At 39.4% G+C, this 59,314-nt stretch overlaps 1 protein-coding gene and 1 long non-coding RNA gene across 5 annotated transcripts; one reads left to right on the top strand and one right to left on the bottom strand.

The window, feature by feature from the left end:
• Positions 1–22,340: 22,340 nt before the first annotated feature.
• Positions 22,341–24,295, bottom strand: LOC114466770 (uncharacterized). 2 transcript variants are annotated; one of them, XR_003674466.1, is made up of 3 exons: positions 23,997–24,295; positions 23,156–23,284; positions 22,341–22,813 (listed from the first exon to the last, which is right to left on the bottom strand). It is a non-coding gene; the product is annotated as an uncharacterized LOC114466770 (long non-coding RNA). The 2 variants fall into 2 exon arrangements; XR_003674467.1 differs by having other exon boundaries at positions 23,156–23,281.
• A 2,337-nt stretch (positions 24,296–26,632) lies between these two features.
• Positions 26,633–47,289, top strand: LOC114466768 (vesicle-associated membrane protein-associated protein B/C-like). Of its 3 annotated transcripts, none has more exons than XM_028452488.1 (6): positions 26,633–26,897; positions 37,290–37,442; positions 44,680–44,783; positions 44,941–45,021; positions 45,352–45,525; positions 45,726–47,289. In XM_028452488.1, exons 1-6 carry the CDS (start codon positions 26,840–26,842, stop codon positions 45,882–45,884), a joined length of 729 nt encoding a protein of 242 aa, XP_028308289.1. In that variant the 5' UTR covers positions 26,633–26,839; the 3' UTR covers positions 45,885–47,289. The 3 variants fall into 3 exon arrangements, with proteins under 3 accessions (XP_028308289.1, XP_028308290.1, XP_028308288.1); XM_028452489.1 differs by having other exon boundaries at positions 26,633–26,924; positions 45,394–45,525; XM_028452487.1 differs by having other exon boundaries at positions 26,633–26,924.
• Positions 47,290–59,314: the final 12,025 nt, after the last annotated feature.

Below are 59,314 nucleotides of genomic sequence, written 5' to 3'. Positions count from 1 at the left end.
GAATAAATCACGAGAAAATAACTTGTGCATCTTCAACGTACCGGAGCGGAGTGAAGAGAACGATGTGAACACTGTGTAAAGACACTCTGCATGAAGAGAAAGAGCTGCACGTCAACAGAGCGCATAGAATTGGCTTATTAAAGGAAGACAACCGTGCCTACGATTGTACACATTGCCAACTCTGACATCAAGCGAGTGATGTATATTACTGGCGGCGTGGTCAAAGAAAGAGATCCGCTTTGAGGAGGCACTCATCTAACTTCATGTGGCAGGTGCAACCACAAGGTGGCACACTTTCCTCATTGGTAGTGCTATATGAGGGAAGTGGTCACCAGTCAGGAAGTGCCAGTTTCCCATGGATTGCCAGTGTGTTGTGTGCACACACTGGATGGGTGGAAGCCTGAAGTATCACGGTCAATGCTGTTTTCTGTATGCATTTTAGATGTTTGCTGTTTGTTTTAAATACTTGTGTCTCCAATAGGCTTTAAACCTGTTGCCCTCATTGAGGGAGGAGAGGCTGTTACCAGGTGACTGTCTAGTGTGGGTCTGAGGATCTTTTTAAAGTGGGAACTGGGCGTGTGGAGGTACATTGTTTTAATTGGGTTTTAGCATTTGAATGTTAAATGTTATATTGTAGTGTAGACTCATTGTTGTTGTTTTTTTTCTTTGCAGTTAGACCCACTGCCTGCTGTCCTTTTGTTTTTGATAGTTTTCTTTGTGTTTAGTCTGCCCAGTTGGTCTGCATACATTGCCCTGGCAGACTACTTAATTTTTTATGTTTTGTTTGTTTGTTTCGGTCACTTCCCTACTATTGTATGTACTCTTATTAACCCACAGTTAGGCCAACCTGATCATCCTCCATCGGGGTGTTTGTGTGTAGTGGTTGAGTGTGGTTATTAAGATTGCTGTGTCAGTGCAGAGTGTCTTGCGGTTCCTTTCCGCCCTAAATGATGTTCATTCAGGGTCTTGAGCCCTTACTGTCGGTTAGGGTTGAGGAAACAGTACTGGGAAAACCGTTGTTTACCTGTCATGAAATAAACATTGCAATTGACCTATTTCATGACTGTGCTTCACCTTCGGCCGTGTAACATTCACATCAAAGGTGCTGAAACAACAGAGGGCTGCATACAGAGAAGTGCAAGAACAACTACCAAAGCAACAGGTCAAGTCACATATCCTGGCACCAGCAAAGCTGCGCGTTATCAACAAGGATGGCACATCAACAAACACAGCAGCGCAGCACGAAAGGAGCTGGAGCGGAGAGGTGTTTACAAGTCGGATGGCGAATGGAGAAGAGCTGCAGGGCAGATGCACCGCGGGAGAGAGAGGTGCACGATAACATGCAGATATGATAAATCTATGGAGCTGTAAATGACTGAACTACTCTCCCTCTGAACTCTTCTGTCTTTCTATGGGATGTAGATTACGTGTGGACATAATTTTTTTTTTTTATTATTGGTAAAAGCACATCTCCTCCTCAAAGTTATGCTTTTAAATGCGCATATATTTATGTATAATGCGCCCCTCTTGGTCTCTCGACTGACTATATGATGCTAGTGTGTAAACGAAAATGTAGACAGGTTTATTTGAGTGCGGGAGATTGTGTAAAGATAAAAATTACTGCATGTCTATTAGACATTTAACATCAATTATATAATTTACTTGTACCCTGAGTTGAACTGTCAAAAGCCCAACATAATAATTTAATAAATGGGGATATAGAGGATTAGTAGTTTAACTGCCACTAAGAAATTGAGGAATTTTAGTTTATTACATCTTTGAGGCGACTTATTGAACGCCTTGACAACCATATAAACATACAGTAAATGGTTGCAGAAACTAGATCTTTGGAGCTGATACTTCTTACTTCAGTTTATTGTGTTTTTGTATGCTTTTTCTTTTCACTCCTTGTTCCCTTTTCACATAATTTCAGATATTGTATGCTCTACCAGGTCTCAAAAGATAAGATTAAGTTTAAAATGTTTGTGTATTTGTTGCCTGCTTTGAGTTCACTAAACATAATATCATTAAATGTTAATGGGTTAAATAATGTGGTCAAGAGATAAAGGGGACATACTTTTCTTACAAGAAACTAATTTAAGGAAACACAAACATGAAAATTAAAAGAAAATAACAAAAAGTCAGGTTTTCTATAGTTTGTATAGCTCAGCTCGAAGAGGAGTAGCGGCACTTATTAAACCCCATGTTGGTTTTGAAAAACAGAACTGTGTTGATAGTGGGGAAAATAGAAAATATTGACCTAAATAGATGTTTATTATCCTCCAGAAGCAGGTCGAGAGCTCATAGATCAGCTTATAGATTTAATAACAGCAAGGAGTATGGGAGTCTTAATATTCGGGGGGGTTTAAATATGATATTGAAGCCGAAATTAGACTCTAATGCTAAGACACACAGAGCAAAAAAAATGCTAAATTTATGAGAAGAGCATGTTCTGAGATAGGTCTGGAGGACATATGGAGAGCATTCAACCTTAATAAGAGAGAATATACATGCTACTCTGGTAGACATGCAGTGTATAATAGATTAGACTACTTTTGATGTTTAAAAATGACATGGCACTGGTTAAGAGTTGCAGTATTGGTGCAATAAATATGTCAGGCCATGCTACAGTCTCTCTTAAAATATTACTAAAAATCAGCAAAGGTAAAACTCTGTGGAGATTAAATAATTCCCTTCTACAGGATACAAAGTTTATAGAAAAGATACCAAAGGTCCTCGGAGAATATGTTGAAATAACTAATACAGAGGATATAAATCCAATAATATTATGGGAAGGATCCAAAGCAGTTATGAGGGGTCATATAATTTCATATGCATCTGCCAAAAAGAAGGCAGAAGAGGCACAGTTGAAAAAGCTAATAATAGATGTTAAAATAATGGAGGATAAACATAGGGAATCTGGCAGTAAAGAAGATGAGCATAAACTTAAGGAAAGACGAGGTGAATTAGACAGAGTGAGAACAACAGAGATAGAAAGATTAATGAGGTTTACGCAACAAGAAAATTATGAAGGTGGACACAATTCCTATAAAACCTATAAACATAAAAGACAAATCAATAAGGGTTATATTATGAAACTAATTGTAGGTGAATTGCAAACAATTATGGATAAAGAGCAAATTGCAGAAGAGTTTGCCAGATACTCTGAAACATTATATAGTCATGAAGTTAAAGCAGATGAGAATCAAATGAAAACATATTTGGACAAAATTTATTAAAAGTATCAGAAGAAAATAATTCTACATTGATAAAGGCAATAACAGCAAATAAAATAAAAGAACACATTCAGGGACTGAAAACAGGAAAATTTCCAAGCGATGATGGATTTACAAATTAATTTTATAAAGAATTTGAAGTACAAATTATTACCTTTCTGCTTAATGCGTATCACTATGCACTGGATACTGGTACATGAGCTCAGACATGGCAGTCAGCAGTTATCACACTTATTCATAAAGAAGGAAAGGACCCTACACAGTGCTCCTCATACAGGGATATATCACTTCTTAACACAGTAATTATCAAAGTAATATCAACAATATTGGCCAAAAAAACATTACTCGATATATAGTTAATACACATCAGTGTGGTTTCATTCCAGGTACGTAGGTTATTGGCAGATAAGATAAGGCGAAGTATAGATCTTATTGACTATGCTCAAAAACATGATGCTGAGCTGCTGCTATTAACTTTAGATGCGGAGAAAGATTTTGATTTAGTGAGTTGGCCTTTTATGTTTAAAATACTTGACTACTTCAAAATGGATAAGAAATTTATCTCATGGTTGCAGGCAATCTATAGTAATCCATATGCAAAGGTTAAAATAAATGGTACACTGTTAAGAAGATTTAATATACAAAGACGAACAAGACAGGGAGACCCTCTTTCCCCTCCATTATTTGCTTTATATACTGAAGTGTTAGCAGAGGCAATAAGACAGAATGAAAATATCAAAGGATTACAGGTAGGAAAGGAAATGCACAATCTGGCACTTTATGCAGATGACTTAATTGTCTATCTTACTTCACCAGAAGAATCTGTCAAAGAATTAATGGAAACAATTGATGAATATAGTGCAGTCTCAGGGTATAATTTGAATAAAAATAAGTGTGAATCATTAGTAATAGTAAAACAAATTAGTCAAGATCTTAAAGATAAATATAAGCTTAGGTGGGATGCACAGAAAATAAAATATTTGGGTATTAACATTAGTAAAAACTTAGACGAGCTCTATAATAGTAATTATGGTGTGTTAGAAAACAAAATACAACAGAACTTAAATAGATGGAAGCTAATACCAGATGGAATACTGAGCAGAGTGGAAACACTAAAAATTATGGTCTCAAGATTATTCTTCCTGTTTCAGGCATGACCAATACTAATAGCAAAATCAAATTTTGATAAATGGAATAAAATTATGTCAAACTTTATATGGAATAATAGAAGGCAGAGAATAAAATTTAAAACTTTACTACAGCAGAAAGAAGGAGGAGGATTAGATATTCCTAATTTGCAAAACTACTTTTATGTGTACTTTAAACACTATTAAAAATTGGAAGCAGGCTTGTGAAATACTAAAGAAAAGAAAAAAAGTGAATGTGTACTCTTCAGGGAAATGGCACACGATCCTGACTTCATACCAAACAAGTCTGACAAAATATTAGATTTGTGGGCCAGCAAAAGGCTAAAAACATACAATTAATTTCAAACAATACAATAGTTTCATTTGAAACAATGGCTTCAACTTGTGAACTAGATCAATTTTTTTTTTTTTTTTAATGACAAATTAAATATTAGAGTTTTTGGTCCAAAATACAAATAAAGCTAAAGGAAATCTCTTCACTATGTATGAAATATTACAAGAACAATGTTTAATTGAAAATAAGGTAAGAGAAAAATAGGAAAAAGATTTAAACATAAGCTTTGAGGAAGAGGAATGGAAAACCTAAAAACAACTTTTTCCAAATATTGGAGAGAATTTGCATGGAAGGTAAGCATGAGGTACCTCATCACACCCTATCAATGTGAAAAATACTCTGCTCATGACACTAAATGTTGGAGAGGGTGTGGAGAGGAACAGGCAAATTATATAGATATGCTTCTTACACCTTTTAAGAATACATGTACGATTAATAACGATTAATATTCCACTTTTTAATGTTTTGTGTGTTTGCAGCCATGAAGCAGGTGACAAGGACATGGAAACAACAAATCTCACCCAAAATAAATCTTTGGTTGAGAATGTTAGATACTTTAGATGATGAAAAACTAACATTAATAATTAGAGAAAACTTACAAAACATATTTATCTATTTATATTTGTTCTGTTTCTGTGTGTTTTGTGTTATATATATATATATATATATATATACAAAAAAATGCAGTTTACTTTTGATGACAGTTGTCTGTGAAGTTGACTTTTTCCTTGTTAATTGATGCAATAAAGTATTAAAAAAAAAAAAAAAAAATGAATATTTTGGGAAATTATTTTGACACACAGGTATTACGTGTATTATGGACTTAACTTCATTCTATTCTGCTACTTGACAAAGGCGATAGCATTTTTCTTAGCTCTCTCTCATCCCACTCGTATCTGTCCAGGCTGCTGCTTTTGTTTTGTCTGATCTTGTGAATTTAATAGGAGCCTCTCTTTGCATCTCATCCAAAACTGGAATTATGGAATTGATCAGTTGTTCTCTCAATGCAATCTATCAAATTTTATCAACAAAAAGACAGGCAGTGGTGAGCCCGCGTGTCTAAGCAGGACGTTTGTGGCTGGATATGCACTGGACCCTTGGAACAACAACAAGAGTTGTGTGTCTGTTGGTACTTTCAGTGGAAGACATCTACAATTATGGTAGCAGGTATGCTGCTGATTGGAGCTGGCAGCTTTCTGACCTATTACGTTTGGAGTAATTTCCAAAGGATGGGACAGGGCTCTCAACACTCATGTGATGAATGAACTCAAAAGCAAGCAAGAGCCGCTTGAGTGCCCGGCTTGCAAATTAAGGCCACTTAATTGGATTAATGCCGAGAGAACCGGGACACAAGGCTATTGAAATTGACCTAGCCTGAATCAAAAAGAACATTGCTCATCTTCCCAGATATCCTGGGCTGTCTCATCTATCTATCACCACAAAGTTTATGCAGACATATGAGCCATCCCCACCACTGATGATGTCTGTGAGTTACAGACCCTGGCCATGTGCACTGAAGTGTATATGACAATACAGTAGCGAATCTCAATCAATTCATTTATTTTTAAAATGTATTTTAAATAGGCCTGTAGGTAAATGGACTTGGACTTGGTAAATGGACTTGATTTTATATAGCACTTTATCACAACACTGAAGCAGTCTCAAAGCGCTTTACATATCAGCTCATTCACCCAATCACTCTCACATTCACACACCAGTGGGACAGGACTGCCATGCAAGGCGCTAGTCGACCACTGGGAGCAACTTTGGGTTCAGTGTCTTGCCCAAGGATACTTCGACACATAGTCAGGTACTGGGATCGAACACCCAACCTCTCGATCAGAAGACAACCCTCTACCACCTGAGCCACGGTCGCTCATTGGTTTTTTTGTCAAAAATAAATAAAATTCACAGCACACTCTGTTCAAAATTACTTCCAGAGGCCCTGTGGATATGTGACCAAATTGGTCACATTCTCGAGCCCTGCATGGACTTGTTAATTTTGGCTCGGAACCCTGTCATCTTGTCAGTGTGGATTGGCGACACTGCCTGCTCGGACTACGACCATTGTCCCTGCGAGCTGCAACATGTTTAGCATTGAAGTGGAAAAGCACTGCTGGAACGCTGCAGGCTAGAAAAGCTGCGCTGATCAGCAAACTTTTAACACAATTTGCTAACAACTAGGCTTTTGTTTTTTATTTTTTGTTGATGCAGAAGTTTGTGATATGGTGTCAGCAAAACCACCTATAGATCAACATTGGGAAAATCAAGGAGCCGGTGGTGGATTTTAGCAGGTGTGTCACTCTCCTCCTGCACTGCCGAACATCCAGGGAAAGAAAGTTGAGAGGGTCTCAACCTACAAATACCTGGGTGTCCACATAAACAATAAACTGGACTGGAGCGACAACACGGATGCATTCTATAATAAAGGTCAGATCAGACTCTTCCTGCTCCGAAGGCTGAGGTCCTTTGGCGTAAAGGGAACACTCCTGAATAACTTTTATAGGCCTTCAGTTTTCTGTGGGTGAAATTCCATCGGTCGTCCCAGGACTCGCCATCATGTTGAAGCTGTTCTCTATCACCCTCCTGGCATGTAAGTGGCGGTAGTGTAGATTTGCTGGGCATTGTTGCGGTGAACGAAGAAGTGCGCTCCCCAGCCCCACCCCGTATGGAAAGAGCAGCGGCGCACCAGCTGTTTTAATCAGAGAGTAGGAAGTGCCTCAGGTTTTTCAGCATGATCAGCTGTGGCGTGCATGAAGGTCAGAGCCAAAGAAGTGAGCAAAGAAGATCTGAAGTGCTTCAGTGGTGGTGGTGGACGTGCAGAGACTGGTACCTACTAAAATAAAACTAAAGACGACTGCCGGTGAGAGGCGATTGTTTTCTAAGTCTCTTTTCTCTCTCACTCTGAGTTTGGACTGTGTGGTGCGTTTGTGTGCGCTCGGAAATCTGGGACTTTTTCAATGCAGTTGTTCACATTGTGGTTTTGTGGCGTTGGCTGAATTGGTGTTTGGTTTAACTGGCCAAGGGTCACTATTAAATAAAATGCAATGGAATTAACTGTATTAATGAATTTAATTGATTATCTCAACCTAAATGAAAATAAAATCACGATTGTATTGTTGTATTCAAAGTACATGAAGGGAAATCATGATTGTATTGTATTTTTGTATTCAAAGTACATAAAGTATTTTATAAGAGTTGATTGTGTTGTAAATTATATTATGCATAGAAATTGGAAAAAATATGGAATTAATAGTTTAATCGTAAATATCTGACTTCATTCTTAAACATGTCAAGTTAATGTCATAAAATAAGATATATATATATATATATATTTATTTATTTATAGGAATGTAGTTATGTAAGATATAATGAAAAATGTACTGTTTTTGATAATCTTGTAATTTATTTAATAACTGTGTTAAACTTTGTAATGATTATCTACACTGTGTGTTAAAGGTTTTTCACCTGCAAAATAAATGGGGAAAAGAAACTTAAGCCTCATCATTTGGGAGTGAATCCCAGCAAAAGATCTTCAGTCCTGTGGGAACTGTGCACAAAAGAAAGGGTCCACCTAACAGTGAAAAACCGTGGTAGCTGGTTGGAAAGCTGCTCCCAAGATAAAGCTCAACCCCTGAAACTTCAGCTATCCTCTTGCTCAAGGCGCTAAACGAAAAAAGAAGAAAAAAAAACAACAAAAAAGAAAAAAAAATAGAAAAGAAAAAAAAAAAACTTCCTTCTCTTCAAAAATGGCTGATTCAAAGTCTTTGCAGGAGCTGAAGAGGGACAGGACAACTGCCAAACAAAGGTTTTCCCGACTGGCAAACTCGATAGTGAAATCTTTGAAAAATGCCAGCGGAAGAACTCATCGAAGCCTTCAGCAAAATCACACTAGAGGCTGACAAGGTGATGGAAGTAAATGAGGAGATGCAAGCTACTTATGCCGAGACAAGGGAGTCTGGAGAAGAGCCTGCCTCCAAAGAAGATCTGGATATGGAAGCGGACATCCAGAAGACAGTATGTGAATGTGAGAGTAGACTGGAGAAAGTCGAAGCAGTCATTCAGAAGATCCTATAGGATAATTATGGCTGCTCTGAACTTTTCCTGGCATTAAAAGCAGCTGAAAGAGAATGCAAGCACATATCAGCAGTGAAGCCTAGTGTGAAGTTGGAAGTGTACAAATTAATGCTGAAGAATTTTGAAGAGCTGGTCAAGGCAGCAAAACAAACCCTCTGTAAATGGAGTCGCTGGATCCCAGAAGCAGACCGGATGGACCTGCAGCAGCGGTTGAGGGAGTTGGAAGCCAGCTTACCTGTGCTGGTGTCAGAGAAAGCTGCTCTGATGCAGGCAAAAATGGAATTGGAGGAGCAAGGCAAAGGAACCCCCTGTTTCCAATCTCCTGCCATCAAATTGAGACAAACAGGTCTGCAATGGAGCTACAGGCCGGAGCCTGCTACTGTGAGCCTTCCACTGCTGCTGGAGCTACAGGCCTGAGCCTGCTACAGTGAGCCTTTTTTCTGCTGCTGGAGCTAATAGCCTGAGCCTGCTACAGTGAGCCTTCTCCTGGAGCTACAGGCCTGAGCCTGCTACAGTGAGTCCCATTCTACTGCTGCAGCTAAGATTCATGACAGTGCCATTCCCACTCAGGTCTGTAATCCTCATTACTTCATCATTACCTGTTGTGGATGATGGCGAAAGTTCTTGCTTTTATTTGCTTATTGGCCTTATGGGATCTAACTACAAACTGTTGTCCCTGCGCACACTGGAAAGACACTGACAATCACCTCAATGTGAAAAGTGTTTTATTCAAAAGCACATGCCCTATAGCTTCTCTTTATCCAGGGCAACCACCTGTACATTTGGAAAGTGATATAAACGTGTCTCCAGCCCTGCCCAGAGACCTACCTAAACTCAAGTGTATATTTTCTTTGTATAACTATCTTATCAATCCATTAACTGGAGGGGCTTCAACATATCAAAGAACTGAAAGTAAATCTATTGCTAAGCAGAGGTTGTTGATTGCTTTGCTTCTACTTTTGTCCGGAAATGTGCAACCAAATCCTGGACCTGAGCTTCTGTGCTCCCAGACACCCGCTGATTTTAAATCATTACCTGGTCTTAAATATGTTCATCTTAATGTACGGAGCTTACTACCAAAGATGGACATGGTCAGAATTTGGGTGAAATCAACAGGTGCAGATGTTGTTATATCGGAAACTTGGCTTACTAAGTCAATTACAAATGAAGACATTAACATTCTTGGGTTCAATGTTTTCCGCACCGATAGGCCCAAAAAAGGTGGGGGTGTGGCTATTTATGTTAAATCCAGATTTAATGCTTCAATTGTTCTTTCCCAGTCAATCAGTAAACAAATGGAATTCTTGGCCTTAGATTTAGAAATAGTTAAATCGCTACATATTACTGTGGTTGGGTGTTACAGACCTCCATCTGCTCCAAAGGAGGCGTTAGATTCATTAAAACTGCTTTTGAATCAGATAAATTACACTGAATTACTTATGGCAGGTGATTTCAACTGGGACTGGTTCAATGCAACTTCTGATGAATTTAAAAGGTTTTGTGATTCTGTTAATCTCACCCAGTTAGTCAACTTTCCCACAAGGCCTAATCCCAAAAGTCCTGATAAATCTACTTTGATTGCTTTGTTTTTAACTAATGTGCCTCATAAGTTCTCTTCCTTGGGTGTCTTCTGTAATGATTTAAGTGATCATTGTGTTGTTGCTGCTTGTAGAAACACTAGGATTCCAAAGTGCAAACCCCGTATTGTTTGTAGAAGGAATCTTAAACATTTGAATGAACAAGCCTTTCATCACGATTTGTCGATGGTGAACTGGAAATATATAAGTCTAATCCCTGATGTAGAGCTAGCGTGGACTTTTTTCAAAGACACTTTCATGCAAATTATAAATAAGCATGCACCTCTGAAGAAATACAGGGTGAAGGGGCGAGAAAATCCTTGGTTTTCTCCAGAACTGGCCGACAGCCTTCATGAGCGTAATAAGGCCTGGGACAAGGCAAGACAAAGTAATTCTGCCACTGATTGGTCCTTCTTCAGACAGCTTCGAAACAAATGCACTTCGCTTATCAAAAAGGCCAAATCAGGATACTTTTTGTCGGTCACCACTGAGAACCTCAACAATCCACAGAAATTCTGGAAAGTGATCAAGTCCCTGTCTTTGAACAAAAACACAGAGACTATTCCGTCATTTGTACTTAAAGACTCAGTCCCAGTTTATGATAGAACTGAAGTCTTGAATTGCTTTAACCAGCATTTTTTATCATCTGGTTCTCTATTTGATTCAAAAGGCATAACGACTGGGAATTCTTGCACAGAATCTTCCATGTTTTCTGGTGATCCTTTTAATTTTAATCCTTTTACTTGTCATGAAGTGCACAAAGCTCTAAAAGCATTAGACCACAGAAAGCCCCCTGGACCTGACTTGATTGAGCCTTACTTTTTAAAGCTGGCAGCTGATTTTATAGCAGAGCCACTTTCAATTCTTTTTAATCTTTCAATTAGAAACAAAGATATTCCATCTGTTTGGAAATCAGCTTTTGTGCTCCCTTTATTAAAAGGAGGAGACCCAGCAGTTCTTACCAATTATCGGCCAATTTCAAATTTATGTGTTTTATCAAAAATCCTGGAGTCGCTTGTCTGTGATCAGCTGAAAGAGTTTCTTTATTCTAATGAAATCCTCTCCAAATTGCAATCAGGCTTCAGAAAAAAGCACAGCACTATCACTGCTACTATGAAGGTGATAAATGACATTATTGCAGCACTTGATAAAAAACAGTACTGTGCTTCACTCTTTATTGATCTCTCTAAAGCTTTTGACACTGTAGACCATGCTATTTTAAAACGCAGGCTACATCTCATTGGACTGTCGGAGCACACTGTCGCTTGGTTTTCAAATTATTTAGAAAACAGGACCCAGTGTATTAAATATGAGGGCCTTTGTTCTGAATTTGTTACTGTTCACAAGGGGGTGCCGCAGGGATCTGTTTTGGGGCCCCTCTTATTTATCTTGTACATTAATAATGTCGAAGAAAATGTTTCTGATGCTAATATGCATTTTTATGCCGATGATACAATTATTTATTGCTTCGGATCATCTCTTGAACAGGCTGTTAATTCCCTGCAGAAAGCCTTTGTTTCTGTCCAGCATTCGCTGATTAATCTAAAACTGGTTCTCAATGCTGAGAAGACCAAGTTAATGTTGTTCTCTAATCATAAGAAGGTGCCTCAAGCTCCCCCGGTCGTGTCCACTCTTGAAGGAAATGTCATAGAAGTGGTACATGAATATAAATACCTTGGTGTCGTAATTGATGATTCCCTCACTTTTAAACTTTTCATTGACAAACTTGTGAGGAAATTAAAACTTAAACTAGGATTCTTCTTCCGCAACAAGACATGTTTTTCTTTTGGTGTAAAGAAGCGCCTTGTCTCTGCCACATTCTTATCTGTGTTAGATTATGGTGACCTTTTTTATATGAATGCTTCTTGTACATGTCTTCTGATGGTGGACTCTGTTTATCATTCTGCTCTGAGGTTCATCACAAACTGTAGAGCCAAGACACATCACTGTGAGCTGTACTCTCGGGTGGGATGGCCATCCCTGTACACTAGGAGGCAGTGTCATTGGTTTACTTTTATTTATAAGGCTCTTCTTGGATTACTGCCCTCTTACATCTGTACATTACTTACTAAGAGAAGCACGAACACTTATGCACTGAGATCCAATGATCTCAGTGCATAAGCTCACAGTTCCTTTTGCCCGCACAGAGCTGGGGAAAAAAGCCTTTGCACATGCAGCTCCTTGTGCTTGGAACACACTGCAAAGAGACTGGAAGTTGACTGAATTGTTATCCTTGAATGCTTTTAAAATGAAACTGAGAGAATTTGAGACTGCCTCATTTGTCTGTAATTGTTTTGTTTGATTTTTATGTTATCCTGTCATTTTAATGTAATGTAAATGTATTTCTGTTCAGTGTTGTAACTTTGCTGCCTCTTGGCCAGGACTCCCTTGAAAAAGAGGTTTTTAATCTCAATGGGATTTTTTTCCTGGTTAAATAAAGGAAAAAAAAAAAAAACAGCACTCCCAAAATTTGATGGGAGTAAACGAAACTTCTATTCCTGGAAGAAAGATGTGAGGCACTCCAAAAGCGAGGGGAACCTACCAGCTCTAAGGAGGTTAGGAAGTTTCAGCTGTTGGATAGTCTCAAAGAAAAGCTGGCAAGGGACCTTCGCCTGTCAACATATGGAACGGCAGATGAAATTTTCCGCGGAAATCGCTTTGGAAATAAAACTGCAATTGCCTTGGAAATCGTTGAAGAACGGCAGATGCTCCCACCTGTGAGAAGTCACCAACCTAGGAAGATTGTTGAATTAATACAGGTGTTGGAAAATGCTTAACAGGACTTCAGTGATTTAGGAAATATGGGCGCCCTAAAAAACCAGCTTGTCACAAAGTCCTTGGAAAGTAAGCTGCCAGATGGCCTAAAAAAGGAGCGGCTGGTCTATGCATCTGAAGATGAAGAGACATCACACATTGACAGGTTTGACAAGCTCCTTAAATTTCTGAGGAGTCAAGAGAAGATTTACGAGCAGTTGGAGCAGTTAAGAGATGATGATCCTGGAAGAAAGGAGCCAAAGATCCCGCATAAGTATGCTCGCACAAAGGCCACCAAATCAACCAGTGGCCAAGCTTGTGTTGTCTGTGGAGAAAGTGGCCACAGAAAGAAACTATTCTACTGCAAGAAATTCAAGGCGCTTAACGTTGGCAAAAAGAAAGAGGCAGTGAAGAGACTTGGTGCTTGTGCGAGGTGTTTGGAGGTTCACACTATTGACGATGAGTGCAAATCAACCTTTTTGTGCAGTAAAGAGGGCTGTAAGGATGGTCAAATACCGGATCATCACTTTTATCTCTGTCTCAAGTCTGAAAGAAAAGGAGGTGAACTAAACAGGTTAAAGCGCAACTCAGTAAAAAGTGGAGTTAAAAAGTACACAGAGGACCAAGAAGAGTTCCTTACCAAATTGTCCCCTGAGTTAGCTCTGCAGTGTCGGAACGTCATTCCGAAGACATTCAGCTCAATTGCACCTGAATGCAACTTGTTGGCAGAGAACGACTTCCATGAATTCCCAGTTATAATGATGATTCTAGAGGTGGTTGCCAACGCTGGGCAAAAAATTGGGACCTTAATAGACTTGGCATGCGACACTAATTATATTACTCATGAGGCTGCAAGCAAACTAAATCTGCGAAGTGAGGATGTGACCCTCATAGGTCATGGTGTTGGAGGGATGCAAGTCACTGTAAACACAAAGCGCTATTTACTAAAAATCCGTGTTGCAACCACAAACGGCACCCTAAAGTCTCACCAGCTTGTTTGTTATGGACTTGAAAGCATTGCCAAGGTCAATCACCGTCTGTCACCAAAGAAATTGCAAAAGATATTTCCCGATATACCCCTTCATGAACTGGTCTGGCCCACACAAATTAATCTTCTCATTAGTCATAAGGAAGGAAAACTTGTCCCACAGAAAATCCGGTATATTGGAGATCTGGTCCTGTGGGAGGGCCCCCTTGGGAAGACGGTGGGCGGCTCTCACCCAGATCTCCTGGAAGAGGTAGCAGTTACAGCTCACGACTCCAGAACGCATTTTGCACGCTCAATGCGGTCAGCAGCGACACAGTGCAAAGAAGTCACCTGTAAAAGCCCAAAGTCTCCGGGTCAAACTCTTGCCACCACGTCAGCTGCCAGCCGAAGTTTTATTGATTGGTGGAAGTGGGACAGCATAGGAGCTGCTTGTTAGCCCAGGTGTGGGGGTTGTCAATGCGGAAATTGTCAAGCTGGGGGAAAAGAGATGTCCCTCTCTGAAGAGCGAGAGCTTGAGCAAATAAAGAGTGGGTTGACCTATGTGGTGGGAGATCACCACAGTGAGGAGCCCCGCTGGCATGCAAAGTACCCTTGGTCGATGGACCCATCAACTTTGCCAAATAATAGAAGAGCAGTTGAAGCAACATTCTTAAGGACTGAAAAGCAGTTGGGAAGAGACCCAAAATGGAAAATGGCTTACAAGACTCAAGTTCACGACATGGTTGAGCGAAAGGCTGCAGTCAAGCTCTCAAAGAATAACTAGAGAGTTGGTCTGGATCTGTGTGGTATATCAGCCACCTCATTGCGCCAAATCCCCACTCAATCACCACACCAGTTTGCCTTGTGTGGAACAGCAGCCAAAAGTTCAGAGGTCAAAGCTTAAATGATCTACTGATCAAAGGCCCAGATGTCCTTTATGAAATCCATGCTGTTCTCCTACGATTCCGTAAAGGTGTGTTTGCTGCGCTCGGGGACATCAAGAAAATGTATAATTCAGTTTGGCTTGAGGATCAAGAAGTCCATCTACACTGCTTTCTCTGGAGAGACGCTGAGAATGAAGACATTCAAGAATATGCAGTCACAAGGGTCAAAATTGGTGACAAACCAGCAGGCTGTATCGCTCAGGTTGCCATGCGGGAGACTGCAAACTTGCCATTGTTTGACCACCTTAAAGAAGAATGGTAAATGGACTTGATTTTATATAGCGCTTTATCACCACACTGAAGCAGTCTCAAAGCGCTTTACATATCAGCTCATTCACCCAATCACTCTCACATTCACACACCAGTGGGACAGGACTGCCATGCAAGGCGCTAGTCGACCACTGGGAGCAACTTAGGGTTCAGTGTCTTGCCCAAGGACACTTCGACACATAGTCAGGTACTGGGATCGAACCCCCAACCTCTCGATCAGAAGACGACCCACTACAACCTGAGCCACGGTCTCCCTTGTAGAGTAGAGTCCTGGAGCAAGATACATATGTGGATGATATTCTTACCTCACACAACGATCTAAGCAAACTCAAGAAAATGACAGCCAACATCGAACAAATACTAAAAGCCGGTGGGTTCCACATGAAGCCGTGGGCTTACACAGGGCAAAGTGGGAGGCCAGAAAGTGGGAAGCTGAGAGCTAATGAATCCTCTGTAATGATCCTCCCAAACCAACTTTCTGAGGAGGAAAATAAAGCACTGGGCATTGGCTATGGTCCAAGAGATGACAAGCTTCGCTTGATGGTAGCTGTGAATTTTTCTAAAAAGAAAAAAAAGATGCGATTGGGAAAAGATCTGTCAAAAAATGAAGTAAAGTCACATACACCAAACCCTCTCACCCAAAGAGAGTTTCTAAGTTAAGTTTCCGGCCTTTATGATCCCCTTGGCCTTGTGACTCCAGTCAAGCAGAAAGGGGCCATTCTAGTAAGGAGAGCCTTTCAAGAAGCAAGGGTGAAGCACTGCCGTCAGAAGATACATGGGACATACCTTTATCTGAGGGTCTGCGAGAAGATGCCATCAACTTACTTGAGAACTACACTGAGCTCAGTCAATTGAGATTCACTAGATCCCTGTCACCCTGTGACTTGAGTGCTGAACCCTGTGGTATAACATTTTCTGATGGTAGTGAACATTCTTATGGTGCAGTAATGTACTTAAGATGGAAGTGTCTTCAAGGTGTGACTATACGGCTATTTGAGTCCAAGGCCAAGTTGACATCATTGGATCATAAAGGGGATGCAGTTAAGGCTGAAGTTTGTGGTGCTGTGTTTGCATTCCGTTTAAAAAAGTATTTCCTCAAACACTGCAAGATTTGTGTTGAGAGAGGGTATCACTTCGTTGACAGACGGTTCTGGGAGCAATCCAACAAGAAAGCTACGATTACCAAACATTCTTTGCCAATAGAGTCGGGGAAATTCAAAGCAGCACAAACGTCCGAGATTGGTGGTGGATCCCTGGGGTGCTCAATATAGCAGACATTACTTCAAGAGGTGCAAAACCCCAAGATTTGGATGAAAACTCAGAGTGGCAGGTGGGTTCGAAGTTCTTGGGCCTCCCAGAAAGTGAATGGCCAATCAAATCGACTATGGATGTTGCTGTGGAAGCAAAAGAAAATATCATACGCATTCAGAAAAAGACTTTTGTTGCTGCATTTACTCACGTAAAATCAAAGAAAGAGCTGAAGCAGAACCTCCCTTCTATCCAAGCAGACCTGCATAGGGCATCTGCCAGGACTTCATTCACAAACTAGTTGACGAAGAGCGGTTCAGCAGTCTTGCAAGCCTACTAAAGACACTGGCAATGGTCTGGAGAGCAGCGAAAAAGTTCCTTGGTATCAAAGCCGAGGGGAGATCAAAGTGGGAGGCAGTTCAGTCAGCCGGTGTCATCACTGTAACTGAGAGGCAAGATGCTTTTCAAGATCTCTGTCTGGCAGCCCAAGAAGGAGTAACCTTCCACAGCACCACAACAAACAGGCTGGTTGTGTACAAGGATGAAGCATCCGGGCTGATGATGTGCGGAGGCAGAGTTCAGCGTTTCAAAGAAAACTGCTTGAGTGTCCCATTAATTCCTTTAAATACTTGGCTGGGAACTTTATTAGCTCGTCAGACTCATCAAGAAGGCCATGAGGGGGCTGCTGGAACTCTGCTTAGAATGCGGGAAAAAGCCTGGATAGTGCAAGGGAGAAGGCTGGCTCAAAAGGTGGCCAATAAATGCATCCACTGCAGAAAGGCAAAGGCTCAGGTCTGTCAGCAAGTCATGGGTGATCTACCTATGGAGAGAGCAAGACCTGCCTTATCATTTCAGTTTACTTCTGTTGACCTGTTTGGGCCATACCTGGTAAAAGATGATGTAAAGAAGAGCGTGTCCACAAAGGCCTTGGGAGTTGTATTCTGCTGCAGTATGGCCATCAGTATGTTCACAGAAGGTTTCCTAATGGCCTACCAAAGATTTTCTGCCATCAGAGGACACCCCCTGAAAGTTTGGTCAGATCCAGGGACAAACTTTATTGGTGCAAGATCTGTGCTGAAAGACCTGAATGATTTCCTGCAAGACCAAAACACCACAAGTCTGGAAGAGTATGCAGTCAGGAATGGGACAAGCTGGACATGGAAGGTGTTACCCGCTGATTCGCCACACCAAAATGGAGCCTCTGAAGCATCAGTAAAGATTGCCAAGAGGGGCCTTCAAAGTTTGGGACAATCAAAAAGCCTAACCTTTGCCGAGTTCCTTACAGCACTTCATTTGGCTGCAAATTTGGCAAATAAGCGGCCTATTGACGCAAGAGTCCAGAGTGGTGAAGACCGCATTCAGTATGTAACGCCAAATTCACTTTTACTGGGTCGAGCATCCCAACGTGGAGACTTTAAAACTTTTGATTTTAATGACTACCCCTTCAAACGACTTCAGGATATTCAAACCCAAGTCAACAGCTTCTGGAAAGCCTGGTGTCAACTCGCTGGCCCAAATCTTTTCATCCATCCTAAGTGGCATACGACTGAAAGAAATGTTGCCGTGGGGGATGTGGTTTGGCTTTGTGATCAGAATGCTCTGCGTGGCCAATTCAGACTTGAAAGAGTTGTTGCTGTGACTGCAGACTCAAAGGGTGTCGTCAGGGATGCAGAAGTCCAAGTCATACCTGGACATTGTGTTGCGATTCCAAAACAACGACCAGCAGTCCAGTCCTCAATATCCTATGACCAAAAAGAGAACTACATTGGCATAGTGCTACGTAGAGATGTCAGGCTCATTGTCCTCCTGCCTGTAGAGGAGCAAGATTCCCATTTTAAATGACTTTAAGTTCACCTTGAATTTTTGCAACCTTCCATCGTGGATACAAGAAGGTTGAGTGGGAGGTGTTGCGGTGAACGAGGAAGCACGCTCCCCAGCCCCACCCCATATGGAAAGAGCAGCGGCGCACCAGCTGTTTTAATCAGAGAGTAGGAAGTGCCTCAGGTTTTTCAGCATGATCAGCTGTGGCGTGCATGAAGGTCAGAGCCAAAGAAGTGAGCAAAGAAGATCTGAAGTGCTTCAGTGGTGGTGGTGGACGTGCAGAGACTGGTACCTACTAAAATAAAACTAAAGACGACTGCCGGTGAGAGGCGATTGTTTTCTAAGTCTCTTTTCTCTCTCACTCTGAGTTTGGACTGTGTGGTGCGTTTGTGTGCGCTCGGAAGTCTGGGACTTTTTCAATGCAGTTGTTCACATTGTGGTTTTGTGGCATTTGCTGAATTGGTGTTTGGTTTAACTGGCCAAGGGTCACTATTAAATAAAATGCAATGGAATTAACTGTATTAATGAATTTAATTGATTATCTCAACCTAAATGAAAAGAAAATCATGATTGTATTGTTGTATTCAAAGTACATGAAGGGAAATCATGATTGTATTGTATTTTTGTATTCAAAGTACATAAAGTATTATATAAGAGTTGATTGTGTTATAATTATATTATGCATAGAAATTGGAAAAAATATGGAATTAATAGTTTCATCGTAAATATCTGACTATTTATTCTTAAACATGTCAAGTCAATGTCATAAAATGATATATATATATATTTATAGGAATGTAATTATTTAAGATATAATGAAAAATTTACTGTTTTTGATAATGTTATAATTTATTTAACAACTGTGTTAAACTTTGTAGTGATTATCTACACTGTGTGTTAAACGTTTTTCATCTGCAAAATAAATGGGGAAAAGAAACTTAAGCCTCATAATTTGGGAGTGAATCCCAGCATAAGATCTTCAGTCCTGTGGGAACTGTGCACAAAAGAAAGGGTCCACCTAACAGGCATCGTTGAGGTTTTTTCCTGTTAATACAATGATATGAGGATCAATCAATCAATCAATCAATCTTTATTTGTATAGCGCCAAATCATAACCAATGGTATCTCAAGGCACTTTACAGTAGAGCAGTCTTAAGGACGGACTCTTCATTTTATGGATACACACATATGCATATATACGTATATACACATACATATGTATCCCACACCCAACATGAATTCATCATGGATGAGATGATATGTCCTTTGTTTATCCCACAAGGGGGGATTTGCAGAGTTTCAGCAGCAGAAAAACAGGAACATGTATACATGCATGGGCCTGTACACAGTACAGATAGAAAAAGGATAAATCATGTTGCAAGAAAGGAAATTGCACAATAAAAATAAAAAAATACAGAATATATAAGTATACAACTCTACGAATACTATTAAAAAAATTATGTTTTGCCAATGTTCAGGTTATACACAGTACAGATAGAAAGAGGGAAAACCATGTTGGAAAAAAAGAAGAAAAAAAAACTAATTATGTTGCGTTAACAGTTGACATACAAGGGGTCGGTGGCGGGATGCGCTGGGTGCTCGGCTGCTTGGGGCTTCCTCGAATGTGTGTGGGGGAGGCGGTGGCTGCCTCTCGGCCTGGGATCTCGGGGGCGTCTGGGGGGCTGCTCGGCCGTGGTGGGGGGTTGGCCTGGGGCTCCTTGGCCCCCGCTCTTTCTGCTGGCCTGGCTGCATCTGCGGGCCCGGGGCAGTTCCTGGGTTTGCGGTAGCGGTTTTTGCACATATACTGATCTACGATGCACTGGCACGCCTTGGGATGTGGGATAAAACTCATACTGGGCTTAACTTGAGACATGTTAATCCCAAATATCTGCTTTAGGTATTACCACTCACTCATTCCCCCTGTCCACAGCCACCACCATTATAGCTAAGCTTCACACTTGTCACCATACTGGCTTGATTACGCAACATAATAAGCACAATATGTTCTACAACTTCACATCTCACCCTCACTGTAAAATAATCTATTCTTCCCCACACTTTTTATTTCCTGCCTCGAGTCTTTCCTCCCTGCTCCCTTTCCCCTCCCCCTCCACCTAGGTGTAACACTGCTCTCCCTTTTTATATCCTCCCTATAATAAAATATTTCCTACCCTTTCCTTAGGGAGGGCTGGTGATGGTCACAATTAAGCAATAAAATAAATCAATTTATTTTATTGCAATAACAAATCATGCATTGTTGTCTCATAATGATTGCACTTTTTGTAGTGTTGACCTTTGACAGCATGTGCAGACATGTAAAAAAAAAAGAAATAAATAAAAAAGGAAATTGGCACATCAGGTTTTGTTGAAGAGGAAATGCAGCATCAGCCAGGAACACATGTGGTACAGGGACTGCAGTTCCTGGAAGGTGGGTTCCTACGATTTAAAAGACGGGTCGATCACCTTCGCTTTCTTTTCCGCCTCAGTAGTAACAAACGACAAAAAAAATAGAAGTAGACGCACAGTCTCGTCATCGCCGCCATATTGTAAACAATGGCTACTTCTTCTGCTGTACTTTTGTACAATGGTTGGCGTGTGTTTGTAATACATTGCCCCCTGCAGTTTGGTAGCGGAAGCCGCACAAAGTGTAATGCAGTATAAATGCAACATGCGTTGTTTCATGCGGATTCCGTGCGTCTCATTTCCACGCAGCACGTTGATGCGTCAAGCATAAAACAGCCTTGACTACGCAGAAGAGCTGCACGGACAATCATTGCTGCCTTCGGCCTCTTCATATGTATCCTCATCTCCTCATTTGTGGAACCACAGTCTCCTACTTTTAGTGGTGGTAAGTGTTTTTATTTTTTCCTATTGAACTTGAGTGATTTTTATGTTGTTCTTTACTTATATCAGAGGTAGGCAACTTTTATCACAGTGGGGCCACAAAAATGCGTTTGATCGGAGGGTCACATGATCAACATGAATGTCAGCATTTAGAATAATGAGTGATCTGAGTATTAATACCGGAAAGAACAAAGAGTTTTTATAGTCATTTGATGTGTTTTTCTGTCATTCTGTGTATGTTTGTTGTCTTGCTCATTAGAAGGCATTTTGTGCATTTCTGTTTTTTTGTGTATTTTTCCTGTAAAATATGTTTTTTTAGAGTCATATTGTGTATTTCTGTTGTCTTGCTTTTTTGTTCGTGCTGTGGGTTTTCTGAGTTTTTTTTTCTTGTCTTTTGGTGTACTTTTGTCATTTTCTGTAATTTTGTATATCTTTGAGTAATTTTTGTGTATTACTGTTGTTTCGTTAATTTTTCTGTTAGTTCTGTGTGTTTTTGGAGTATTTTCTGTGTTTTTCTGGTCTTTTACTGTATTTTCCTGCAATGTTGTAATTCTATTTTTTATTTATTTATTCTTGCTCATGTTTTGTGTCTTTTTCAGTCATTTTGTACATTTACTTTGGGGGCCGCGTTAAATTAAACCAAGGGCCGCAAGTGGCCTGACTTATATACTTATATCATGACCCCCTTGTTTTCTGCATATGTGTATATTATTTGGATAACATTATACTGTATATATTATTAGTGTTGGTCCATTATTATTGTTTATTTATATGCCACTCAGTGCTTTCTTAATTGGGAATTAATTCTCTGGGATAAATAAAGTTTTTTCTGGTTCTGATCACTTCTGCCGTACTACTCAGGTAAAAGGAGTTCCTCAAGATGTGTGTCGCCAGGACCAGAGTTGAAGAAGAGAGATGCTGACCTGCTTGAAAATAGATGAGTAGATATTGAGAAAGTGAGAGCCACCGTTACAGCCACCATTAGGGACACAGCACACACAAGGTTTGGCTGTGTGGATACTGACATGCTGTAATCCATCCCAGCACACAAAGTTGAGGCAGTCAAACATACAATCTACCAAGTGCTGTATGAGAATATAGAATAGAGGTCACAAAGAAGTGCAATTTTTTTTTTTATTTGTTAGTGTGTTGCAATAAAAACAGTTTTGTATTTCTAATTCACTGCAGTCCTGTATTTTCTTCATTCTTGTTCAGCATACCTTCTGATTACATTCTCCTGCCAGGGAACAAAACCCTGTGGTGTCAGGAACAATGACCTGAGATCTAGCTCGTGCTTTGCTGAGACAGCCAATGTCCAACAAGTTGTTGTGGCCTGCTCCCACTGCCCTCCACTCACAGGATCACCCCTGCGTGTGTAGAGAAGTCTGTGAATCTGGGAGGGATGGAACTAGTTGCTGGGGAGTTGGTAGCATCTGTGCTGCTTAAATAATTGTGCAGGCCTACACAGGCCTTCAGTTTTCTGTGGGTGGAATTCCATCGGTCGTCCCAGGATGTTGAAGCTGTTCTCTATCACCCTCTTGGCACGTTAATGATGGTAGTTGTAGATTTGCTGGGCATCGCTGAGGTTTTTTCCTGTTAATACAATGAGATGAGGATGAGATGATGCCCTTTGGTTTGCAGAGTTTCAGCAGCAGAAAAACAGGAATATACGTGTATATATATACACACACACACACACACGGGCATGTACACAGTACAGATAGAAAAAGGGAAAATATGTTGCAAGAAAGGAAACTGCACAAGTATACAACTCTACAAATACTACTAAAAAATAATGTTTTGCCAATGTTCAGGTTATACACAGTACAGATAGAAAGAGAGAAAACCATGTTGGAAAAACAGTTAAAAAAAACGTGTTAACAGTTGACATACAAAAACGTTTTTATCATGTTCACCAATAGATATATAGTATACCTGGGGTTTCCCATTGCGGTCAAGCCAGCCGTGGTTCGCGTTTGCCTGGTCAAATCAGCCGCACGTTGTTTTCTTGTGCACGAATACACTAACACTTACGGTAATCACAATGAGCGCCCTGCAGAGCTGCTGGAAGAGAGAAAAAACATTTAAGTATATTTCACCCAACTTTGACATAAAATAAAAAACTTTTTTCCCACAAGTAGTTCATTATTCATATTTTGATTAACTCAGCACTTCATAGACTACATGCATGAATAATACTGTGTACTTTTTGAGTAATCCTCTGTCAAAATCATGTACAGATCACGAACTCTGGATATTTCACCCAAATTTGACATGGAATAAAAAGATAATTTTTCATAAGTAGTCCATGATTCATATTTCACTGAACTTAGTAGGTCCTAGACTACATGCATGCATAATATTGAGTACCTTTACTGTGTACTTTTTGAGTAATCCTTTGTCAAAATCATATACAGATCACAAATTTAAGGATATTTCACCCAACTTTGATGTGGAATAAAAAGATAATTTCCCATAAGTAGTCCATGATTCATGAACTACTTATGGAAAATTATATTTTTATTCTACATCAAAGTTGGGTGAAAAATCCAGAATTTGTGATATGTATATGATTTTGACAGGATTACTCAAAAAGTACACAGTAAAGGTACTCAATATTATGCATGCATGTAGTCTATGAAGTGCTAAGTTAATCAAAATATGAATAATGAACTACTTGTAGGAAAAAGGTTTATTTTATGTCAAAGTTGGGTGAAATATACTTAATTAATTTTTCTCTCTTCCAGCAGCTCTGCAGGGCGCTCATTGTGATTACCGTAAGTGTTAGTGTATTCGCGCACAAGAAAACAACGTGCGGCTGATTTGACCGCAGTTAATTCCCGCATCAGGTTTTGTTGAAGAGGAAATGCAGCATCAGCCAGGAACACATGTGGTACAGGGACTGTAGTTCCTGGAAGGTTGGCTCCTACGATTTAAAGGAAGAGTCGACCACCTTTGGTTTCTTTTCCGTCTCAGTAGTAACAAACGACAACAAATTTCCTCTTCCTCAAGGAGAAATAGGAGAAGTAGACACACAGTCTCGCCGTCGCTGCCATGTTGTAAACAACGGCTACTTCTTCTACTGTACTTTTGTACCATGGTTGGCGTGTGTTTGTAATACACTGCCCCCTGCAGTTTGGCAGCGGAAGCTGCACGAAGTATAAATGCGACATGCGTTGTTTCATGCGGATTCCGCGTTGATGCGTCAAGCATAAAACAGCTTTGAGAAAGCATACACGCGCAGCGCGGCGCCTAATATCATCATCAGTCTGCGAGAGAGGCTTCTCAACACAAAATCGGATTAAAGTCAGATATGAGAGCCAATCTTCACACTGATACTGTGGAGGACCTAATCAGAATCAGAATGTAGGGGGCAGAACTGATGGACTGTGATGCCAGGCCAGATGTTCAGCTGTGGTTCTCTCAGGGCAGGGGTCTGCAACCTGCTCTTTGACTCTTTTGCTATGGCTCCTATAGCTTTGAAAAAATAAAATAAAAATTGAAACAAAGAATTGTTATTTTCTTACAGAGGCAATGAATGATTAATAGAAAAAAAAAATCACGACATAACAATTTGTCAACCTAAAAATACATCAAGTTGGGCAATGATTTGGTCACCTTCCTACTTCACCTCCTGCAACATCTACAGATCAGTAACTTTCCTTGCACCTGTGGAGGGGTGAAAAGTAACAAATTACATTTACTCTCGTTTCTGTAATTGAGCAGCTTTTTGTGTACTTGTACTTTTTTGAGTACATTCTAAAATCTGTAATTTTATTTTTACTTAAGTCAATTTTGTTTCAAGTAACATTGCTTTGCTACATTGGAAATAGATTCCATTGCAGAGCAAAATAAATCATGCACGCTCGTCCCACGCATGTTTCTGTTACATACATTACAATATTTAATTTCAAGTCCCCGGTTGTTTAGTGGCGAGTGCGGGCCGGAGGCTCCCCACCATCTCATCCTCTCTCCCTCTGCAGCACCTCTTCCGTCCTCCCACAGCACCTCGTCCTCAAGGGGTGATCCTGCCGAGGCCTCGCTCGTCTCTGAAGATCCGCTCCCTCTGGAGTTTCGTGCACCTCGTCCTCCAGCAGTGATACGCCACTGTGCGTCTTTACGCATTGTGTGCGCGTTCCTTTTTTTATAACAGCTACAGGTGTTGCAGCCAACTGATAAGCAGTTTTGCACAATTATCATGTGATTTTAATTACAACTATTATTATTAATATAAAACTTTATTTGTAGGCGCACGCACCTCACCCTGGGGCGTCAGTATATTTTTTTCCTCTTTCGTTTTTGGCAAATATATCCTTCATATATGATATGTGTTGCGAAATGCGCAATATTTGATTATTTCACACAAATGTATCTATTTCAAAGAGCTGTCATTAATTTCATCATTCTCCTGTTGGGGGCGTAGTTTCCCGTTTCTCATGATTTTGTGCGTACGGCAGGGCCAGGGCTGTGTAGAGCAGTGGACATTATCTCGCCAGGTTTTTTTTTTAATAAGTCCCAAACGTTGCTTATAAGCGGCGTACACTTTTCTTTTTTACGTATACACAGCGTTTATAAATGAGGCTCCTGAAGAATGATTCTGTTACTTGAAAATGTCTGCACTGACACAAGCACTATTACCTCTCATAATTTCATTAGGCATTTTTTTTTAATGTTTTCTTTGATGTTTATGCACAATTTATGCATAATCAATGACATCCTTGACATTTATTTTATTTATCCAGGTTAGCCACATCATGTCTTGTTCTCATGCACATTATTTTAAAATGGTGTTCTTTAATTATAATTAAAAAAGAACCTAGTTTGATCTTTATACACGTTTTTGTACCGTATTTTATTTTCATTTTAAAGTGTTTTTATGGTGCCATTTACATGATCAATGTAAATCAAATTAAATCAAACATTATTCTATATAATTTTAACTGCATAGAATTTAATACACTATTGTCTTCATTGAAAGGATATTTTTTTTGGCTCCGGGAGGATTTTAATCCATGTGAGATGAGGCCAATTGGGAGAGTAAAGGTTGTAGATCCCTGTCCCAGGGGAAGAGGGTTAGGAGGAGACCCCACTATAAGAGCTGGACCCTCTGAATTGAATTCCATGGGGTGAAGCAATGCAGATGCTAAGTTGGTTATACTATTGTTTTGAAGCCATTTTTTATTTTATTGAGTGCATTCTCATTGACATACAACAAAAGCGTGTTTAAATATCAAAACCAATGCAAAAACATAATGTTTTTAATATATTAAATACAAGAAATGTGTTCTGTAATACCATTACCTGAAAACTCGAGATTTTTTAAAAAGTAAATAATGAACAAAGATAAAATTAAGAAACATGGCGTCTTTCCGATGACGTCCACGCCGATGATGTCACAAAGCCCCTCCTTCTGGTCCCGCCGCTAGCGGAGTTAGCTCAGCCAGTCGGCCTCCAACTGTTGGCGGGTGCTGTCAGTCAGTCACTCGTCAGTGGAAACCTCTCTTTGCGGCCCTCCCTAAATCAGACCCTCGAAGGGTGGATCCGTCTCCAGCTGCTTGCTTCCCCTCCACGGACTAAGTGCGGATAAGTCTCTTCGTCGTCACGACAGGAAGAAGGGAAATGGCCAGACCGGAGCAGGTCCTGGTGCTAGAACCGCAACACGAACTCAGATTCAGAGGTGAGGCGGGGGCGAAAGCAGATCCGGGTACGTTACTAACACCGCGTGGGTCTGTGAGCCCGCCATTGTGAGCGGTCCGTTTGTAGTGAGAGCGTACGAACCGCCGGCTGTGGCCGTCATTGCGGGCTTGGCAGTGACAGGTGCTAATGGTTAGCCTGCAGCTAATCTGTATAGCATGTTAATATAGCGCCAGGCCCACCGCAGCTTTCCTTCATTTACTTAACCTCACACTCAACTGTCTTTAATCTTCTGTCCACACCCACTACACTTCGATATCTACAATCGGAGTATCGAGGGCCACTAGCATGTTTAAAAGGTCTTCCTGCTCCATCACACCTGAATCTGAAGAAGTGACATAATGCAGCTCTGCATAAAGTCTGGTAACAAGCCTCTTAGCTTTGTTGGAGCAGGGAGACATAAAAAACTAGGTGATTTTGTGGCCCTCGACTCGAGGACTGTGTTTGAACAACACCCTTGTCCTATATTATACTGGCTTGATTTAATGTTTCATTTAACAAGCACTTGCTATTTACTTGTAAATAATAATTACAGTTAATTAGATTCATTGCCAAGCATTGTTAGTCAATGTGGTTATGTACAATTAACCTAATTATAAACAAAATGAAATAATAAAGCGCGCCCGCTCTACTTATTTCACTAACCTTGTTCTACAAAATAAGAGAAACCCCAGAGTCTTGTTCAACACTATTGAACATCTTGTTACACCCCCACCGTCCCATGTCCCTGTACACACAAGGGATGATTGTAACATGTTTTTAAACTTCTTTGTAAATAAAGTAGAAGATATTAGGGCCAGTATCACGACTCCTTTGGTCAGCTTGTGCACTTCTGTAGCTCCCGTCAGCACATGGTCCTCCTTCTCTCCTGTCAGCCTACAGGATATTCAGGATCTAGTGAGAAAAATGAAACCCACATCGAGCCCTGTGGATATTATTCCAACCTCACTGCTTTTAAAAGTTTTTGATGAAGTCGGTCCATGGTTGGTGAAACTGATCAACCTTTCACTTAAATCCGGCACAGTCCCCAGCTACTTTAAACACGCCCTAGTAAATCCCATTCTCAAAAAGCCTAATCTTGATCCAGGTCAGCCTATAAACTACCGGCCCATATCTAAGCTTCCCTTCATGTCAAAAATGATGGAAAAAGTGGTAGCCAAGCAGCTAACATCAATCATGGAAGATAATGATCTTTATGATAAATATCAATCTGGTTTTAGGTCGATCCACTCCACTGAAACTGCCCTTGTGAAGGTCTCCAGTGACGTGATGATGGCTGCTGATTCTGGTCGCTACACAGTTTTAACTTTATTGGATTTAACATCTGCTTTCGACACCGTAGATCACAACACACTGATCCATCGTCTCAAATCAGAAATGGGGTTTTCCGGTGCTGTACTACAGTGGTTTGCCTCGTATATAAATGGTAGAACTTTTAATGTGGCTTTTAATGATGTAATGTCCAATGTGTCCACCCTGTCATGTGGAGTACCCCAGGGCTCTGTTCTGGGGCCTGTTTTGTTTTTATTGTACCTGATGCCTCTTGGTCGGTTGATCCGTGGTTTTAAAAATGTTTCTTATCATTTTTATGCTGATGATATCCAGTTATACTGCTCTTTTAATGACTCAGAGTTTCACTTTTTACCTGAGTTCTTGGACTGTATCTCATGCATCAAAAACTGGTTTTCATCAAACTAGCTCCAGATAAACCCCAACAAAACTGAAACTCTGATCATCGCCCCTGATAAAAAGATCCCACTTATTAAGAACTCTCTCGGTGATTTGGGTTCATCAGTGAAATCCAGCATCAGAAACCTTGGGGTTGTGTTTAACCAATCGATGTCTTTGGAGGGCCACTGTCGTCAACTGACTAAAAACTGTTTTTACCATCTGAGAAATATCTCAAAAGTGAGGCATCTACTGTCCAAACCTGATCTGGAACTGGTCATCCATGCTTTTATTTCGTCCCGCATTGACTACTGTAACTCAGTTTTTACCTGTTTTAATAAGTCGACCCTGTGTAAACTCCAAATGGTTCAAAATGCTGCTGCCAGACTTTTGACCGGTACGTCCAGAACATCACACATTACCCCGATACTTTCCTCCCTGCACTGGCTCCCTGTCAATTTCCGGATTGAATATAAAATACTGGTTCTAACATTCCGGGCTTTGCATGGCCAGGCTCCTCTATACATTTCAGACATGTTGTGTCCCTACACTTCAGGACGCAGCCTTCGATCCTCAGGTCAGGGTCTACTAAGGTTCCCAAAAACTAAATTTAAAACCAGAGGAGACCTGGCGTTCCAGGCTGCAGCCCCCAGACTCTGGAATGGTCTGCCCCAGTCTCTCCGGGAGATGAACTGCGTGGACACTTTTAAAAAACATTTGAAGACTTCGCTTTTCAAAAAAGCTTTTAGTTAACAAGATTTTATTTTTAATTTTTACTGCCCTTTTATGATGCTACACATGTGATGTAAATGTATGTTTATTGATTGTGTACAGCACTTTGTGATTTTATCTGCGAAAAGCGCTTTATAAATAAATACTTACTTACTTACTTACTTAAGATTAAGTCGTGAATGTATTACTCTATTTATAAGTACTCTAGTATCAAGCTTGCAAACCAAATGTTGCACTAATTTTTCACTGTTAATTACATTTATTATTTGAAATTTCAACTTTGAAATTGTATTTGAAAAACAATTATTATATAAATTTGTCACCGTTAGGCTCCTTTTATTCTATCTGGTTTGCTATTGCAAATCAAGTTGCCTTTGAGTCCAGAGAAGGCCCGTGCTATATATTGAGACTCAAGATGTTTCAAGTTGTGACATTAACTTGTGACTTAATGAGCCTGGTAAATCCTGCATTGCAGCACGAAGTGAAGTGGGATGCTGTGTAATGCTGGGCGATATATCAATGTATTTATAAGCACAATATCACACAGGAAAACATAGTTTATATTTGGGATGCACCGAAATGAAAATTTGAGGCCGAAGCCGAATAAAATATAAATGCTTGCCCGAATATTGAATGCGGTTAAGTTTTTCACTATTTTTTTAAATAGAGCATAATAAGCCTAGAAGACATTTTTAGACATGTTTTTTTTTTTTTAAAGAAAGTAAATGTTTATTGAATATTATGAAAATTTTTGAATATTCCAGTAGCCTTTGCTTTTCACAAAAGCATAACAAAGTTTTTCATTTATATTAGCCCTTCAAATAAAGCAAAACATGCATCCAAAAAAAGCTAAAGTGCATTAAAGGCGAGGTATGATGAAAAAAACACTTTATAATGGTTTTGATACAGTGATACACATCCCTTTAGTCTCATCCCCTCCCTTGTTATTCCACATTTTGTAAAAATTCAGCTCTAATCGGGCGATTTGGATTTTGCCCACGTTGGCAGGTGACGGCATGTGAGCTCCTCCCTCTCCAACTATTTAACAGCGAAAACAGCACTGCGGTTTATAATATAGACTATATTATACTTTATTGCCATATATGTAAATGTTTACTGCACTACTGGACGCCCAAACTGCACAGCTTTTTCTGCTGCCGATCGTGTTGGGAGTCACTGCTTGGAGCCACGGACCCATTGTTTAAACACATCAGCTGATAGCACTCCATGCTAATGCTACACCAGTTCATGCGGCGACACTCAGTGTAGTGTAAGAAGGAGACAATGGGGATGTTTACGGATTTGTGGCTCACAGCGCTAACAACGGACTTGGTTGTGGAATTGGACAGCTTCCAACTTTTACGCGGTGATGGACGACGGAGAGCGATACGCGGAAAGCTAAAGACACTAGAGATTATTTCACAATTAACATACAAAGTAAATAAAGCAAATTGAATAAGATGAATGTAGAAAAATATTTTTAAAACATTTTACTCAACAGTATAACAAAGATAGAAAAATATAAAATAACAGGAACTAGTTTACAAACCAGACTGTTTTTGCAGGTATGCAAGATCCAAAATAAACAAATTGCCCCCTTGGGTATAATGAAAAAAAGTAATGGTTAGATAATCTACCCCAATAAAAATTATCAGCATTGAATACTCCAGTCAAATGCCTTTAAAAAAAATAATTTCTCATGGTCAGTATTTGAAACAGTAAACCAAACATTATATTAACAGACAAAGCAAATAAAATAAAAATAAATACATAACAATATAAGTATATATATATATATATATATATATATATATGGGATTTTGTCTTTTGCTAGACAAAAAGCAATTGCGTGAGTAATCGTTTTTCTCCTCTTGGAATGTTGCTCATATGGCGCAATGGCCGCAAAAGATGACACTATTGATTGCTGCTTTGGTTTGGTGGCTGCATCACTAGTAGTGGCTGAACTGCTAATGCTACGTGTCCTAGCAGCAGTGGCAGGCTGTGCAGACTATAATCACTTGGGTGGTACTTCTTCAAATGATTAAACACATTTGTTGTGTTGCTGGTTTTTGAGGGCACTGACCGCCGACATACCTTGCACATTGGCTTAATTTGTTCTACGTCACTTTGGAGATACCCAAACCACCGCCACACAACCGACGTTGAGTTACTTTTCTTCTCAATAATAGCCTCATCTTCGGAGGATTACTCCAAGTCATGGCTGACATCTGTTTCGCTGCTCTCAACTCTGCATTTATCTCGACGTTTGTTCATTCTGTTTGCATCTCCGGCAACTTACAAGCGGAAGTGGAGCAGGAAAAAGTGGACTCTGATTGGCTGTTGACACGCACATGGCCACCGCCTTCTTCTTTATAGTTCTTTATGGCGGTTTGCGTCCGAAGCGCATCTCCTGGATGTGTCTTGCAACCACACACATTTCCACCATGTGTGATTGAGTCATTATGCTCACAGCTGATCACTGTAATCGACCTGAAGTTTCTCACAATCATTAATCGCGATCATATAATCGCCCAGGCCTTCTTTTCCGACTGAAAATCACTGCACATTGTTTGATTGCGTCACACGCTACTATTTGGCCTGGTTTTTTACTCACAAAACCGAAGGCCGAATGTTGCTTTTTTTTTTGCAATATTCGGCCGAATATATTTGGTGAATCCCTAGTTTATATTGATATAGTTCATTTTGTGTTAAAATAGCGATACATTTATTTACATTGGCTGCAAGTTTGCACCTATTTCTCCTCTCCCTCTCCCGTGACCATGTCTCATGCACACAGCCAGTGTGCTCTACGAAAAAACGAGTGAATGCTGTGGCTTAACATATCGCTAAAGACATGGTTCCCATAATAAGAAAGTCTATGAGATGCATAATGCTCAGGAAAACACTGTGGGACGTATTTACTAAGATCTGAAATAAAGGGTGGTAAACCATAGGGCTGGGCATAGGGCTCTATAAAATTCGCGTTAATGGAATTGCTGACGGAATCGACCAATAAAAACGTTTAAACGCGGAAATGGACAATCGGCATGAAACGCCGTCACCGTGGTGTAAAGAATGTTTTTAATGGGGAAATGTTTTCGAGGACCGCTTAATAGGTGCACCACCCTCCCTCCTCCTGTCCTGGCTGCATTAAACTCGTCTTAAACCACCACAAACACCCTCTAAAACAACGCAAATCATCACTGACTCCTAACTACAGAACCTCGAGTGCCCGTTAATTTGGCTGTGCCTGTGAAGCTCCGTCCGTGTGTTTCGTGTAGCACAGCGTTGCTCCGTGAGAACGTGATCAGCTTTAATCATCTTCACCTGTTCAGTGTTTGAACTGTTATGCCTGGCTAACTAAGAATAACTCAGTCTGTGTTGTCTTTTAGTTATTTTTATTCCAGCTTTTTGTTTGTGTCTCTTAGCTACACGTTCACAGTCAGCAAGCTACCTCAAGTGCAACCGTTTCAGTGGGAACTTCCGGTTTACAAAATAAAAGTCTGTTGGCGCAACGTTATTAGAATGTTACATTGTCACATCTCATCAGAGCTACAGTAAAATGCATGTTGAAATAATGAACTAATAAAAAAATAACTAATGAAACACAATGAAAACAAAGTTTATACTTAATTGATTTTTTTTAAATTTTTTTTTTTTTTTAATTAAGCAATGAAAAATGTAATATTTTTTTCTATTTAGAGAGTGCATGGCTTATTAGCCAGAACATTGTTTTGTTTTCTTGTTTTCCTAAAAAAGATGTTTAGTTTTCCTTTGTTTTTTAACTTCAGTGTATTGCATGGTGTTACTTTCGTCGTGACTATGGGGGACAAAAGTAACAAAGTGCATCAAATTCCACATTACACAGAAGATAGGATCATTTAAATTAGGTTAATTTAGACTAAGTTGATCAGAACTTAATCAAAAAACCTGATCAGATTCAGTAAACCATTGATCCCTGAGAGGAAATCAGGTGACATTAATGCTGTTCTCATACATTTTTATATGACATAAAAATAATTAAAAAGAAGTCAGAATAATCTGTGTCATTACAACTTGTATCTACCTTTTAATTGTGTGTACTTTATTTTTGGCATACGTTTTTGTTTAATTGAGTTTTTTTTTTATTTATTATTATTTATTTTGTTTCCTCACAGGAGTTAAAAACTAATATTTTTTAAAAAAAATTATAAATATTTCTAAAAAACGGATTAAAAAAATTAAAGTGGAAAAAAACAGTTATTGTTGAGAAAGATTATTATTATTCTGGATACAGTGGAAACAGAAACTATAAAAAATAGTTATATTGTGAACCTGTTTATATTGTAGGGAAGATATTATATACAAATATGTAATTGGAGTCTAAAGCCACAAAAAAATACCACTTTAAAAAGAAAAAAGACTAATATAAGACCTCTTTACTGTTATTTGGGTCATTTTGCGACGTGCGGCGATGACGCGCTGGTGACGGCGACACTATGTAATAAAAGCCTTAAAAGACATGGATATAATGAATAGAGTGGATGGACGGAGGCATAAACATGCAGACTTTCACACGGACACGCACAGACTTATTAAACACACACGGACCTTGGTAAATGGAACAGGCTTCATCAATTGGCAGGCACTAGGACCCGGAGGTGGAATAAATGCCTCCCCTTACTGCATTCACAGGCTGTAATATCACCAGTTTATCATTTTACCAGTTGTTAGAGCTACTATCTTTACCATTGAGCAACTGTTTATTCCTGGTGATTGTTTTCCAGAGTTTTACTGGGCTTTTTAGTTCATTAGATTAGTTCATATCTCCCTTTCGCTCCGCGGTCTAAACTGAAACCGTAGCGCTCGCACACACACACACAGTCGTGTTCTGAACGCATCTTATACAAACCTCGCGTAAACAAACAAACCATGGAAACAAGCTAGTGTGGGCATTTAGGAATCAAAAAAAAGAATCAAATTGCAAACTTCTTCGTAACGGCTCTGGAACAACTTCCTATTTGGAACCGGTTCTCGGTGCCCAACCCTAAGCCCTGGGAGAACCACAGCTGAACATCTGGCCTGGCATCATAGTCCATCAGTTCTGGTCCCTCCATGCTGATTCTGATGAGCGTGTACGCTCTATCACTACGCTCGGCACGTTCTTCCTTTTCACTGCTGCCCTCAATGTGAGAGCGCACTCAGTGAAGGGCTCGTCATGCCTGGCTTCGTTCGCGGACTGCGCGCACTCCAAAGGAGCGCATTGGTGTTAATCCTCTGCGTATTCACCGTTGCATTCCCCACAGCCAAGTTGCGTGAGCGTGCACTGTCTCATCGCCCGCAGCGCGGCGCAAGAGAGAAGTGCACTCTGTGGGACATGACGAGGCGCTCAGCTGCTCCGTCCAAAGTAAGGTCGTCCATACACATTCGCACGGATGCGACCAGATAAAGTTTTCACTCGCACACACTGATGATATACTCGCATATGCAACCATTGTGGTCGCAGTCTTGAGCCCTGTATCACGATTTTTTCTTTGTAAAATCACGATCTTGATTTTTTTTCATCAAAATCATTTAGACTATTTTAAAGTTATTTACTAATAAAACAAACTAATTCACCTACTTAAAATCATCGCCATAAATGGAAAAAAGGAATAAAAGAGCATTTAAGACAAGGTAATTTCACATAATTTTTAAAAATGTATGTAAGCAATTAATAAAACTGGCTCCAATTACAATTAACATCAAACAAAAAGGCTGACAAGTTATTTTAGTCACAGTCTATTTACTTTGTTTAGCATTAGCAACACTTACCGCGACCGTGGCTCAGGTGGTAGTGGGTCGTCTTCTGATCGAGAGGTTGGGAGTTCGATCCCAGAACCTGACTATGTGTCGAAGTGTTTTTGGGCAAGACACTGAACCCTAAGTTGCTCCCAGTGGTCGACTAGTGCCTTGCGTGGCAGTGCTGTCTCACTGGTGTATGAATGTGAGAGTGATTGGGTGAATGAGCTGATATGTAAAGCGCTTTGAGACTGCTTCAGTGTGGTGATAAAGCGCTATATAAAATCAAGTCCATTTACCATTTACTTACTACATAACAAGGCAGCAGATCAGTCGAGTGATTTTCATTTGTTTTTGAGGTAACACGCTCATGTTAATAATATCCTACTTTGAAATGAGGGGATCACACCCTGTTTACAGTTTAGACAATCATATCCTTTTTTTTTTTTTTTTTAAACTATTAAAATAGTTCTTTTACAGAAGCTATTAATGATTAATGACTCATAAAATTAAGACATAATAATTTATTAACCTAAAATAAATCACATTGTGCAATGACTCAGCACCTTCCTACTTCACCTCCTGCCACATCTACAGACCATCAACTTTCCCGCACCTGTGGCTAACCTTAAGTTTTAAATCCTTGGTAAGATAAATTAAACTAACAAAAACACTATTTAGAAAATAGAGATTATAATTGTGTGGGAACAGATTCATTTAACCACCAATGTGCCGGTTCAATATGCATGCTTTATGGGTGGCAAGAAATGAGCAATTAGCATGTGTTGATCACATGATCATGTGTTATCAAATTCAAGTTACTTTTTGTCTTTCAAATACATTAACTAAACAAACTGTTATTTATATAACATTGAGTTCATCTAAACTGAGATGCATAAGAATTTGAAGATTCGGGATACAGTTTTATTTCTTGATGTCAATTTATTTTATTTTAAACTGTTTTTAAGTTTCCGTTTACATGATCAATATAAATCAAATCAAATTAAATCAAACATTATTCTATATAATTTTAACTGTATGTAATTTAATACTGTATTGTCTTCATTGAGAAGGTATTTTTTTTGGCTCCAGGAGGACTTTAATCCAGGTGAGATCAGGTTAAATGGTTCCTTGTAGAGTAAAGGTTGCAGACTTCTGACAGGGGAAGAGGGTTTGGAGACCCCACTAGCTGGACCCTCTGAATTTCAATGCATATGCTAAGTTATGCTACGGTTAAGGTAATTCAAGTACATCATTTCTGCAAAATAAATTTAAAAAAACAGAATACATGTAACCTGTTGCGTCTTCTTTTCAAATTATATATAATAAATTACCTGTTATTTCAGCCACTGCTTGTTGCGGAACAACTTAATATTGTCATTAAAACCTGAAAACATTTTGCAAATACATTTCAAGTCATTGTACATCTTAACTTCATACAAAACTACGGTATGCCAGTTAGGTCAACAATTCATCAGCATGCATGGCTATTTCAAAAAAAGGTTGCGACCAAATTCTGTGCTGATGCGACCAACTGAAAAGGTTGGTCGCATCAGTGCCACCACTGGAAAAGTTAGTGTAGAGCCCTGTAAATGCATGAACGCTAAAGCAATTGTTGCTTCACAAAATCCCTGTCTGTGTCCAGCGAACACTCAAGCCAGAAAACAGACTGGTGTTTCATGCCTGAAACCTGTTGCCTTAAGCCTGTCCTGAATTCACAACAGAATCTTATTGGCTCAGAGCCATTGCTCTGCATAATTAAGGAAAACCTTTTGCAGATGTCTTCTTACAATGAACTACCGCACAGTACCGAGGCATCTTTGACAGTACAAGCTTTTGTCTCCTGGTGTGCATTTCATCAACACCCTCTTTTGTTTGGCTTCTTTACTAATGGCCTAACCTGGGAGAGGATTTATGACTGGTTTACAGTCAATATAAAACAATACAACATGGCACAATAATTACCTTAATGTATTCTGCAGTATCAGATTACAATTGATTAGTCTCAAAATGTAGAGTAGCAGCTGCTTCACCAATGCATACATAACGGTTTCCTTATGTTTGTACACTTTATCACATAAATTATTTTCTTGGCTGTTTTTCCTTCTTTAGGACTTGGATGTTATTTGTGCACACATTTTATCAAGGAAATGCATATCGGTCAACAAACAGAGCCACTTTCATGTTTTTGTCCTTTCCTCTGTTTCCACCTCAGGCCCATTTACTGATGTCGTCACTGCCACGCTAAAGCTCACCAACCCCACGGATAGAAGTGTGTGTTTCAAAGTAAAAACTACTGCTCCTCGTCGATACTGCGTGCGCCCCAACAGCGGCGTCATCGATTCTGGATCCTCCATTAATGTCTCTGGTTAGTGTCACACTTTTTTCATTTGTTTTTTTTTTTTTCTTTGTACCACAGTGGATTCAATATTTTCTCAAGTAGACAGTGGAAGGCAAATGTGAACAGAATTTATTCTAGTAAGATATGACGAATAATCAATTGAGTTTTGTTTTGCGTTGATGAAATAAACATTATTGTTAACACTTGATGGTGAAATATGATTATTAGGGCTGCCAACCTTGGTCGTTAAGTCGACTAATTGATCGATACTGTCGTGGTCGTACCAAGATTGTCATTGATCAACCAGCAACGGTATTGGTTTCAATACCTTTTAAATAAAAAAAATGCAATGTACTATGATAGGTTATAAGGATCGGGGTTGTGGTCAGTTACATTTTTCAGTTACAATTACTTCTTCAATTATCCATGTTCAATTACAATTCAATTATGATTGCACTGATCAGCATTTTTTTTTAATTAAAATTGAATTACAATTATTTTTCCCCCTGGAAGTCAATTGCAATTATGCTCTTAATTATTAAATGTCTTAACCATTTTCTTAAATCAGCTGTAAAATACACTAACAGTTATCCGTCATCTAATTTGTTTCTCATCTTGTTAGACTTAAGTCAAGGGTATACCCCTTGATTTATTTATTTGTTTTAATAAAAAATGATCTTCATAACATAGCTCATAACAGCCAATCCATGATAAAAGATCAGACAAGGATGCCAGTTGAACAATTGCAGCCCAGGCCGGGCCAGGTCGTGCATGTGTGAAACCATAGGGGGCCCATTGTGAGGCTTGAGTAAGTGTTACATTCCTTGTTAAAGAGAACTTGTTGGCCTAAAGCAGTGAGTGCTATCTGATATGTGTAAGCCAAGTTTTATTTCATGCCAATTACAAAGTCAATTATCTAAACTCAATTACAATTACAACAGCAACAAATTTTTTCAAGTACAATTTCAATAAAATTATGTCATAATTGTAATTAATTATCAATTACGCGATTACATGCTAAGTTAACCCACAGACATGTGTATTGTTGGACACAAACATGAAAACAGTTTGAAAATGTGCACTTTATTTTTTGATTTAAACATATGCAACATGTAAACAAAGTATGAGTGTACGGAGCGCATTGTTGACTGCTCCGATTAACATTCACGCTGGGGACGAGGGAGCCCTGACCTCGCCATAGAGCGGAGAGGGAGCAGCGAGGTAGCCTGGTGTAAAAGTCGTTTTAAACATAACGTCATGTCTGCTCCTCTGACAGCCTCCATAGCATGTCAGTCATTGTTTACTGTTAATGAAACACACACACACACACACACTGTAGGTACAGAGACGAGTAGTGATGATAACAGTTAACACGCACCTTTTGTCTGTGATTGGGTCTGTTGGTGGTGCTTCACGTGCTGCATCCATGAAAGGAAATGATAAAACTCTGGCACTTTTTCTTCATTTCGGTTCTCTCTTCGACTCAATCCACTGTAGAAACAATACACATATTGTGTCCCTAAAAGTTGAAATAATGCGGTGTTGACTGGAAAAAACAGAGACCAGAGCTGAGGTTTGGAGTGGACTAATGATGGCGCTTACATTACGCGTCACCTCGACACGCAGTCAGGATTTTTGGGAGGCGCGCGACAGGTTACGGTGTGGGGGTCTACGTTGACGTAGAGCGCTACTTGTGGCTGCGACTTTGATTTGAAGTGGGACCATGTATCGGGCTTTAGGCTGGGCAAGAGCTAACGCTAATGACCGGACCGAGTAAAATTAAGAGACCAAGTCAAAAGTACGGCTTACTGTCATCAAACCACAAAAAGCCAAGGATTTGCTTATGGTCAGATTTAACACATGTATGGAAGGATAAAAGCTGACATGTCACACATCATGTGGAATAATTACATTTATTTAAAACGGGACATCCACTTTTTTAGCCCTTAAATGCATTTTATTGTATATTTAGAGTGTTTAGAAGTACAGAAAAGTTCAAATTGCTCCATTGATATCTTTATATTCTGTTTTGGTCATATTTTTCAATCTGTTTCAATTTTTCTATTCTCTATTACGTTTTTTGAACAATAACGTCACAGTATTTGCAGCGGAACTGCCAAATTAGGGCATCGACTCCAGGCCCAACACGTCGAGCTATCCACCATTTTTATTTCTTGCTTTTATTTTGTAGTCCAAGCTCAAGGATACTGAAGTTACGAGAGGATAAATCAAAATGTTCGGTTGTTGGATGTAGTAACCCACACGCTTCATTACACCGTCTCCCAGCATCAGAACCTTTTCAAAGTGCCTGGTTGAGTTTTATTTTTCACGGAAATGTACCCACATCTGTGGGTAAGGTCATTTTTGTGTGCGCGAAGCACTTCAAGGATGACTGCTTCAGCAACCTTCGCCAGTATAAAGAAGGATTTGCTGAAAGACTTTGTCTGATTGAGGGTTCAATTCCTTCTATATTTGGAGACGACGAACAGAGCACTTCGATAAGCTGTAAATAACGCTAAAAAGTGTGATGATAAGACGTCCCTGTCATTGTTTTGTTAGCATTAGCAGTTGCACCGTCTTCATATGTTAGCGCTGTGTGCTCGTTTTAGATCCTTGATGATATGGCCTACGTGATTTAATTTAAGTCTAAAGTTTTCATTAGTCATTTCATTTTGCCATTTTTGTCTCCGAAAAGACTATTAAAATGCATTTGGTGACGTTAGCTTGGCGCTAGCGTTAGCTCGGTGCTTGTGTTAGCTCACTTGTTAGGGTTCTGCAGGTTCATCATCTTCATTTTCATCTCGATCCGCTGGGTCAGACTCTGGCTCGAACATGTAAGGCTGGATGGACAAGTCTTCTGTTGTTGACATTTTGTAAATAACGTGTGAATAAAAAGTTTCTGCACCGCGAGACAATCGTATCTCTTCTATCAAACTACAAAAATGGCCAAACAGGGTGGAGTTGAACCGAGCGTCACCTCTGTAACCTGGTGAGGGGGCGGGGTATGAAGTGTCTCATTTTGATTTAAAGAGACCGCACCAAAACAAGTTGCTCTCAGAAGCACATCAGAAAAAGGGTAGAAAAGCCTGTGGAGCTATAATAATGAGGAATTCAGACCCAAGCATTGCAGTTACGCTTTATATAGACCACCACTGTATGATTTATATGTAAAAAAGGAAGGACTTAAATGCATGATATGTCTCCTTTAATTTAATTGTATTATTTCATGTGTTCACAAACAAAGCTGGCCCCACACAGTAATGTAACTATTGTGATTATTTCACCAAAATATCCTGTTAGTACTGCTCTCAGTAATTAATGATTACATCTTCAATCCTGATCTTGTTTAATTATAGGATAGAGAGATATTTATCAACCATAACTTTATGTAACTCATGATCAGATATAAAACAAGCAAGATTCAGCAGCAGTGTTTTTTAAACAGTAAAAACACTGTAGGAGTTATTTTTCCTTTTCATGTGTTTTTTTTCTTTTTTAGAAAAGAAATTAATTATAAATGAGGAAATAAGTGCCAAAATTGCCCCCATAATATTTTCTTAATACATACCCTGCTGTTTGTTTCATGTCAGAGATGTATGTTCTATCTCAGGTGTGCACTGATTATTTATAAAATGTGTTGCACATTTTGTTTGATTAAGCATTTATTTAATGTCTAAATTTGTGCATTGAACAGTTCGACGTTATTGTGGGAAATTTAGGTGGATTTGGCAGAGGAACTTGGACTGGTTAACTTTGTTGGGTGGGTGTCTTCTTAACCAAGTAGTGGTCCATGATGTATCGGTAGGTAAGCTATGACGTGCGTGTGTACACAGCATTCCACAACCTTTTGCCGCAAATAACAATAAGGTTGGATTAAGGTTTTTTGGGGCATTTTTGGTTTATCTGAGGGCCAAATAGCCTGTGGCCCTTGCTAATTTCCGACACTGATCTCAAATATATTATTTTTTCAAGTGATGAATAAATAAAATCTCATAAGATCAAATAATCATTGATATAATCGCCAAGTTTAAAGTAACTGCAATTGATGCAAGGACACCTTATTCTAAACATGACTTTAAAGCTAACTGAAGAAAGTACGTGAACACCAGAAAAGAAAATTTGAACACAGCCTTTTACATATGAGGCGTTTTAAATACCAGCTGGCTTTACTCTACAGTCTTACAGGTTCTGCTAGTGTTAATCCTAACTTGTATCGAGCACAAGAAGGAGTACACCTTGATGTTGCAGGGCTAAACTATAGACCCATGCCACATGACCTCACAGGTCACGTGATATACGGTCCTCCGCCATGATGGAAGAACAGAGAGCCCACAGCGATGGTGTTTGGGTATTCTGTCATGGCTGGGACTGGAGTAGACACGTCTTTCTTCAGGAAATTAAACTAAATTAACTATATTATTTTATTTGCATTGATCCAAGTGTGTAGATCTATTTTTCACACAAATTTGTCATCAATAAAATAGCTCAGATTCTGAAAAACTGGCATTGCTTCCTCATATTACAGATTAATTATGAAAAATTGTCCTTACCATGGATTTAACCACATGGAGTCCATTATGAATAAAAGCAGTTACTTCTCAAATCCAGCCACAAACAAAGTGGTTGTAAGCTTCCAGTCCCTTGAAACTTTTTATGTGGTCCATTGTGTATGAGCTCGAGGTAAAGATGAGGTAGTTCACAATGTCAGGATAAGTCACTCCCGGGAAATAGGAGACATCTTCATTCCATTTGTCAACAGGAACGTTGTAGGGGTCATTCCCGCTGATCAGACCCGGTTTCTCCGTGGACCGACTTCTCTCAGCTTCTGGTAGAGTGTCAGCATAATCTGTGGCCTCCGACATATTGAGGCCAAATGGAGACGACCTTCGACAATCGTTTAGCACGTGCTGCTTTCAATAAAAAATAACACTATTATTCAAGTAAACACACCCACGCAGGTCCGTAAAGGGCCGTCATCTTCCAAGATGGTCACAAGGGTCTATAGAGAAAGGCAGACATGGACAGCCAACAACAAAATGAAATGCACAAAAAAAAAGATTAATGTGTTCAGCCTGCAATTTGCAAATTGGTGGCAGTTAGTATGTGCATGGTTTTTATTTTATTCATTATCTGTCCATTTTCTCCCCAGTAATGTATGTTCTAAATATGACTGGTAAACTTTGCCTTGGCAACAGATCTCTTTGTATTATAAAGGAACAGAGAGATTTGTATTTGAAAACTAAATTATCTGGTCCTGCATAGTATCTTTTGTTGCTCCATCATTTATTTAATTATTTATTTTTAAACTTAGCAATCCGCTTATGGTTTTTGGTTTTGACAAAGTGTCGATCCACTTCCAATTCTTAAAAAAAAAAAAAAAACACTTCATCAACTTTCCCTGGAAAGTATGTAGATGCTTTTTGGTGAATTGAAGTGGGAGTTGTTTTTTTCAGCGAGTGATGTACATCACATCAAATTGGTAATGGAGAAAATCAATAAAGGTGTTCGTTTCCCGTTTTTTGTTTTCTGTACCGAAGCAAAAGAGCTTGAATTTGAAAAACAAGGCTTTGAAGCCTTGCTCAGGCTCAGTTTTTTGGTTTTGGAAACAAATATCAGATAATGATACACGGATTATGGGTGAAAGGTTATTTTGAATATTGCAAAAATACATTTTGCTGATGGAGAAATTGCAACTCAATGCATGATCGGGGTTTAAGGACTTCCTTACTTATGCATTTAGTCTTGGGGTCATTGACCCTAATTTGTCAACTGTTCGTATGCTCAGATTTGAGCGTACAATGGGTGTACGACCAAATTCATGCAAGCTTCGGTATTTATCAATTTTGATGTGAGCGCACGCTACAATCAGATCTCCTTTCAGGTCTGAGCTTGTGTACGCAAATCTGAGTGTGTGGATTTTTGGTGCAGCACAAAAAAAACTTGAGTGTGATAATAATTATTACACAAACCTTAGCTCTTAGTTAAACATAAGCAGACACATATTTCTAACAGATCAAAACATATTATTAAAATGAATTAAACAAAATACAATGAATTAAAAAAAAAAAGCCCATGTTATTACTGATGCCACCTTTTTTGGTTATCCTTCCACTAAATACCTTTTAACCCCACTGGTTTCTTGCTACTGTCCGAGCAGGAGCGTATGGAGTCAACCAGTGCGCGCACACACGTGGGAGTCCAGCGCTGCTTCTGTTCTATCTTGGGCCCGGGCAACAATGCTATGCACTCCAGAAAAAGTGTGACATTATTTTTAGCCTGATGAGTTTTTCCATATCGCATTGATATGATTGATCCCTCATCCTTTATATTTATCATTATTATTATTATTATTGTTACTGGGTTGTTCTTTTTTTTTTTTTTTTTTTTTTTTTTTTTTTTTGTTTGTTTTGTGCACCAACTACCAAGACAAATTCCTTGTACTGTACATGGCCATTAAAAACATTTCTGATTCTGATTTCTAAATGGAGTGCCTTTTGATTTACCAGCGCAGCCTGTGGAGCCAAAGCGCAGGAACCTTGTTCAGCACAGCATTCACTGGGGACTGTACGGAGGAAGCAGTACCTCAAACATCTTTTAAAATGTAAAGTTTACCCTAAACTTTTGCAAATGTGCTGCGTATCTACTCAGTAATTTGATGATGTGCAGGTAAAATTGGTTAATGGCATTCTAAGCACAGACAACATTGAGTAAATTTTAGGCTTCTTTAATTTCTTTCAGTGTGTTATTTATTGCCTCAAACATCCGGACAACTTATACCGATATAAATATTTCCATCCGTCTCTCCAGGATCTCTCAGGGGCAGACAGCGTAGCATGTTAATCACGATTAAATTCAAATGCCATATTTGTCAACACCAATTAATTTGCTCGAATTGAACGGATACAAATGTTTCATAAATCACACATTCGCCCTGCTGTCCAACCAAATGTGTACTCAAATTTCCACCTGTTTTAATGCAGTGTTGATAAATGAGGGCCATTGTATCTATTGTTCCTGTTTGTATGTATCCTCATCTTCTATTTAAATGGTTGTCATTACTCAAACATAATGTTTGCTATTGTAGTATTGTCGTTTATGATGTCAAACTGATCATAATGTAATTATATTAAAGTGAGTATATAACTCGGTGTCTGGCACTGGTGAATCTAATCCACAGTGCTGATTGTGCACATTTAAGGCAGTGTGAAGCAGAAAGCAAGTCTTTCCGTAAGGTTCTAACTTTTCATTATGTCGTTCCTCTCAGTCATGCTTCAGCCTTTTGACTACGACCCAAACGAAAAGAGCAAACACAAATTCATGGTACAGTCACTGCTGGCTCCATACGACATGGCTGACATGGAAGGAGTTGTAAGTATTTAAGCATGGAATGTTTTTTATCATCTGTTTTTTAACTGCCTATTTTTTTTTCCAAAATCTGTGCATTTTACAGTAAAGCCAATTTCCAAATTATTTACTCGCTTTTTTTTTTATAGTAAAAACTTGTTTGTTATGTTCATGTCCACAGTGGAAGGAGGCAAAGCCCGAAGAGCTGATGGACTCAAAGTTGAGATGTACTTTTGAGATGCCACTAGAAAATGACAAAACTGTGAGTAACAAGAATCGAACACAGAAGGCTCATAATTCCTCACAAGATCACTAGCGCTTCACCTCCAGAATCATCACATTGTTTAAATTTTGTAAAAATGTGTCATTGATCTGTGCTTTTGAAAATGGTGAAGTGTGTATGCATTTGTATGTTTTTGTTTATATATATATATATATATATCAACTCTTTTACATGAGTTACTTAAATTATTTCATAGATTTGTATTTTTTATATTGTTTTTTTCATCTCCCCTGCTTGTCTCTTCACCTCCTTCCTCAATTCATCCTCCCTCTGCACTCATCTCACTGGTCGTCACACGTCACTCCTCAGCATGAGAGTGAAAGCACCAAAACTGTGTCTTCCTTTGTTAAGACTGAGCACTCTGCGCTGCCCAAGTCAACCAGCTCCTCACTGGATGACGGAGAAGTGAAGAAGATCATGGAGGAGTGTAAGAGGCTGCAGATGGAGGTGCAGAGGCTACGAGAAGAAAACAAACAGATTCGTGTAAGATGCTAGAAAAAATTACAGTTGGATTGGCATTGACAACTCCTTGAAAGATACCTGATAGAACTTGAGTTTTAGTTCTTTGTATTTCCTTCAGCTGCAGTTTCACTTTTTGACCAGTATTCAAAACTCACTGTTTAGCAGTGTTGGGCATTTGTTGAGTGGTTTCACCCATTACCTAATGACTCCTCTGTTGACAGGAGGACGACGGTCTGCGGAGGAGGAAGGTGATATCAGGGAGCGCTGCTCACTCCACTACCATCACAGCCACCAGGGACGAAGGGCTGAGCACTCGCGTCCTGGCACTCTGTGTGCTCCTCTTTGTGATTGGTGTCCTCATTGGAAAGCTGGCCATGTAGATGCACAGACGGACAGAGCACAGTGACGGACAGATGGATGGATGGATGGATGGCATTTTGGAGAATAAGAATGTCAGAAACTGAGGCATCTTATATTGAGCAGTTCTTTTTCTTTCTTTTTAAACTGTAATGCAATATCTTGATGGCTTGTCTGGATGGAAAGATAATTTAAAGTGTGAACAAAGGGAGTTACCTCAAGTTAAACAATGTGTACGAGTGTTTGTTAAAGGTCCTTTTCTTTCTGTGAAATGATTACCAACCTTTGATCCATTATCTCCGTCCAACTCCGTCCTAAATTATCTTTCTGAACATGCACAGTTAATGATTTGTGAGCAGTTTCACGCTGGCCGAATTTTTAAAGCTTCTCTTTGATTTTCACTCTCGTCTATAAAGAAAGCTCCAAAACTTTGGATCATCTATCCTTCATCTGTTACTGATAAGCTGTAAAGATAGGGGTGAACAATGAGCTTTTGTCTTCCAAACCTATATTTGTCCTCTAAACAGTTTAGGGTTTGTGAATGGAGCCAGTAGAATTTGTGTGCGGTTGTGATTGTTCCTCTGTGTGACTGGATATTTATGAGAGGAGAAAACCAGAGTTGAAATACATATGTTTGACTGATGTAAAAGAACTTTGGCAACAGATTTTCTGTAGAGAATTGGGGGTGTTTATATTTAATCTGATCAGTTGTGGTTTCTGTTGATTCTCCAAATGTGTAAAATCCTTCAGATCAATAATTGAAATACATTTGTTTAAGAAAAAAAAAAAAACTTCAAAGATGACTCAATAATCCTTGGTCACACTAAACTATGCGAAACTGCAGTTTCAACTTGACACACACTCTCACTATCCACATTGGAGAATCTAACAATGGTTTTGATTTATTCCAATAACCGAGTATTATGTAGCCACACTGATTTCAATTTTTTTGAATATTTAAACACTCAATGGTTAGACATTCATCCGGAAGTTATATATAAAGTTTAGATTTATTCTGATTGTTTTTAAAGATGTTTGTGTGCTGAAATTTAACATTGTCAAAACAAAGAAATCTTAAAAGGACCATCCTCAGTGTGCTTTTTCTGATTGATTTTTTTGCCCTCTTCATCATCTTTGTTTATTGTTTGTTCTATTACTTCTCACCTCACATGACCATGTTAGCAAACAGGGATTTTAATTTTTAAGTAATTATCTGGGGAGTTCTGTTGAGGAGGGGGCATGGAGGGCTGATCTGTGAATACACACTACATTAAAAAATAATGGTATCAGTGCTTCAGATTTCACCTGCAGTCACAAAAATGTAATCACATGGTAAATGAATACTCTTTTTGTATGTGTATATAAATAAAAGTACTGACTGTCAAAGTTCCTGACATGCTGAAATAAAGGATCAAAATGATAAAAGACCATGATGGACCATTGTAATGAATTAAGACACCAGTGTAAATTGACGGCATTGTGACACCATCAATTGACCTTTCGCAGAGGCCCTGCCCCCCTTATTTGCCAAGCACCCAGCGCATCCCAAGGCCCCCCGCCTGCATCCCAGAGAGCCCTCCACCCGAGACCCCAGCAGACGGCCAGAGCCGCGCCGAACAGACAGCTGGCGGACCCAGAACAGAAGCAGCCCCCCCTTGGGACGACGACCATGCCCATAGCTGCCGAGGGCACTAAGGGGACGCTGCAGGTCGAGCACTCCAGAGCGTACCAGATCCCCCCCCACAAAGGCCACCCCTGATCACCCATGCGCCAACACGAGACACCCCCTCAACGCCAGCACAGCCCGGAGGACAGCGCGGCACCACACCAAACTGCGACCATTCCCTGGGCAGACGGTGGGGGAGCGCATCCCGAGATGGCACCCATGGGGCCCGGCGTCCCTAGCCAGCAGACCAACCACCCCCGACTCAGATCTGCCAGGTCAGGAGCCACAGGCCGCACCCCCACCCAACACGACCCCAGGGGAGGCCCCAGCGAGGCCCCATTGCTCACCCTTCCCTACCTCCCGGACGCCACACATGCCTACCCATGCGGGGGCCCACCACGCTAGAGGCATCTTCAGCAAAGGCGAGCCCCAGGGAACCAAGCTAAAGCAACCCACAGCAACACCCCACCACCCAACAACCCTGGACCCTGAGCAGTAGCCACCCCCATCCCGGACCCCACCACCCCAGGCCCCCCCACCCGACGCAGCAACACTCACCCCCCCAAGCGAAGGCCACAGCCCCCCCACCAACATCCCGTGCCGACAGGAGCCCCCCAGCGTCGAACACAACAGGAGAGCAGGCGCAGAGCAAAGGCGGAGGAGGGAGCAGGACAAGACGGGACAGACAGTGGCCGAGAAAACACGCAGGCCCCCAGCCCCAAGGGCCCCCCAGATGTGTATGGACGGGGCAGGAAAGCAACATCAAACAGCCCAGGGACCACGAGAACACCCGAAAGGGATGCACGGCCGTGCAGAAGCACCCAAAACACCCCGGCAAGCCACCCAGGTCAAGCCCATGGAGGTCCAAGTCTACAGTTAGATCAGTGTGTTAGTAAAGAGTGGTGCTTGCAGGCTAGATCATCAGGCTAAAATCAAGATTTAATGCAATTAGAAAAGGAGTCCAACGCTCCTCAAAGCAGGTTGTTTTATTTTTTCTGAGAGCAGACATCTTTTCCATGGAAATAAATTTCTAATTCACTAATATTGTTTTTTTTTTTTTTTTTTGCTATGGCGAGTGCCGCAAGGATGGATTGCGATTGGTTTCCTGGAAGATCAAACATAGTCAGGTCTCCTATCAGACGTAAATTTGGAGATAGAGGATTATAATTAGAAACCAAAACTGTTGAACTGAAGAGCAAAGCCATACAGCATGTAAATATGAATCAGCTGTTCCCTGGGTGCACTGAGAGCAGATGTCTGTTGGGGAGAAGCCCATTTTATGCATTTTCTGTTGGGTAATGTGGGATCTGTGGAGGACCTTGTATTGAATTAGCTGAAGATTTGTGTTTTTTTGTCATCTTAAAAGAAACAAAGTAAAGTTACAAAGTAACAAATTTCTGTCCAGAAATCGGTGTTCGTGTGAGAGTTCAGCTTCGCTTTTAGCGATTGGTAAGTGATTAGAGTTTGTGTTCAAGAGTGCTCTGTATATTTTTCAGTTTTTTTTTTATTTTGTTGAGATTTTTTTTCATATATATAGCCAGTTCTGGAGGTTGCAATGTGATAAGATCTACTGGCATATTTTTATTGATTGTCTCTGTTACTAGTAAGTAGTGAAGAAAATTATATTACTAATTATTATATTATTAATTATATTATAGACTTATGTTGAATGTTTGGGTTAGATTGTTATATGTCCTGAGTTTATCATTTTCGAAGAGGTCTTGCAGATGAATAATTCCGCTCTCTTCCCATGTTTTTAGATAGAGCGGTGTTTTTTTCTGTTTCTAAAGTCAGGGTTGTGCCAGATTGGAGACAGGATGCTAGTTTTTAATTGAACATTCATAATGTCCAGGGCTTTCCACCATGCAGTCAGGGTGGAGGCAATCAGTGGGTTTTTAAAGCAGTTATGACGTTTGAGGGTCTCAGTGATAAAAGGGAGATCAGAGAGTTTAATATGTTTGCAGTCTCGCTGTTCTATTTCTAGCCAGGTGTGGTTTTAGCCATTCTGTTAAATATAATATTTGGTTTGCTAAGTAATTAGGGGATTCTAAACCACCCTCGCTTTTATTTTTTTGAAGAGTTGAAAGGCTTATTTTGGGTTTTTTATTCCTAGCATAGAATTTTCTAATTGCAGAATCTAATCTTTTGAACCATTGTGTTGGTGGTTTCAGTGGGATCATAGAGAACAAATTTTAGGTAAGAATTTCATTTTATCTGAGGCTAGTCTGCCAAGGAGTGAGATGGGGAGATCCATCTCCTCAGATCTTCTGTGACTTTATACAATAGCCGATCTAGGTTCAGTTTGATTAATTCATTTAAGTTTGGTAATATACTTAAGCCTAGATATTTAATTGTATTTGTGGGGGAGGTGTATTGTGGGTTTTGGCTTGACGGGGTTCCATGAATTTTTTGTTCATGGAAGGATTGATGATTTTGACCAGTTAATAGAATAGTTTTGGAGGTTCTTCCAAATAGAGTAAAATATCATCCGCATAAAGATTAATTTTGTGTTCTGATTTCTTTAATAACATAATTCTGACGAACAGCTGCTGCGAGAGGTTCACCAAATGTCGCAAAGAGCAAAGGTGAGAGTGGGCAACCTTGTCTGGTTCCCCTCTGCAGTGTGAAGCTTTGGGATGTTATTTTGTTTGTGGTTACTGAGACCTTAGGTTTAGTGTATAAGGTGGAGATCCATTGTATGAATGATTGTCCAAAGCCAAATTTGCCAAGGACAGCAAGGAGGAATGACCAGTTTACTCTATCAAATGCTTTTTCTGCGTCTAGTGACAAGATTGTTTCTTTCTGAGTTCTGTGCCATGTTGATCAAATTAAACAGTCTTCTCACATTGTCTGTGGAGTGTCTATTTTTAATAAATCCTGTCTGGTCTTGGTATATAATTGACTGTACTACTTTCTCTAACCTGGAAGTGAGTGCTTTGGAAATCATTTTTATGTCTGTGTAAATAAGTGAGATGGGACGGTAGCTTGAGGGTAACATGGGGTTTTTGTCTGGTTTAAGTAATAATTTAATGTTTGCTGTTTTGTAGTTCTTGTAAGGTTAATGGTGAGTCTAAGGTGGTTTTCTGATCTATGGTGAGCTGTAGTAGGTTTAAGTTATTGAGGAAGGTTTTAATATCTTCAGGGCCAGGGTTTAAGTTTGATGATTATAGGTTTTGCTAATAATCATGAAAAATCTTGTTAATGTCCTGAAGTAAGTTTAAAGTTTGACCTGAATTATCAGAGATTTCCACAATAAAAGAATTTTCTTTGTTGTGTTTAAGCTGATTTGCTAAGTATTTGCCTGATTTATTATTGTAGTCAAATTAAGTTTTTGCATCGTATTTGCTGCAAAATAAAAATCTTTTTTTTTTTTTTTTTTTTTTTTTTGATAAGATGATATCCAGATTAAGTTTTGTATTTTGGAGTTTTTCCCATAAAAGTTCAGACGGGTTAGCTGTGTATTCTTCCGTAAGTTTCTTAATTTTTTCTTCAATTGTTTTTTCTGCTATCTGTTCCTGTTATTTCTTGTAAGAAGAGTATGATATAATCTTCCCTCTGATGACAGCCTTGCCGGTTTCCCAGAGTAAGGACGGTGACACTTCCAGAGAATCGTTTAATAGAAAATCCTCCCATTCTTTTCTTATCATTTTACCAAATTCACTGTCATTAAGTAATGAAGTATTAAAGCGCCACAGAGAGGATAATTTCTGATTAGAGTCACACTTCAGGGTGAGGGATATCGGGGCATGATAGCTAATGATTATAGGATGTATTTTAGAGGAAATCTTATGTGTGATGAAATTATTTGAGAGAAAGAAGTCAATTGGGGAGAAGGATTAATGCACAGGGGAGAAGAAGGTGTATTCTTTTTTAGTTGGGTTGTTTAGTCTCCATACATCTCCTATTCCAAGATCATCCATGTAATTCATTAATATAGCAGATCGAGACAGTTTTGTATTTGGGCACTTTCTGGATCTGTCTAATGATGTGATGAGTGCCAGATTGAAGTCACCTCCGATTATTAAAGATGAGTCTGCAGAAAGGTCCGATAACTCCGAAAAAAACTGTGTCATATATAAATTATGATAATAAAAGTCGATGGACAAATTAAATGATTATTTATAAAATTTGGGTGAAGAAACGTTTATAAAAACCATGGACATTCTGTAAAACACTTCTCACAGTCCTGACAGCAGAGCCACAACAGGGATAACCTGGTTGTTAACCTGCTCAGCAGCAGGTTAGCTAGAGAGGCTAAATCACCATGGTTACTTGTCCTGCATGGATAAACTTGGTCAGCTTTCATTCAGTCGACTTGGGGATAAGTTTATCAAGGATAGCAAATTTTTCCAGGCTTTATCCCCTATCATGGGTTTGTGCAATACCCCCCTGGACACGTCCACTGCTAAAGTCTTGTGAACTTTTATTGAGGTTAGAAAATAAAAAATAAAGCTGTGAAATTAAAATAAAGAGTAGTCAGAATTTATTAATTTTTGTCCTCCAATCGAATTAAAACTGAAAAAAAAGTATTCGAGGAAGAGTAGCAACAGTTAGTGTTGTGGTGGTCAAGACCGGTCTTGGTCTCGAGACCAAATTTTAAAGGTCTCGGTCTTGTCTCGGACTCTGAAGCATTTTGACTCAGTCTTGTCTCGGACTCGGGCTGCCCGGACTCGGGATTTTCCGTCAAGACCGTTCGAGACCAGCACTAATTCCAGCTATTTTAAAACTTTTTTATAATGTCATAATAACAAGGAGATGAACGGGATAAAACAATCCTTTAGTCATTATTTAATCCACCCCGTATAATGACCACAACCTTCCTTAATGTGACTGAGTGACTTGTGTGACACTCATACGTGTGTGGCTACGGTGTCAGTTTGGACCGCGGAGCCCAAGGGAGATATGAACTTGGACTTGGACTTGATTTTATATAGCGCTTTATCACCACACTGAAACAGTCTCAAAGCGCTTTACATATCAGCTCATTCACCCAATCACTCTCACATTCACACACCAGTGGGACAGGACTGCCATGCAAGGCTCTAGTCGACCACTGGGAGCAACTTAGGGTTCAGTGTCTTGCCCAAGGACACTTCGACACATAGTCAGGTACTGGGATTGAACCCCCAACCTCTCGATCAGAAGACGACCCACTACCACCTGAGCCACGGTATGAACTAATCACCGGTAAAAATCCCAGTAAAACTCCAGAAAACAATCACCAGTAATAAATATTATCTCCCTGGTAAAGACAGTAGCTCTAATAACAGGTAAAATGATAAACTGATGATATTACAGCCTGTGAAGGCTGGATAGGGGACGCACTTACTCTGCTTCTGGGTCCTAGTGCCAGCCATCCGGTGAAGCCTGTTCCGTTTACCGTGTTTACTGAGGTCCGTGTGTGTTTAATAAGTTCGTGTGTGTTTAATAAGTCCGTGTGTGTCCGTGTGAAAGTCTGCATGTTTATGCCTCTGTCCATCCACTCTTTTCATTAGATCCATGTCTTTTAAGGCTTTATTACATAATATCGGCTGTAGTCCGGGCCGCCGCCATCTTGGATTATGTCGTCACCAGCGCGTCATCGCCGCAGAGTTGCACGAGCATAGAATGAGTCAAATAACTGTAAAGAGGTCTTATATTAGTCTATTATCTTTTTAAAGTGGTGTTTTTTTTTTTTTGTGGCTTTAGACTCCAATTCCATTTATGTATATAATATGTCCCCCACAATATAAACAGGTTCACAATATAATTATTTTTATAGTTTCTGTTTCCACTGTATCCAGAATAATAATAATAATAATTCTCAACAAGAACAATTGATTAATTTGTCACATGACTGTTCCAGGGTTTGAGTTTGTTTTATTTAGTTTCACATATACCTGTAGCTCTATGTTTTTTACACTGATGACAACTTGTTTGTTTTATTTCAGAAAGTTTCACTTTTACAGTTACAGTTGGAAACCTTTGTTAATTGAATATCCTAGTTACATTACAGTAACCAAATTAAACTATTAAGTTAATTAATAAAAATGGCCTGTTTAAAGGCTTTTTCAAACTAAAATATCATCTTGTGAAATCTGTGACCTGTTGACCTGCAAAACTCAAAGAATCAGAATCAAGAATAATTATTTCTTGGCAGAAATGCTTTTAAACACTTGCTGTAAATTCAGCTGACATAAAAATCTTGTTTTCAAATATGTAGAATAATTGTGAATTTATCAGTTTTAATATTTTAGTTAATTTTTTGCAGGCACCTTTTTTGTCTGTCAAATGTATTTAAAATAAACTAAAGTTAAAGAGAGAATGTTATTTAACTGTTGAACCTTATCACAATTTTATTTATTAATAAATTTTTTGAAATTGAAAAAAAAAAAAATGTTTCTGGTCTTGGTCTTGACTCGGTCTCGGCTCCCGAAAGTGCATTCTGGTCTCAGGCAAGTCTTGGTCTCGGATAGTGTGGTCTTGAACACAACACTACCTGCCCCTCCAAAGGTCTCTGCCCTGCTCCTGGCACATAGGTCAGGGTATCAAAGTATAAATCGTTGTCAGAGAGGATTTAACTGCTCGAAAAAGGGAAAAACGGTCAGGGTATGACCAAGGACCAAGGGGGTCTGGATATTAGGGATGGGTGATATGGACTAAAAAAATTATCCCGATAATTTCTGGTATTTATCACAATAATGATAAACATCACGATAAATTTAAAAATAAATGAATAAATAAATAAAACACTTCCCAAACACTTCCCAACTAAAAGTGTAAACAAGTTCCTTACAAACACAAATACCGTTTAATACATCAACACTAGACACATTAAAAAAGGCTACAATAACTGCTGACACAAAGAGTTCATGAGCTGATATTTTATGGAATATATCAGTGCATGCGGATCACTCTATTAGTGTTATTGTATGTTATTCATTTATTTCCTCACTTAAAATGAAATTATTTTCTAAAAAAAAGCACATGACAAGCAAAATTAACGCCATCAGTGTTTTAACTGTTGCTGAATCTTGTTTCATTCATCTTATGAGTTACATAAAGTTATGGTTAATAAATATATTTCTCTGATTTCCTATAATTAAACCAGATCAAGCTGATGATTCAATCATTCAGTATATTTTGATGTTATAGTCTCAATAGTTACATTAGTCTAATGGGACCAGCTTTGTCTGTGAATACGTGATAATAAAATTAAAAAATATTGCGTTTCAGAAATTGGGATGGATGAATAGTTAGTATTTATGCAAACATTAATTTCACACGTGTGACATGTTTAGCTTTTATCCTTCCATACAAGTGTTAAATCTGACTATAAACAGATCGGTGGCTCTCTGTGGATTTATGACAGTAAGACGTGTTCTTTTAATCTTTTTACTTGGTCTATTCCTTATATGGAGAGGTTAGCATTAACTGTTTGCCCAGTGTGTCGGTGTGTTAGCTTAGCATAGTTACAAAAAGCAAGACCACGTGGCCTTGTGTCAGAATAAAAGCGTAGAAGGAGAGAGAATATAAAGCAGGCACATGATCTATCAGAGATCAGACAGTAAGGCTATTGAAATTTGACAAAGCCTGTATCAAAATCACATTGCTTATCTCCCTTTCGGCTCCCCAGCCAGCCACGGCTAAAGCCAAGGTTGTCTCATCTCTCATCACCAGGAAGTTTCTGCAGACGGCGGCTCTTACCCCCACTCCCTCCCCCCGCTCCCTACTTTTCCCACCTGGAACTGTTGATGCTGAACTTTGCCACATGTCATCTGGGTGTTATCAGTAGAGCAGCTACAGGTCTTCAACTTCAAATGCCCTCGTCGACCACACCCCCCCCCCCCCTCCCATCAGCGCTGCATGGAGGCGTGGTATCAGCGCCCATTGGCAGCACGCCCATGTCTGCAAACGGCTGAAATCCTGTTGATCTTCCCACCCGACCCCCTCCCCCAGCCAACCTCCCACCCAACCCTTCCCACGTGCCTTGTCTCGAGTTGTTTGACTGTGTCATGCTTAGATTTATTTTTTTCCTGGGTTCACACTGCTTTCTCTTCAGGGAAATCAGTTTCAAACTGGCAGTTTGGCTGCTCCGGTGTGTTGATGTGTACTCTTTCGCTGCAACTACCAAGTCAAATTCCTCGTATTGATCTAAACTGTCCCTGGCCAATAAAGCTGATTCTGATTCTGATTTATTGTGAGGTCATGATTCTGATGGCCTGGGACATAAAACTGTTGCAGGACTGAGTAGTTCTGGGTCTGATACTCAAGGCCCAAATCCAGCCCTTTTGAGCATCAAATTTGGCCCACAGGATAAAGTGGGAATTACAGAATGTATGAATCATTGTGTAGAACCAAATAACTCAGTTGTAGATATCTCAGCCCTTCCAAATACATAAATTCAATGAATATCCACAAAATTTGCCAGTTTTGCGACGCTTATATCACATGGTGGCAGTCATTTTAATCACAAATTGCTGAAAAACAAAGCTTTATCTTTTCCATAATGTATTAAAATTATTCAACATTTTTCCTTTAAATTGAATAAAATATAGTTACAAACTCAAGGAAATTTAACGAATATATTGTTTATAACTTCCATTACTTTACATTGAATTTATAAGGCAGAATAATGTTAAAATTGCCTAAAATTTGCAGCCCACTCAAGATCAAACTGGTCCATGTTTCGCCCCTGAACTATGACAACCCTGCTGTGGAACCTCTTCCCAAATAAAAGGACCACATGATGAAAGCGCTTCTCTGCCATCCTCACCACTCACTGCAGAGACCTTCTGTCTGAAGCTGCTGAAGCAGAAGAACATGGTTCCCCAGTAGAATGTGGTGGACATCCCACACATCAGGTTCAGATGCTGCTGGGTTTACTAGACCATAGATGAAGTGTGTAATGACCAGTTCAGATTATCTGTTAAATGCCCCCTCAGCTTATTGGTGCTGTTGATCACCTCTACAGCCCTGCTGTCAATGCAGGGTGGAGTGTGATAGGCTGATTTCTCCTGATGACCAATGATTCTTGGCCTTATTCATCTCATCTCATCTTCTATACCTGCTTTTTCCTGTACAGGGTCACAGGGGATGTTGGAGCCAATCCCAGCAGTCTTGGGGCGTAAGGCAGTGAAATTCCTGCTGGATAGATACGGGGTGCAGAATGTAAAAACTTAGACACTGATTCATAGCTGACATATTCTGAACATTTAGCTCATTTTTCATTCATTTTAGACAAATTCATGTAAAACAGCATGTTTTATATTATTCTTAAAAATGTGTAAACATAAAAGGTAAATATAAATAGTAAATCTAAATGTAAAAGTTAAATATGAATGGTAAATCTAAATGTAAAAGTTGAATAGAAATGTTAAATCTAAATCTAAGGGCCTGTACTACGAATCTGGATTCTTTCATATCACGCCCAGACCGGGTATCATTGGATAACCCCTAATTCATCTGTGAACCAAAATATAAGAACGGTTTTTCTTCCTCTTCTTTTCAAACAAAAAACAAGAAAAACCGTTTTACCGTTTGAATCAAAAAACCATAAAACAAACTAATATTGGCCCGTTTTTTGATTGTTGTGTGTCCTTTTCTCCTTTTCTTTTTACAATTAAACATTGAAAACAAGTTTGTCTTTTCCATTCTCCTTTCCCTTTTTAGAATTGAAAATAGAACATCAGCTGTTTCCTTTTTTTTTAATTCTGAACTCTGAAATAAAAAACGAAGTCACGTGACCTCGTGTCACGGTGGTCTGGCTTTTTTTTTTCAGCCGTCATGCGGAAGTGATCATGTCAGAATCAAAGCATAGAGGGAGAGAGAAAATAAAGCAGGCACATGATCTAATATAGAGGGTGATAGATCATTAAAAAGGTTTACAAAAGCTACATAAAGATCCATTTTTGGGTAATTTTTTTTTATTTCGACATGAAATTAAGATGATGGTCGCGACCAGCACGTACGAACAGAGTTACAAACAATGACCCATAGGTGGCACTGTGGGGATACGTTTCTTCTTTGCAAACATCATTAATAAAATGGAGTATCATATCTGGTACATTTACTACACATTATGTACATTTTCATAGATTCCACTGTGCTTGGTAATAGTTCTTTCACCTCCTGACTATAGAATATTTGTCAGGATCATTAGCATTATTATTATCATTATTTTTATACCTGGACTAACTTAAAGGTGCCTTAATATAGAGCATTTTTTGAGTCAGTAAAGACAGTTTGAAGTCTTTATTGTGAGGTCAGGATTCTGATGGCCTGGGACATAAAACTGTTGCAGAACTCAGTAGTTCTGGGTCTGATGCTAGGGAACACGTGCCAAACTCAAGGCCCGGGGGCCAAATCCAGCCCTTTAGAGCATTAAATGTGGCCCGCAGGATTAAGTGGGAATTGCAGAAAGCATGAATCACTGTAGAACCAAGTAATGCAGTTGTAGACATCTCAGCCCTTCCAAATACATAAATTCAAAGACTATCCACAAATTTTGCCAGGGTTCACATTTTTCCCACACTTATATCGCATGATGGCAGTAATTATTCGACATTTTTCCTTTGAATTGAATAAAATATAGTTACAAACTCAAGGAAATTTAAAGATTAGATACTGTTTGTAACTTCCATTACTTTACATTGAATTTAAAAGGCAGATTAATGTTAAAATTGCCTAAAATTTGTTGCCCACTTAAGATCAAACTGGTCCATGTTTGGCCCCTGAACGAAACTACATTGCATATCGAGACCACCAATGACAATTTCATATGTTTCTGCTGGCAAGTGTTAATTCAATTCAAATCAACTTTATTTGTATAAAGCAATTTCCAACAAAGTCATCTCAATGCACTTATCAAAATATAAAATTCATAAGAAAGAAAAAACCCAACAAGATACACATGAACAAGCATTTAGCCATCTAACAAAATCAACATCATAAAACCCCATAAAAGAAACATAAACAATTATTTAATATAGCCTCCATACTCTCCCAACAAGATATATCTCATGACACGGCAGCGCATCTGTTGTTTGTGTTGGAAACACAGAAACATGGAGAAAAAGACAACAACAGCTAATGGAGATAAATCCAGGCTTCACTTATCTAGCTTTGTAGTACAGGCCCTAAATGTTAAATCGGTCACAGAGTGTAAAGCTAAATTATTTAAGGTTGGCTGATCAACGCCTGTCAATCCCTGCCCACACGCCCCACACCCCACCCTCCATCATCTTCTGCATCCTCGGTGTCTCATGACTGGCAAAAGTGAGTTGACATTCAGCATGCCGGTAGTCTCAGTGAATTTAGATTTAGATTAAATGTTTAGATTAGGTTTAATATTTAGATTGAACATTTTGATTTAGATTTAACTTTTTTTTTTTTTTTTTCATGTTGACACATTTTTAACAATGATATAAAACAAATCAAATGAAAGAAACATAAGATAAATGTTAGGAAATTGAGCTAAATGTTCAGAATATGTCACATGTTCCACACACAGAACTGCTAAGTCCAGCAAAAGTTTAATTCCCCAGGCCATCAGAATCCTGACCTCACAATAAAGACTTCAAACTGTCTTTACTAACTGCAAAAATGCTCTACATTAAGATCAAGAAATCATGAAAACAACCAGTATGACAATAGGCAAGATAATAATAATAATAATAATAATAATAATAATAATAATAATAATAATAATAATAATAATAATAATAATGAAACAACAACAACAACAACAACAATATTAATAATTTTGGTTCACAGATGAATTTGGGATTATCCAATGATACCCAGACC

Source organism: Gouania willdenowi, chromosome 7 (genome assembly GCF_900634775.1).
Source record: "Gouania willdenowi chromosome 7, fGouWil2.1, whole genome shotgun sequence".
NCBI classification, from domain to species: Eukaryota; Metazoa; Chordata; class Actinopteri; order Blenniiformes; family Gobiesocidae; genus Gouania; species Gouania willdenowi.
Note: the sequence above shows the minus strand (reverse complement) of the source record. Positions and strands in the feature narration are given on the sequence as shown.

Bases quoted from the DNA above. Each gene is read 5' to 3' on its own strand.
- LOC114466768 (XM_028452487.1), top strand. From the start codon at position 26,840: ATGGCCAGACCGGAGCAGGTCCTGGTGCTAGAACCGCAACACGAACTC. The intron at 37,443-44,679 runs GTTAGTGTCACA...CGTTCCTCTCAG, and splicing joins ATCCTCCATTAATGTCTCTG to TCATGCTTCAGCCTTTTGAC. The intron at 45,022-45,351 runs GTGAGTAACAAG...GTCACTCCTCAG, and splicing joins CACTAGAAAATGACAAAACT to CATGAGAGTGAAAGCACCAA.